The 72,089-nt window shown below is 42.3% G+C and overlaps 1 protein-coding gene across 1 annotated transcript; it reads right to left on the reverse strand.

Moving 5' to 3' along the window:
• Positions 1–6,572: 6,572 nt before the first annotated feature.
• LOC116819810 (ligand of Numb protein X 2-like) lies at positions 6,573–46,347 on the reverse strand. The gene is made up of 10 exons (XM_075068784.1): positions 46,256–46,347; positions 24,778–25,233; positions 21,808–22,037; positions 19,753–19,949; positions 17,705–18,073; positions 15,468–15,647; positions 12,978–13,152; positions 12,558–12,780; positions 8,542–8,700; positions 6,573–7,147 (listed from the first exon to the last, which is right to left on the reverse strand). Exons 2-10 carry the CDS (start codon positions 25,176–25,178, stop codon positions 7,012–7,014), a joined length of 2,070 nt encoding a protein of 689 aa, XP_074924885.1. The 5' UTR covers positions 25,179–25,233; positions 46,256–46,347; the 3' UTR covers positions 6,573–7,011.
• Positions 46,348–72,089: the final 25,742 nt, after the last annotated feature.

A 72,089-nucleotide genomic window follows, 5' to 3' on the forward strand; every position in this document is an offset into this window, starting at 1 on the left:
CTTCCATACTCCCTGGAAGGGGACGACTTATGGTGGCTTCTGGTACCTGGCATTCTGAATGGGCTGAGTGGGAGGCCCTGACAGAACCCCTTGGGCTTGGTGGTATACCCATGGTGTCCAAAAGGACCATCGTGCAGGATCCTGATTAAGGTCTTGGCCTTCATGCCATTGACCCACATTACCCTCGCCCTGGCCTGAAGCTGGGTAGGCTGAGCGCGAAGCACCGTCAAACTTCGATGGCCGTGAGGCGGAGCGCGAGGGCGGAGTGCATCTGCGTCGACTCTTCGGGGCGGACCAGTACCGGGTTGTTGGAAAGCGGTGCCAGCGAGGCGTCGGGGACTGGTACTGGGATCAAGAGACACTGATGACCGACCCAGTACTGGGATTCAGACCTTGATCGCGACGACGAATGTCTACAGGAGCAGTACCAGGACTGACTCTGGGAAGGCGATCGGTGCCGGGAGCGATGGCGGGAGTCTGAACAGCTGCAGTCATGCTGTGAGAGGGAATGGCGGTGCCGCGTCTCAATGCTAAGAGATGGTGGCTGTATTAGGGTAGGCTTGCCCCTAGACTATATAAACAGAAGCAGCCCTGCAGTCTGCGCTAGTGCCAGCTCTGTGAGGGCAATGACGTCTCTCACTGTTGTGAATGTCTCTGGTGTCGATGGAAGCGGGGGCTCAACCACAGTCCGGGTCAGGGAGCCAGTGTGCACCAGACTCAGTGGCTCCTCCCTCAGTGCCAGACTCAACAGTGCCGATACTGGCGCTTGTACCCTCGATCACTGCAGTGCCAGATGCGACTCCGAGGTTAGCAAAGGAGGTGCTAGAGTCTGTTGCTGCAAGACAGTCACCTCCAGCATGCGCAGTCTCTTCTGTCCTGGAGACAGGGAACAGCGCTGAGCCACTTACACTGGACGCAGTACTGGAGAGGTCTGGTGCTGCGGGCCTCTATCAGAGTCTGCCTGCGGTGCTGTACCTGAAGCCACTGCCAGGGGACTGCAGACTGACGTGCTCGGTGCTGGAACTTGGCGTGCTGATAGGGGATCTGGGCTAAGGTCTGCCTCCATAAGGAGCTGCTTGAGCCTAAAGTCCCGCTCTTTTTTGGTTTGAGGCATGAATGCCTTACAGATCTTAAACTCTTGGCCTGGTGAGACTGCCTGAGACACTTCAGACAAGAGTTGTGGGGGTCTCCCGTTGGCATAGGCTTTGAGCAGGTTGAACATGGCTTAAAACCCGGAGCCTTGGGCATGAGCCTGGGCAGCAGGCAGGGAGGAAGGGGTAGGACCCCTTCCACCCTGCTAAACTTAACTACAAGCCTAACTTTATAACACTATACTAACTAGAACAACTATCTAAAACCAGAAAGCAAAGGCTAGGGAGAGTGGAGGACAGCTATGCCACACTCCACAGTTCCAACGACCATCACGAGTGGTAAGAAGGAACTGAGGGGGGCGCTGGGTCAGCAGGGGTATATATCCACTGCCATTAAGACTCCACTCCAGGAGGCTCCACAGCCAACCCACGGGGTGTTGCTAGGGTAAAAATTATCCGATCACACACGCGGCACACATACACCTAATTGGAATCAATATGAGCAAGCACTTGAATATACACTTTGGTTTCAATTGCAACACAATACAAAATATAGAAAAACATTCAATTGGTATTCTATTGTTTAACAGTGCAATTAATTTGAGTTAATTGCGTGAGTTAACTGTGATTAATCGACAGCCCTAATAAAATGCACTGAGCAAGTCATTTGGTAGGACTTCAAGACTTTGGATTAGCAACCAGTCTTCACTTTGCCTGTATAATATTGCAACGGTAGTGGCGATCACCCTTAGATAGGGTGATCAGATGTCCTGATTTTATAGTGACAGTGCTGATATTTGGAGCTTTTTCTTATATAGGTTTTTATTACCCCCATCCTGATTTTTCCTCCCCACTTTTCAGCTAAAATGACAGGGAACAGCAAACCGATGGAAGTCATTCACCCTCACCCCCCCGCCAAATAAATGCTTTACAATTCTGAACGGGGTGGTAGAGGTACTATTATTGGCACCAACAATGGTGTAGCTCAACCATCACAGAAGGAAATATGCCAGTGCTAGTGTCTAGAGACTTAGGGTGTATGTCTACACTGCAGCTGTGAGTAAGCCTCCCCGTGTGCTAGCTCTGCTCAAGCTACTGCATAAAAGAGTAGCATGGATGTTGTGGCATAGGTTAGCCACCTGAGTCAAGTAGACTTTTAGCTGGGGGAATGAAAGGGGTTAGCCCAGCCACTGCCTGTGCCACAGTATCCACACTGCTAGTTCTAGTAAGTGCATCTGTTGAGCTGGGCTGGCTGCACTTCCACCTGCTGCATAGACATACCCATATGATTATTTTAACGTGGTATAGTGCCATTGACTTAATCCACAATTTTGCCCTGTGTCTCCTTCAAATTCCTCTCCCTCCTGACTGCATACAGGATGCTTAGAGACAGAGTGGGGGTATTAGAGCGATGGAAGTTAATACAGAGCATGTCCATACCTGGCTAGGATTTCTCCTCCATGCCTACTGCATTACTGTGCCCTGCACTCGTACTGATTGGCTTCAGGGGAAGAGGATGTGGAATCTCATGAACAACACTTACTGCCCTAAGTTCCACTCGCACCCTAGATCATTGCATGTTTTTGTAGAGGTGTGACCCAGTTAGTCACCTTACCATTAGATGGAGCTACTGAACCAGGGAGGCAGCTGACCTATGGCTTGAAGAGAGACATTCTTGGTCTTCTCTGCAATGATAACTTCGTGTCAGGAGAAAAAAATTCTTGTTAGCTGATGAGCATATATATATATATATATTTTTTAACAGGAGAGAGTGCAGAATCCCATCTTCTGGCCAAAGTAGTTTGTAACCATTTCACCTCGTGTATGCACCTTATTTGTTTGCCTGTTATACACAGTGGGTCTGTATCTGAAGGAGGTTGAAAAACATTTTGCATAAAAATTTTCATAACTCAAAATCTTGACCTTAGTCCAAAATAATTCCGGTGTGAAAATGGTGTAAAGTCAGAATCTGGCCTGGTGTATATACTAATGGATTTACAGGACTTGGTACTAAACACTAGGACGAGATGAGAGAGGATGAATTTAACAGTTGGAAACGGGCATTTTGCCAGAGCCCTCTTATCTGCTTACCAGAAGGAAATGTAAACTTGCCTCACTTGAAGAAAAGCTTGAGAGGTTAATGCAGGGAGCCAGGGATGATTTAGAAGGGCATAAAGTTCTGTTTCACAGCTGGTGGAACCTTTGGCAAGTCATTCCATACCTGTAAAATAGGGGTAGTAGTGAAGGTGTTGATAAATGTGGTAAGTACTTGGATAGCTGTAGTCAAGGACACCATTGGTTAAGATACTACACTCTTCATATTCAGGCCAGTGGAGATGCAGGCCTAGGTCGTCTTCCTGGGAGATGCAACATAAGTTTATATCCTTCCGCTGGCAGAGGCTAGGATGCTCCTTGTCTTGGTCTAGAACAGTAGGACTGTTGGAGAAATATCCAATATTGATCAGGCATCCCATTTTCAAACCCTCAGGTAAGAACACTCGCCATATATTCTAGTTTAGAATAACTTAAAGGCATCAAAGCAATTCAACATTTATTAAGATGATTCTACATGTTCTCATGTGCAATACAAACAATATGTACTAAGACTTCTTAGTGATGCTGAAGGCACCTAGAAATAAGACGAAATAATGGTAAAATCGCAATGCTGTTTGCAGCATCCCCTTCATTTAAAAACATATCCCACCACCACAACAGCATGGCTGTTAATAAGGGACAAATGTTACAATAGCAGCGCATGCTGCTCTAAGCTAATAGTAACTAGACTTTGAATGGTTAGATTTATCAGCTAGTATTGGTATACATCCATGTCACCATAACCACACAAACTCATGAACAAAATATTTCCATTGGTAATAAATTTACAGAGGCAAAGGAAGAAAAATGCTGCTTGATAAATCTGATGTAAGGACTTTGTATCTTCACACCTGATTGACAGTTTGTGTTGTAATGGTTACAAAGCTAACTTTTTGAAATCAGCATCTACTGTTTAATAATTCTGATCCCTTCATAATTTCCCACAACTGAAACTTTAAATAAAAAATTTAGACCCATAATTTTGCACAACTGATTTTAAAATTCATTAAAATTTTAAAACAGTTATCAATTACAAAAAAAACACCATGGAATTCTGCCAAGCCTAACAATCTCTCAGATCTAACCAGAGGTCAGAGCTTTGTCTGGCCCAAGGCTCTGCTTATGTATCTTGTTTTTTTTTCGTCTCTCTCTCTTCCATACAAACAACCCACTCCTGAAGTTCTACATTTCCTTCATTTCAGGTAGAAGCTGAGTTAATCATACTAGTTTTTTCACAAGCAGCTTGCTGACTTCTGAATTTTAACTCCTGCTGTTCAACATGTCAGGAGTAAGAGACCCAGAAGTCCCGCTGGCCTAGAAAAACTGCAGTCTAAATCCACAGTAATGTTTTATCAACTGAAGGAAGTGGATGCATAATGCACTACGAAAGCTTTCATAAGAATTAGATCCTGAACTATTTGCTCTTAATGAGCTTTGATAAGAGTCCTTACATATAACCTTTAGCTAAAAGCAAGTTAAGTCACTTGGGGTATGGCTACACTTGCAGCTGTACAGCGCTGGGAGTTACAGCTGTCTTCGTACAGATTTGTAGGGAAAGCACTGCAGTGTGGCCACACTGACAGCTACCAGTGCTGCAGTGTGGCCACATTTGCAGTGCTGTTGGGAGTAGCTGAACAGGCATTCTGGGATACCTCCAAATACCTCTGGAGGCTAATTACAGCGCTTTTGGTGGCCACACTGGCGGAGGAGCACTGCATCACCAGCACTAGAATCGTTATACCCCAGGCAGAGCACGAGTACAGCCAGTGCTGCAGCCAGGGAGATGCAGCGCTGTATGTGCCTGGCAAGTGTGGACGGTGAGTAAGTTGCAGCACTGTAAACCCACCACCAGCGCTGCAACTCTCCAGTGTAGCCAAGCCCTTAGAGTGTAAACTGTTAATCTAGCAAGGACAAGAACTCTGATCTGCCGTAATGGCTAATTTACAAGTAGTCAGCTCTGTCCTGCAAGGCTCTGCTTAAGAAGATGGGAGCTCCTACTCCATTATGTTTTTTTAAAAGAAATCACTCTAGCTAGTCTTTGTACAGGGGGAGATGTAAGAAATGAGTTTCCTTTAATTTCTATTATGGTCCACGCTGGTCAGAATGAAAGCTGTAGAGATAGCATATTTAAAATGGTTTTCTGTTTAACAATGAAAACTCTCAATCATTTCTACTAGGGATTAGAATTAAATGTAATATATAAAATGAAAATATTTGAGGACTAACTACTATATTCTGAATTTTCCAAAAAGCCCAGCTTATCAATGTCTAATAGCCAAAATAGCTTTATACCTCAGGCTTCAAAATTCTACTATATAGTTAGGCTTGGAAGAATCTGATCATCAGCAGCTATCTATTTCACCATATACAAACACAAACTGACAACATTTCCAGCAATAATTGTAATTTACAGATAAGCCAAGAAAGAAAAATGCTGCTTGAACTTTAGCGTACATCTATACAAAACAACAAACCATGACCGAGTTTCAGAGCCTGGGGCAGCTGACTTAGGCTCACAGAAGGCTAAAAATAACAGTATAGATGTAGCCTGGGATCTGGAACCCAGCAAGCTGAGAAGGATATTTTCTTTGTATATTTTGACATGTGCTGTTGACAACTGGTGTTTAAATGGTTTATAAAGCTTTCGTTTTTTAAATCTGTGTCTCATTAAATTATAAGCCTTTCCCCCAATGTCCTGCAACTGAAAACTGAAAGATTTTTTAAAAAGCTTAAACATCCTATCTGTTGAAATTATTAAAAAAAATAATGAAATTCAGCTAAGCCTAAATATACTGCACAAAGACCACAAACCAAAATGGATACTGTCCTTTTGGAGGTAGTTCATTTCACAGTGGCTGAAGTGTGGCTGGAGGTGGTGGTATGTAATTTGGTCATGTCATTCTATCCCATTCTTAGCTCTGCTGGGTGGGAGGGAAAAGTGGTGAACAGGAGAGGCAAAAATCATCACTTTCAGACTATCAAGAAGCTATGCATAAAAGCAATGGGGTTACTTCCTAGGGGCAGACTTTTCTGGAAATAAGTGAGCCCATTATGTTCAGACAGCCCATTTCTACATAATAAAAGATGGTTTTAGTAAAATCACAGGGCAAGGAGAGCAGAGCTGAGGAAGGGTTAGAAATCTAACAATTCACTTAACTAGCACCAGGAGTAAGGATTTCTGCACAACACAATACGTTAGCATTAACAGGAATTCTTAATCTACCTGATAACAAAAGGGTTGAAAAAATACTAGACTTCTATGGGCAAGAAATGTAAACACCATGCGTAATGAACCATTTTACTGGTCCACGTATTTCATTTTATTAGCGGCTTTTAAAAACAGATACAAAATGGCATGTCCAAGTACACCAACCAACCAGCGTGAAACACTGCTCTTATTTTAGGAGATTAAGTTTTAGTTACAATCAGTGGTTTGGCACAGCTAAAATAGGATTTGGAGGAAAAATGGAGACTGGCTCAAAATAGAGATGCACAATTCATATAGGACCACTGGAAAAATAACTGTCCCCACACTAATCCTGTACTGATTAGAACTCCATGATGAAGTTAGTGAAACTGCCACTCTAATCTGCTACAATGTTATATCTAAATTTTAGATCCATCAACAAGCTACGTTTGCCTTCATCAAGTTCTGGAAATGTTTTCTTCAAATAGGAAATGAAAGCCTACTGGATCGTACACATAAGACAAGAGTTCAGGGTTTCCTTGATATGCCTGCCACATGTTTTGCTATCCCATCAATCTAATGATCTTCTGGTCCTAAAGAGGCTCATAAATCAAGTGAACATAGATTTGGCTTTGATGTTTACACAAGACTTCCAGGCCAAGACACAACTGTAAGAGTGACTTTGTTCTTCTGTTCTTTCAGCATGGGAATTAGCTCAGAGTTGCTCATTCCTACAGCAGATACTCCATTTACTGCCACTATTTCATCTCCGCACCTAACAAGGCAAGAGGAAACTTCTGTCAGGACAAAACTCGAACCCATTATCTGTATTACAGTTTCACCTAGGGACCCTGACTGATCAAGGTCCCATTGTGCTAAGCACCATACAAACCCAATAAGAGACAGTCCTTTGCCAAAGAGTTTACATTCTAAAATCGACATCACTCGAGGGTGTGGGGACAGAATGGTCTGCAAAGCTCATGTTAGTGCCATTATTTGCTTTCTTTTTAATTGCTGGAGTTGGGAGGAGATTTGCCTCCCTATATCTGTGTTTGGCTAAGGAGACAAGTGAAAGGAGAAGAGGAGGAGGTATCTGAGAGAGGCTGAAATGAAATGACTGAGGGAAAGAAAAGAGCCAGTCAGAACAAGTGAAGACAATCCAGAGGGAAACTGTAAAAAGCAGATGGACGTGGATGATATAATCTGCGTCCTAAGGTCCCTGCTGCAGCTGCTTATTTAGTAATAGCTATGGGGAAGTGCTCACAGGCCTCATGGAAGATGCTGTCATGCTGGTAGTTCCTGAGTCTGCTTTACATGCTGGAATTGGACACACCCAAAGTACCTCGTAAAAAGGTCCTTGTTACAGTTTACAAAGTAGTCAGAGCCACAGACCCCAGCTAAAGCATCTTGGAAACAGACCAGGAAAATGAATGCTCTCCTAAGAGAGGGGATAGTATATCCAGGTAACAGCAGATCCTGTCATCAAGGCACTAATCTGATATCAGAACATAGTTGCTAAATAACTGAAAAGTCCTTAATTGGATTAATGCCTGCACCATTCACTGAAACTCAACCCCCTGGGAACAATGCCAGATTTCTGCTCTGACAATATCCCTGGCAGATGGGCTGAAAGGGTAACACTGACAGCTGCCCTGGAGGAGCCAGCTGTACATGTTCCTAGCTGGAGGGGAAGACAACCACAGAAGTTAAAGAGCCAGTGCATTTCCTAGTGTGTCAACCAGATCAATTTAACATCCCAAGCAACAGGATTTCTACCACACCCCTTGAGAGATTATTCACAATTTAATAAATTTCACTGTCAAGACGTTTCTCATGATATTCATCTTAAATATCCCCTTAATTTCATCCAGTTAATCCTAGTTATAGCATAATCACCACTTGTAGTATCCTAACTGATCCCTCTCCCACTTGATAATTACACTCAATCATTTCTAAGCCTGACTCTTCCATCATAATTGTAGAAATAAAGACAGCTGGTTTTGTGGTTCATGCTAAGAGCTAGGATGAAAAGGAACTTGGATAAATCATTAAATTTCAGCCAGGCTAATTGTTAAAAGAAGCACAATAGCTCAATAAAATTATACACACTGCATCTAAGCTCAGTACTTCTGGAATAGACACACATAATGGAAGAAACACCATACATACTTTAGTCTTCTATCATGGAAGGCAGGTGTTGCAGGCACTATGGTTTTAATGAAAAATGGTTGGTTTCCTTTGCCTTCTTCAAAGCCTCCAACAATGCTGAATCCCCAGCTTTCTGAGTTACTTTTACGAAGGACAATATCTTGACAGCAGTGAAGGTAGCTAGAAAGACAGGTACAGTCACAGAAGAGGCACACACAACTGGTTCTTAAGCACCTATTTTCCAGCTAGAATTGACTACGTGACTAAAAGTCTTCATTTTTCTTGGTGATGTGGGAACCCGCTGCAAAAACCCTTGTTAGACTACCTGCATCCATTGGGAGGACAAAGTCTTATCCCACCACAAGTATTGTGATGAGAGTAGGAAGCCAGGTACGGAAGATAACTCGTGAACAACACTGACTATCTTACAGCATCATTTTGTTAAAAAAAACAAACAATAATAATAATTAATTGAAAGCAGTACTTCTGCAGCCCTTATAATTAATCTGGAGTCAATTTTCTGGTTTCACGTGTATTATGGGAACTTGGTACAATGGCTGCAGTTAGCAGCCAGATATCACAGTTGGAAAGCAAACATTACGTCCTTAGGTAAGGCAATCTTTCTTCTACTAAATGATTCAAACAATCAAATCAGTCAAGGTTTGTTTGTGAAGGGTTTTTCATGCAGGACCTAGCATAAAAAGTACTGCACAATAAGATATTACAGTCCTGTGAGAGATTGTTCATAAAGAACATAATCCAAACTTTTTGAGATATACCTGCTTCTTGATTTCTAAAATGTCTGACGTATTATATCACAAGACCAAGCCTGCTCGACAGACTTCTTCAAAAGATGACAAATACTAACAGTATTTGCTCCTGGAATTCGCTGCTCAACAGAAAGGAAGAGCCTGGTAACCTATATTAGATATCCAAAAGGAGTGACTGAAGGGCACCAGAGCTGTGTGAGTAAACATAGCAGCCATAAATCGGCACTCAGCAATAATCAGAATGCATGTAATTAACTGTGGCACTCATTACCACAAGTTAACTGAGGCAAAGAATGAAGGATTAGACATTTATATGGACAATAAAATACCCCCAGTTATGTTAGAGGGGAAAACAATGAACATGGGATATCAAGCTGCCTGCTTCAGAACATAAGCCAGCCACTAACTGCCTGGTAGGTAAAACCAGTCCAATGTTACTATGTAGGTGTCTTACATCCCAATCTGCAGCATCTGGTACTGGCTACTGTCAGACATAAAATGCAAGACGACAGACCAGATGGTCATCCATCTGGTCATGTATGGTAATTCCTGTGTGTTTAATAGCTCATGCACAGCTTTGAACAACAGAAAGAATGTTACTGTGAGAAGACTGCCAGTACACCTGGGTTTTTTTCCTACTCTAACTTCCACTCAGGCAGCTCATCAGAGACAGGATGGAGCCTTCTCATGTGAAAGGCTGTCCTGGCAATGCAGTGCAGCAATGTCAGGACAGCGTGTAAACACAAAGGCAGCATACTACTAAATGAGCCAGGCTGACAAACTACATTCAACACAAACAAAAAGCCATAAGCGCAAGTGTAACAATAAAGAGTGGAACTTTTAAGCATTGTGGACAGAGGTGTTGAAAAGGATTGAATATACCAGTAAGGCTTTGAACATAACCTCTTCAGTCTCTGCTCTTCCAACACCAAACTGCTATTTCAGACTAACAACTAACATGTGGCTTTCCTCAACAAAACAGAATGCAAGAGAATAAGCACCACAGGAGCGATCTTCTGTATTAAGCATTTACCTGAAAAAATACTGAGCATGTGCTAGCAGTAAACTTCAGATTTTCATACTGGATTTCAAACACAGCTCTCGGAATGTTTCGAGAAAGCTATACTCAGTGGTGGCTCAAAAATTTCCCAGCAGAGGTTAAAAACAACCCCGCCCCCCACAATTGTGTAGTGCATAAAAGTCAGCATGCCAAAAAGTCTGAACACCTATGTTTAGCTGAAGAGGACAATGAGGAGCTCAGCACTGATCTGCAAGAGGTTTGTTTTTCCTCTGTGGTTTAGTGAAATTATAACATACAGAGCCAACTAGTCATTATTGGCCACCACTTTGGGCAACTGGAACAATTAGTGAGGAACTGCAAGGAAGGACTTATTACCATTTATATTGTTTGGAACAAATGATGTAAACATTGGCAGACCGCAAAATGAAATAGCTCTGCTCTGTGCCTCTCAGACCATATCCTAAAACCTCCCCACATGAAAGCGTGTCAGCAGCCTGTGGTGCTAATATTCTATAGTTGGGAGATTCCAGAATTCTGTTCAGAGCAATAGAAGGAGATTACGCTCCAGCCACTGCTTCAGTGCTCCGAGGGTGCTTCTGACATGACTGCTCTCCACCTCAGTGGGAAAAGCTGAAATTGCTGCATGGGGTCCCATGGGGGAGGTATACAGCCAACACTACTTTTTAAAATGAGAGCACGTTTATGATCTTAAAGTTGGCAAATTTAATTATGAATTCAGCTCAGGTCCTCAGCCAGTTACTGTGAGTTAGGGTAGGTGATACCAAACATTAAATATATTTGAGGCAAGGTACTTGGTGGATGCTAGCTCCGAGGCCTATACTTAAAACAAAAGCAGATGACTGGAGCGTTAAGAGGCTGACCTAATGGAAATGGAATTTTGGAAAGCATTAGAGTCTCTGGAGCTAGGAAATCTTTTGATAGAACACTCCTCACAAGTGATGAAATGTAAAAGGAGCTGTTGCCTTGCAGTCACAATACACCTGGCCCAAGAGTGACCCCTATGAGGAAACTCCATTGCACCAGATAATGGCATAGAGATTTGGGGGTTAAATCCCAGCTTCCTACAAAGAAGCTGAGTTAATCAGGTGCAGCTGAGATTAGTTAGTCTCAGAACTTTAAGAAAAAAAAAGCTGGGTTCCTTTCAAGAAAAAACAGGCCATGACTCTCTTGACAAGAAGCCCAGACATAATGCTCTGGAGGAATAAGATCTGCCCTCTGGTTTTTGTTCTGGGAGTTTACAAACTGATAAATTGCATGAAGGGAAGGTAGCCACAGGCTTTGTGTTCCTTTGGTTGCACCAGAAAACAAACCTGTAAATAAATCAGAACCCTTAGCAGAGAGCATTTTGTTTAACCTGAACCTCATGTAAACTCCCTGTCCACCCACAAACCTTAACTCTGACATAATCTGCACCTCCCTGTGTTGAACTCACTCCAAATTGACCTTTAGCAGACACCAGTAAAGAGGAACACCTGCTGCATCTCTCCAGAAATTAGTAGCTGAAAAGTTCAAACTTTAAAATGCTCACCACATGGAACCCAGCAGCACAGTGCCTACTACCTTTAGCACCAGAAACATGGTAAGCTGCCTTCTAATTCATTTTAGCAAGAAAATTCAGAATTTAACATTATTTTCCTAAGATTAAAAATTACACAGCTGAGATGAAGTTAAAAATTAAAAAAAAAAAAAAAAAAAAGACTGCTTGCCTTAAAAAAAACCCATTAGACTAGCTGCTAAAAGGCAGTAGCAGTGCCTGATCATTGACTTCTGTTAAGTAGAATAGCTAAAGTGGCTTGGGTTCATCACATTTTACTGAGGATCGTTTGCAGTGCGTGTGTCACAATTCAAACACAGGCTGTGTAACAAAACACCCTCTCTCGCTCCCCTACCCCTGCTCCCAAACAGACACTCTTGTTTTTGTTCTCAATTTCTGTGACCTATTCAGTTTGAGAAAATGTTCAGTGACCTTTGTCAGATACCTAGGGACCAACCATATTGCAAACAGGAGGGGCTCAGAAATACTGAAGTGCAGTGGGAGTTGCTTAATTTATTTGAACACAATAACAACTGATAGTCTCTTTTGCTTTTGTTTAAAGGGCTTGTTGCCAAGTTTGACTTTGTTCAGAGTAAGCCAGTGATTCACTTTACTTAAATGCTAGATGAGGTAAAATACCTGACTCACTGGTTAATACTGAGGAGAGAGAGAATTGACCAAACAAACTTACATAGGTAATCCGAGCCATGTGATCCAAAGGGGTGACCAACTGAATCCGTGTTCCCTGATATCAGAGGATGGGTCTGTGGGTTCTGGCACCCTCTCTGGTACAAGGATTTCCAGGGCTTTCAGCACTACAGTGTGGGAAGCTGCATTAGATTTCAGTGCAGAGACAGCTTCATAATAGTTTAGATGAGTCAAATCGATGCCATTTATATTCAAAAGCACATCTCCTGTGGATTAAATAAGTAGGATGATCATGGCCGCATGGACTTTTGCAATATAGACCACCGCTGCCTCATCCAGGTCTTAGTGCTTCAAACTTCACTGGTGTTTAATATCAACTTTTCCTTAAAAACACTAAAACCAATTCACTGAGTTAATTAGCCAAGTTATAAAAAGGGAAACTCGGTCTGGAAAGTCTCCTTACCTCTCTTGATCCTGCCATCCCTGAAGAGGCATCCAATGGGTTGCACGCTAGTTACATAAATAGGAAGTTTGTTTTTATTGTCCCTTCCACCTCCAATAGTTATTCCCAAAGATTCCTTTAACTCCTTTTTTATTGTGATGGTCTTTTCCTGGCTGAGGTATCCCTGAGGTAGATCCTACAAAGAGATAGCAATGATTACATGGGTTAATCAATGCAGCAGAATTTAGAAAGGTCCATAACTAGAGTAGGAGGCAGAGAACTCTAAAAATTCAGAGCTAGTGAAAGATGCCACATTAACAGCTCTGGAGTTCGCTTAGGCACAAATAGCAAAGGCAGCAGAAGCTATAGCACACTGTACTCACAAGGCAATTCAACCCTGACTCAGAAGGGTTGCTGCTAGGGACGTGAGGCTATATGCCTGTCTACGTGTCCATTCAATGCTTTGTCTACATAGAGGCTCTTTGTGATGAGAGTTTCCCCACCAGGAAGTGGAAGGAAACTACCAATTCGTTTCACACAGGTCATCAGACATATCAGGTATTGTCAACTTTTTATCTTTTTAACTTTGGTTAAATTGGGATGGGTTTGAACCAGTGACACAGAGTAAAGAAGCATTTCCAAATCTATCTACAAAGGCTGAGCTATCCAACCTCATGCATGTTTTAGAATAGAGCTTGTTATTAAAATATATAATGTTTCCATTGGAATGATCACAGTCCCCATTTGTTTCAACAAGCCCAGTATACAGCAGAACTGCAGAGTTACGAACTGACCGATCAACTACACACCTCATTTGGAACTGGAAGTACGCAATCAGGCAGCAGCAGAGAGAGACCAAAAAAAATAAAATAAAGGAAAAGCATAAAAAAGATTTGACAAGGTAAGGAAACTGTTTCTGTGCTTGTTTCATTTAAATTCAGATGGTTAAAAGCAGCATTTTTTTTCTGCATAGGAAAGTTTCAAAAGCTATATTAAGTCAATGTTCAGTTGTAAACTTTTGAAACCACCACCACAATGTTTGGTTCAGGGTTACGAACAAGCTCCATTCCCAAGGTGCTCATAAATCTGAGGTTCTACTGCACCATAAGGCCTAGAAAGAAAGAAGGCAACCAGCAGATATTTTTCCAAACACAAGATAGAGTATGAAGAGGAGGAGAAACTTATTTCTGAAGATGTCCAGCATCACTGCATGGCATTAAAGGACAGTTTATAGTGACTCAAATAGCTTATCTACTTTAAGTGAGAATCTTCTAAGGGTGAAATTTCTCAAAACAGATCAGCATTATCCTAGCTCTGCTCTCCTTGAAGTCAGCTGCAAAAAACTCTTACTGACTTTGATGGGAGCAGAATTTGGCTGATGTTGAGTGATTATGAAAATCCCACCCCTAAGCTTAGTGAAATATTAGCACATCTTGTCCTATAGATCTTAAGAGGAAGAAAGGGTTAGAGTCATAGAATAGAGTCACAGAATATAAGGGTTGGAAGGGACCTCAGGAGGTCATCTAGTCCAACCCCCTGCTCAAAGCAGGACAGATTTTTACCCCAGTTCCCTAAATGGCCCCATAAGGATTGGGCTCACAACCCTGGGTTTAGCAAGCCAATGCTCAAACCACTGAGCTATTCCTCCCCCCACTCTCTCTTAGAAAGAGTGTGTGCATGCACGTGTGTTGTGGAAACAGGAGACGGTGGACTGCAGTTTATAAAGGAAAGAACTAGGCTGAAACTGCATATGATAGCAACCAACTCAGATGCAGTAACCTGGAAAACTAAACAGAAGTCTAGGCAGTTCGTATTTCAGGCAGAATTTCTTCACACAAATTTTAGTTTAAACATGGAACAACCTGCCAGAGGCAGCAACATAAAAGCAAATCTGTTCAAGTTCACAGTTTTCTAGAAGACGGAACCAGTGTAAAACTAACTAGTTAAGTTGGAGAAGTTGCAAAAGCATCTTTCTTTAGCTTCATTAGCACAGCTCTCACCTTCAGGCCACACCTCCATACTGTGACATAGAGTCACAGGCAGTGTTAGCATTGCAATTTAATACAAGGGGAAAGCTGTGCTTGATGTGCTTGTTGTCATACAGATACGGAATTAAACCCAATGGTTGTTTTACTGGTTTCTGGTGGCTGTCAAATACCCAGTGACCCTTTCTAAAGGAGCAGAGATTAACTCTGCTGTTTTGGCCAGCATTCCTTCTCCCCTTAAGACAGGCTTTAACCTCAAAGGCTACACAAATGATGCTGCATTGCTCTGTAGATAACAGATGCTTGGTCTGACTGTACAGTTCACTGTTCTGCTAGCTCTCAACTCCTATTGCTTTGCAACATCTGGTAAAGAAAAGGTGCTATATGGGACCAAACCCTACTCTTTATAACCCTGCAGTATTCTTTGTTTATATTTTCATAGCATTCAGTGGTAAAGTAATAGATTTGAGAAACAATGAACAATTGGCCCAGCAGAAAATAGCACTGCTATTACTACAAGACTTACCTTTTGGTAGTTTGATTTTCGTCTGTAATGATTCTGGTCAGGTCTCCTCCGATGGTGCACTGGACTCCCTCCATTGCTGCTGCTGCTGCTACTGTTTAGTGTGCCACCATCTTCAACAGCATCTGGCAGCTGTACACCAGACTGCCTTAGGACCACAAAATTCACTCTTGCCTCACTGGTCTGCCAGAAAAAAACAAAAGGAGAAGCTTAATAATAATCCAGTAATTTAAATGAGTAAAGTTTCACCATGGCTTATGTAGAGACTTAACCTTGTGATTGCTGATGATATCTCTGAAAGTTATATGGCTCAGACTTTGTGTAGCATTCTGAAAAATGTCATAGGCATGCACACACCTCTAGAGACCAGACAAATCTATGAAAGGAGCTGATAAGGAGTGTCACATGTAAGATACAGGAGGTAATTTTTCTATTCTACTCAGTACTGGTGAGGCCTCAGCTGAAGTGCTATGTCCCGTTTTGGACACTACACTTGAAGAAAGAGGTGAAGAAATTGGAGAGAGTCCAGAGGAGAGCAACAAAGTGATAAGAGGTTTACAAAACATGATCTAGAGCAGTGGTTCTCAACCAGGGGTACGTGTAACCTGGGAATACTCAGATGTCTTCTAGGAAGTATATCAACTCATCTAGATATCTGCCCTGTTTTACAACAGGCTACATAAAAAGCACTAGCAAAGTCAATACAAACTAAAATTACATATACAGAGCAGTATAAACAAATCATTGTCTATACTGCTCTGTATACTATACACTGAAATGTAAGTACAATATTTATATTCCTATTGATTTGTTTTATAATATATGGTAAAAATGAGAAAATAAGCAATTTTTCAGTAGTGTGCTGTGACACTTATGTCGGATTTTGTAAGGTTTTAAGTGAGGTGAAACTTGCAGGTGCACAAGACAAATCAGATTCTTGAAAGGGGTACAGTAGTCTGGAAAGGTTGAGGGTCACTGGTCTAGAGAAGACTGGGCCGGGGGTGAGAGGGGAAGAGATATGTCTCCAAATGTGTAAAAGGTTGTTATAAAGAAGACTGTGATCAATTGTTCTCCATGTCTACCAAGAGTAGGACAAGAATTAATCATCTTAGTTTGCAGCAAGGGAGATCTAGGTTAGATATTATGGTTAGAAAGATAGTTAAGCTCTGGAACAGGTCACCTAGAGAGGTTGAGTTCCAAATATTAGATTCTATTCTATACATGCCATCCTCGTGATCCAGTGCTTAGACATTTACCAATTTGAACAGTATGTTTTTGGGCTTTGCAATCAGTCCTCAGTTCTAGAAAGTTGTTTATCGGGAACATTTGTTGACTTACTTCTAATATTAAACATCACTGCTTAGGTTCAAATATTTCTATGCAAGAACACAGGTTCTCCCATAATTATCAAAACTCTTCCCTTTTTCTCCCACCATCAACTCACTAAATTGCCAGGAAGAGAACAAATTCTCCCTTATCTTTGGATCTTTTCCAAGGTTTAAACTGTAAGTTCTGGTGAAATGCCCTTGTGTTTGTCATGATCTTTGGTCAAAAAAAGAAACCCAGTTACTAGAAGTGGCGGGCACTGCCCCATGAGACAGAGCATTTGAAACTGATCTAAACAAAGGCCACTGCAGTTTTAGTAATCTTTACACAAATACTTTACACCAAATGTTCAGCCCATTAAAATGAGACAGATTTCTATCATGATGAGAATGACCATCTCTCAGCAAGGGGCCTCAAACTGACTCATGGACCCCTCTTCCAAATGCAGTTTAACTGTGAATTTTGCCACTAGCATCCTCACCTAAATCAAAAATGCTTTGTTCTGTACTGCCAGGCCATTCAGACCTCCCTAGTTTAGCTCTCAGGAAGCCTCACATGCTTTGCTTCATATACTCTGTCCCGGTATCTGTCACAAATGTATGCCTTGTGTCTGGAGATTTCTCTTGTAAAAAGGCTACACCTAAACAAGATCAGTTTGCCTTTGCTGCACTAAACCACTGAAGACATCTGACTCACTGCGGTATTGTCAGCGATGATTCATGGCATATTCCCACCTGTGTATTCATGATTGCTAGGAAACAATAATCCCCACTTCTGTAACTTCTGTTACTTAAAGGTATCCAAATTGCTCAGGCATGTTTTGTTAGCCCTTGGGTCAGAAATGGAGCACTGTGCTAGTGGTGCAGACAGTCACAGAGTTATCAGACAGACAGCTGCTCCACTCAGTAAATTACCTGTATTATCTGTGCAGCAGTCTCAGGTGTTCCCTGCCTCAGGTCCTGGCCATTTATAGAGAGAACTTTGTCATTCCGACTCAGCTTTCCATTTTTGGCTGCCAAACCTCCATCAAGCAGGTCCAGAATAAAAATCCCTGCCTCGTCTGTCTTCCTAATCAGTTTGATTCCCAGTGGTTCAGATGGGTCTCTCTTCATCAGTGTAACGTGAATCACTTCCCGGTTAACAGCAGGGCTAGAATCCTGTTTGAGAGTCCTGTTGGAAAACCCTTTTTCCTGCAGGACCATAAGGTGAAGAACAGGACCTGGGTGGCGCAGCAAGGAGATAGCTTGGCAATGAGTCACGCTGCTGATGTTGATACCATTTACCTGGAAAGAGGAAGGAAAATGCACCATTTAGATCCTGGAGAGCCTATGGGTCTTCCACTGTACCTAATATCACAAGGTTAGCAAAAAACACATGTGGATCCTCCATGCATGAGGAGCCCTCCCTGAGACCATTCCACAGCTCTGAAGCCTTGAAACTCTCCCATATACTTAACATATGTTTCTCGTTCCAGTGGCGTACCGGAGTCGACAGAAGAGCGATCAGCGATAGATTTAGCAGGTCTTCACTAAGTGATAAGTGGAGACAAGCCCTAGGATCTTCACTCTAAATCTTTCTTTTTTCAAGGTAATTTTGGTAACTATTATTCCTCCCCCAGGCGGCAGTCATGTAGGATTCCATCCTGTCTCATTTTAGTGTGCACATAGGACTATTGGGAAGGTTAGCAAGGAGACATGGGCAACAGCATCTTCAGTATTCTCATGACACCCAGCCAGTGTTGCTGAATGTCTTACTTCTGGCTGAGACTGAGAGGTGGATGAGGCTCAATCAGGTAAGATGGATGTGATATTGATTGGCTTGGAGAAGCAACCTGAAGATATAACCAAGACTGTATCTGCCACTCTGAATGCATTGGTCTGCCAATCCTTATTAGAGTGTATTATCAAAGGAGATGGCTGGATTTCCAGTTGTTGGATTTGTCTGGCCAGGAGGATGTAATACAACAGTAGTGAGGTCCAGATCTTAAAGAAAATATGTGCCTTTGTCACCTCGAGATTAGACTACTAACAATGCACTCTCCGTGAAGCATTAATTCATTTTGGAAACTAAAGGTAGCAGTACAGAATGTGGCAGATCAGTTGCTTGGCAGGGTATATTGCTATGAGCATATGGCACTAGTGTTCTGTGCTCTGCATTAGCTGCCAGTTAGTTTTCAGGGTGAATTAAAATGCTGGTTTTGACATGGAAAGCTTTCAATGATTTAGGACCTGCCAGTCTGAAAAAGAGCCCCTCTCTGTGCAATAGTGCTGTTAGAGAGATTAAGTGAGGGTGAGGTAATATCTTTTATGGGACCATGGCTACAATTATACTCCATACAAATCTCATAAAAAGCTGTCAGATACATAAAGTAAATAAAATAGACTGAAAAGTTCAAAGAAAAAATTAATCTAAAGAAGATCTGTAACAACAGGTGATAAGAGTTTCACACAGAAGAGGTGTTTGTCAAATTGAGATTAAATTAAAAAAAAAATCCTCTTTATTACACCTGCTTCCACCACTCAAAACAATTCTATTTTCTCTCCTGCACTTGTACCCTTCAAGTGCTGGATCAGGTAAAAATAAGAACCAATCCAAACCTTCTGAGGTTTAAAAGTGTTCTGATTCCTTTTTAATATTTTATTTCTTATTTACTTCTTACCTCTCCCTAGCTGGGCTCAGAACTAACCAAACACTATAAAAGAGGCTGCTGTCAAGGCATTTCTGGCCTGATAAAGCAGGAAGGGTCAGAAATTACATGAGACAGCCTGTTCTTTTAAGGCTCACAGCCCAGTTTCACAGAACCAAGATATTTGGACAAGTGTCCAAAATTTGGAATACTTATCCAAATCTTTTCAAGTTTGCCCAGCATGACTTATACTTTTGCTATCCACTATCATAAAAAGCCTTCTCTTAGACAAAGAAGGGTGGTAACTTAACTTCATTACTAACAGAATAAACGAACCTCAAGGATATGGTCTCCAGGTGCTATTTTTCCATCTGCAGCAACAACAGAATCCCGAAGGACTTCCTGAACAACAATGTTCCCTAAAGGGGTGTCTTTGCCCCCAACTATCCGCATTCCTAGTTCTTCTTCTGGATCATCTCGATGAATTTCAATGGTACTTGTTTCAGCCACAAGACTAGCTTTCTGAGGCAGGTCTGATTGTGAGAATCAAAGAAGAGAAAGCAACACATGAATACAGATAATATCCCCTAGTCCTCTCTCGATTCTAGTTTCACACAGAGATCAAGTATATAGTACTGGTAGGGCTTGTATTGTTTGGCACTTATGTGCTCAAAAATGGTATTGTGGGTGGGGGGAGGGGTATGTAGGAGGGAAGAGAATAGATCACAAACTAGAAGAAGAAAAGTTAAATTTCCTAGACTTTCTCCCAATATGTTCCCAATGAGTGCTCACTCAGTGCAAAGCTGAGTGTCAGGTGGTGTAGCAAGAATGGAAACAAAACATTTTCGAGGTCTTTTGTAAATAGATGCTTAATTTGCCATTTCGAGATTTTTCTTCTTCTGTATCTACTGCCAGGTTATTTAAAGTCAAACTACTTAGAATTTGGGGCTTCTTAGTTTCCAGTCTGATGCTCAGGCCATTAGAGAAAGGGACTTAATTTAGAGCTCTGATCAAAGAACTGAAAGCCTAGAACTCTTGCGTTCTAATCACGGGTCTGACATTGCTTTGATGTATCATCTTGGGAAAGTCATTTAACCTCTCTCCTTCAATTTCCCTTCCCTTTTGTAAAAATGGGAGTAACATTTACCTACTTCAGAGGGCTGAGAAGAATTAATAAATACTTCCAAACCATTCTGAAGATGAAAATTGTTAGCGCTCCCTGCACTTTTGGCAAAGTATGTTAAATCTATCATCACTGCAGCATTTGTGCACGCCAGGCATGTTAGGTGTTGTAATGAAGGCAATCACAATGTCAGCCAAGTACAGCTGTAGTTCTCGATCACACAGTGGCTTTAACAGAGAGATTGACATATACTTGGGGAAACTCCAACACAGAACCAAGCTAATCTACACAGTAACTATTAGACAGGTTCATTAGCAGACAGACTTGTCTCCTCCAGCACCATCTAAGCACACACAGGAATTAAGAAAATCATTTTGAAACATGCTATCAAGAGTTTTATGCTACTTATTGTCATTCTAAAGATTAACGAAGTGGTGGTATATTTGAATGGAGATATAGCTATTTTCATTTGTAGTGTGATGGGATTTGTTTTCTTACTGATGATTAATTTCAAATCCAAGCACTAGCAAAGGCCATAATAATGCTTCTGTTTAGTATCAGTAGGGAGGAACTAAAATAAACAACCTGAACAAATAATTGCCTCAAAGGAGTAAATATAAAATAAAGAGAGAGACTGGCACAAATTCCTGGTACTGATTGTTTGGCATCTTCACAATATGTTTGGTGCCCTGTTCTCATGGGGCTGGTGCATGCACTTTGTTTCCACACAGCTGCAAAAGAACATTGTTACTGAAAAGCTTCTGATTTTTTTCTTAAATTGATGCTTGGTGTATTGCTCTTGTTAACCTAGGGTTTGTGAAAGAATCTTGCTGTACTCTGTGCACATGGCCATCCTGAGAGGGGATAAGGGAGCTGCTACTCTTAGTAGGATTGCCAATTTTGGTTGGATGTATTCCTGGAGGTTTCATCACGTGACATAATTCTGGAGACTCCAGGAAAATCCTGGAGGCTTAGCTCTTAGTTAAAGAACTTTTTGTGTGTCGGTGGCAGAGGTTTGTGTTTTTTGGAACTGTAAGGCCAAGAGTAAAAAGCAAAAGGAGAAGCTTGAAACTATTGAAGGTTTCCAAGTGTTTGTTCATACAGATATGAGCAGAATCTGTGACAAGCTCTTTTAAAGAGTATCCTTAACATTATTTAATTTTTTTTTTTTTTTTTTTTTTGGTAAAAGGAGATTTGAAACTTAATTGCATTTTGTGCTATTCAAAGTGGTGAGAGACACTGCTGATAACTGCAGAGAGACACATTACCGCCTTCTTCACTCTCCTCAAAAGCTGGATTAATGAGTCCAGGCTCCACAGTCCCCAGAGATACCACAGCTGCTATAGAGCTTTCTGCCACCAGCGATGATGCTCCGTCTGATAGCTCCGCCTCTCTGGCAGCATGCGTTTCCTCCCTGGTAATGGGATCTTCCTTGCCTCTGGAATGTGGATTTTTTCTCCTTTCTATATCGGATTTGTATTTCTTGAAGCCAGGACACCTAGAAAGGGTTTGGAAGTCAGTCATCCACACAAGTAACAACAATCTCATCTTACATAGTAAACTCAGCACATACAAGCGCGGGGTAACTAATGTGCTTCAGGAAGCATGATTAACTCGTGTCAGTCACACATTTTCTTTCCAGCAGCTGGTGCTAGCAGAGATTCATTCACATCTCAGCCTCAAAATGAGGCTGGAAGAAGGGAGAGAGAAACTCCTTTGTGAACCTTTTTGTTTTGTTTTGAGAGACTGATTAGTTTAATTAATCTGAGAAAGGGACAGTAGGAAGGGGTACTCCTTGTTATAATATTTACCATTCAAGCCCTGCTACTCACAATGAAGGTGAGAATACATTTTGTGAGGCGTGAGCAAATACTTATTCCCTCTGCTCTTTCAGAACCGAGGTAAGAGTGTGAGCCACACATTTGAATCACAGAAGTTTTATAGCCTTGAATATGCCATGTTTCTACCAAACCAGCAACATACAAGACTGAGTGGGGCAGCATGAGGAAGTTTGCACTGTTGCTGCTGTACCCATGTTATAATAAATAGAACTATTTTCTCACCAGGCCTATCCATCTAGTTCCTCTCATAAGAACCAAACTCAACATTTAAAAAAGGACCCCCAAATCCTGTACCCAGCAACACAACAATCAATGTTACAGAAGAAGCAGGGGAAGGAAAACAAACTCAGGCTACTACCACCTTTGATAAGAGGATGGATGGCAAGTTCGGTTGGTGATGCAGAAGTGGTATTGGAGGCTCAGTGGCAGATACTATTCCCTGAGTCAGTACTGAACCAGTGCTCCAGAACAATGATACAGGATACTAGGTGATGGGTGGTTACCACTGTGTCCAAATCAAATTCCATTTGGCATATTTACGTTCTGGCTATTAAAGTCTCTCTGCAATTTCACCTACTCTTATTTTTCCTGGTCACTCTACTCCCAAGCATAGGGTGGCCAAAGATACCTCTCAAAGGCACAGGGCAATCAAACCCAATGTCCAAAATACGTCTGCTTGTTGACAAACTGGAGGCCCAGGAATGGCCCTCAGAGCCATTTCAATTATTAATATTGGCATCTCCCTACTACATTCTTGAGATCTCTGTAAAATTAACACCTCTGAAGCCAGACTGCAAAGTGCAGGGAAAAATGCCACAAGACTAGTCTCTAAAATTTGCTGCTTTTTCTTTTTTCAATGCACAGATGTGACTTAGTCACTAAAAATCATCACAAATCCTGATGGAAAATACTTTCAGTGTGGTGGTTTTATGCCAGTTAGAATTTAGCTTGAATCACCTTTATGTTAATAGTCCGTATATTTAAAAAAAAAACATACTAGATTATTGGAACTTGATTTTGGTACTGATTAAGTCACAATGGACTAAACTGCAAGCCATCATATATGGTCTGAAAGGTTAACCTTCCCATATGTGACTGGATATCCACTGAAGCTGAATGATATTTCAGCCAGCAAAGATAAGATATAGGTGCTTTTAACTCACAGTTACAGGGATCTGGGAAGTGGGGGAAATAAATTATTCATTGCTGACTATGTGTGTAAGACTCAAGTAAAACAGTCCCAGCCCTTAAGAGCTTATAGTGTAAGAAGCAGAAACAGAAGATGGAATGCACTGGTAAAACTAGAGAATGGAATAGGTTTATTTTTTGAAGAGGAGCAATGTTTTTAAATAATTGTGAACTCTCAACTTGTATGTTGAAAGTATGGATAAAGATATTGAGAACACCTTAGCCTCTAGATACCACAGGAGCATGCAATAGAAACACAAATGCCTGGCTAAAATTGCAAAGATTTCCTTAGCTCAACCACCACCTGCACACTTGTTGACTTTGGTATTGCTATGGACAAGCATGATGTATTTGAACAGTATCAAATCTACTGTGTACTACCCAGTCCATACTAACAAAACATGCTGCCACTGAAACTTTGCCTTTATTTACAATATGGCTTGCTCCCAGCTCCATTCTGAGCAATGATTAACTAGGAACAAAGGTTTTTCAAACTCCATGGAAAGACTCCTTTGTTGTGTGAGCTTTTCTAAAACCACAGTTCTTTGTCTGTTCCAGCTCAGCTAGTCGGCAGTGGAAATGCCAAAAACATCTGTGCTGAGAAGTGCAATGAAAAGTCAGTCTCCCTTTCTCTGTAGAACCTAGTTTCAGTTGCATCTATGCTTGTGAAAGAATGAGGGCAGATAATGGCATTACAAATATGTGATTCAGCAAGTGCATAATGCACTGAGTGAAGTGACTTCCAGTATTTGGATCAAAGACTTGTGTGTTACACATCTTAACTGGACCAATTAAGCTGGCAGCATTGTATTGTACCCCTTGTCTCTCTTCTGTAAATACTCAGAAGACATGCGCTGTGTTTGAAGGTATGTATGTTTATAATTACTTCAAGGAAGCAGGTGCATAAGGACTATTCTGTGAAAATGAGCACTGTATTCAGAGGCTTGTTATATTCAGTTGGGCATTGCTTCTGCTTATCTGTCTAGGTAGACAAGTAGTTTAACCTGTATCCTCAACACAGATGTACTAACCACCCAAACACATAAGCATATTGTCTTCATCCTCTCACTTTACCGGCCCCTCCCTTTGTCATCTCTGCCTGATGTTCTAGTTTGTTCTAGGTAAGGAAACCATCCTTCTGTTTGCTAACGCACCACAGATAGTGCTAAGTTACTAACTAATAGTTATGTGATGTAAACATATATGCACCTGTTCTGTAAGTGGGCTTCTAGTTCACACCTCTGCATAGTCTGCTGACACTCTTTCTGGAAGGGACAGAGGATAGTCAACTTATCCAGCAGGTTTCTCACTAGAAGGCTAGACTTCCGGCAGTGTTGGAAACTCAGTTTTTTCCGATCCATGGGACAAAAGTTATACTCCTGCATGAAGTTCTCAAGGCACTTGAAACAGTATGTGTGTCCACAGGGTGTATCCATGGGCTGGAGCAAAGGCTGAAGGCAGATATGGCAAACCAGTTCATCATCCACTTCATCTTGGAAGTTATAAAGATGATTGTCCTGTAACAGGTGGCACTGGCCACATTTATAGCAAAGTTCACTGATTTTGGAGACCTGCTCTTCCACTGCAGGGTCAGCCATGATATCCAACATCAGAAGAAAGTTTGTCAGTTTGAAGGCCAGGAGTTAGTGGTCTGACAGGACTTCTCTAATTAAAAGGGGGGAGAGAGAGAATTAATCATTCAAAATTGTCTAAAATGCAAGTTAAGAGGCCACTGTCAACTTGAAACTAGATTTAACTTATTTTTAACTGACTAGATTTCAAGAAGCACACCTGTCCTAAGTCCTCCTGCCAATTTTTGTGATTTTGCATTTTTCTGTTCTACCCCCTCCCCACACCCCTTTAATTTTTCCTTTCCAATGTAACTATGAGAGAGACCCACCCAGGCAGCAGGGGAAAGTAAGGCCCTAATTCAACAAAGCATTTGTGCATCTGTTTAAGCATTTTGGTGATTTGGATCCCAAAAGATTATGCATGGGAAATAGTGACACTAACTAGACACAGTTCTGTCAAATACACAAAGTGAAATGAACTGAAATTCTTATTCTTTGTAATTACAATAATAAGTGCAAGAAAAGTGATTGACAGTTTCCTTGTCTGCCTTTCTGGTTGGTATTGAATGTATTTGTCTTAAAGAGATGGGGATTAGTGTTTTGGGTTTTTTTTCTGGGGGGTGGGGGGAGAAAAGAGAGGATGGAAAGAAAGAGAAGGTTGAAAGGAAATTTTAGATCTAGGAGGCATTTCCTTCCTCTCAGTCTTCTCCTTCCCAAAAATGAAACCCTGTTAGTTTTAACCATGAGTGTATGGTTCACTACTCACACAGGTACACATTCTGTGTGTGTGTTTGAACAAGTATTTTATGGAACTGAAAAAACCAACTGCTTTATAATGAAGGATAGAAATACCCATCCGGGCTACTACATAATTCACTATAGTGTACCCAAAATGATTGAACTTCATTGGCTTTGTAAATAAATCTCAAAGTTGTGGAGGATGAAGATAATGGGACACATTCAGCTCTCTGCAGCTGCAACTATATTGATGGAGTTACATTCTGAACATTGCCTTGTTTGGCAAGCAGAGACAAAATTGTCACATTGAGGATTGTTTTTTTAATCTTGCAGTTATAATATAGTGAGCCGTATGGTACCGCACCAGGCTGGAATTCTACATCCTGCACTTTTCTAAAACTTTCATAAAAATAATTAGGACTGAGGTATTTCTAGTGTCAAAGGTGCAAGAAGATAAACTTTGTACTTGGATGAAGTGTCTTGAAACAATTCCTTTACAGAATGTGGAAAAAAAAGTTTAAATCTTGGTGAAAACTGGTCTATACAAATGCCTGGAGGAGAATGTACAGAGGAACAGTAACTTATCAGGAACAGTAAGCAAAAGTCAGTCAGGAGTTTCTAACAACAAACAGACACCAACCATGCTACTTCAATTCCTGTCAAACACACAAAAGTCAGCTTTTTAATTAAAGGGCTCGAATCACAAATCAGACCATTTTGTTCTGCATATTGTTACTTTGTCATGGAAACTTAGGCACTTCAGAAGTCCAACAGGTGCCAGGGTACAGGGAGGACGGAGGGTAAAAAATAAAATAAATAAATCAGGCAGTAAGGTGTTTTTCCCCCATTCAGTCGCTCTGCCTGAGAGCCAGTGTCACACCATGAGTAGGAGCTTACATAGGATATCTAGTTCAAGTGCTTTGCTTATGTCTAGTCTTTACTGTGAGTGGGAAGTGATACGAGTCACTTTAGACAAAATAGGAGGCATATTTCAGATAAAGGGAGAATGTTAACAATACACAAGCCTATGTAGTCAGATGAAGGATGTTGTATCCCACGCTCCAGTAAAAGCCCCGTGTTGTGCCAGCTGCAGCAGGCGGGTACATACAGTACATCTAAAGCACACAAGCACAGCTTCTCTTGCCATATATTTCATACAAAAGGACACATTTTGATTCTCACTTATCTTGAAAGCTAAGAGGTAATGTTACAACTTCAGACAAGCCCCGACACCACCTAATACTTGCAATCAGTCAGCCCAATACCATCAACTTAACACCCCCACCTGTCCACCCCATGCTTTCCAAAACCCAATAACTATCAGTAAGACACAGAAGCACAGATGTGCTTTTGGGTTTATACTACATTTTAATAGTTGCACAAAACATTTTGGCAGGTGATTAAACAATACATAGTTTCTCAGTGAAAACCAAGATTTCACTCCTACTTTTGCTGATAAACCAATGTAGGCCTTTTCAAATGTATCCTACAGGGTTCTTTCTCTGCTCTTTGTGCTACAACATGAGAAGATAAATCCCATGTGTCATTTCTAGACTAATGGGAAACAGACTTCTGAATCTGAATCCTGTAAATATATTTCTTATAAATTCTATTTCCCTATAATCCCACTTAACTCCAAATCTAATTTTTGAAGGTTCCATATTTAAAAACAGGAAACTGGACACCCAATTTGTCTAACAACTCCAAGTGCTCAGATAGGATTTACCTTATATCACTGTCCTTTCACACAGAGGAAGTTGCTTCAGACGTTTGGGAACCTAAACCTGTCACATCAGTGATGAAACCCAGCCGACACCCATCGGCAAGGTAGTAGTTTGTGAACAGCACTAGTGAGGTGGCAAGCCTCCACATGCCAACTGGCTGTTCAGTGATTTCAAACAAAAAGCAAATGTTCTGTGTAAGCAAAATTAGTAAGAAGTTACTCAGCAAAGACAACTGCTTAAGAATCAGTTATGTTACACTAAATGTTTGGAGGATGCAGTTCCAGCACTGAGGGTTTGGTTCTACTCTCACACTGGTCTGAGTGCATTAGCTTTTACAGAGTCACTCTAGTCTAGTCACTCTTATATCAAAAGTGAGAGCACAACCAGGCCCTGTAAACTCAGATTCAAGTTCTAAAGATGCAATTTAAAATACGCCTGGAATCGTCATGGGAAGCTTCTTTCAAGTTTAAACTTCTCATCTTCAGGGGCCAAAAATCAACTCTGCCTCCACTCCAACTCACAATACACTCGTTTCTTCTCTCCTGTTTCACTGCAATTATGCCACTCTCAATGCCACTTAGCTTCCTTCCCATGCTTCCACTTTTTTGATTTCTTCTGGGCTGTGGCTTAAGAAATGTGCCAAGCCCCTATGTTATTCAAATCTGGCCCTAAGACTCATTCTTCACACAAACACCAACTACATCAGTCAAATGCCTTGTTCACTCTAACACTAAGAAAAAAATGTTGTCTTTTACTCTTTGCACCACACAAACACACAATATGAAGAAGCCACAGAGCAAAGTTAGGTCCTAAATAATTGTGTTTACTAAATATACACAACTCTGTAAGGCCTAGCTCAGTGGTCTCCAATGCGGCACGGGCACCATGGCGCCCACCAGGGCATCCATGTGCGCTCCGTACTGGCCGGCGGACAAGCATCTGTCGAAATGGTGCCGAGAAGTGACATAACCAAGAGGAGTCGCCGCCAAAATGCCACAGAAAAGCGGCGTCACCAAGAGGCGTTGCCGCCAATTTTCGGTGGCATTTCAGCGGCGACGCCTCTTGATGTTGCCGCTTCTCGGCAGCATTTTGGCGGATGCTTGTCCACCGGCCACAGTCCTCGGAGGCTCATCGTCAGGAGCCCGCCACCTGGAAAAGGTTGGGGACCACTGGCCTAGCTGCATGCTATTATTGCTCTTGTCTGTTTTCTGGGTGCTTCTAAAACACAGAATATAGTGAATGTTCAGACTATTTAAAGAGATAGTACCCTATTCACTACACAAAAGGAAGCAGGTGGAATAAATCCTACAAAGCAAAAACTTTCCTCTAGATTTCTCAGTATTTCATGTCCTCCATGTGCTAGAGTGCAAATTCCTTAGCAAGGAACTGTCGTGTTTTGGCTTTACCACACCAAATACATTATGGGTTCTTACACACATAAAAGTACAGTGGAACCTCAGAGTTACGAACACCCTGGGAATGGAGGTTGTTCATAACTCTGAAATGTTTGTAACTCTGAACAAAACATTGTGGTGGTTCTTTCAAAAGTTTACAACTGAACATTGACTTAAACAGCTTTAAAACTTTACTGTGCAGAAGAAAAATGCTGCTTTCCCTTTTTTTAAAAGCAGTTTACATTTAACACAATACTGTACTGTATTTATGTGGGATTTTTTTTTATTGCTGTTGCTATCTGATTGTGTACTTCCAGTTTGAAATGAGGCGTATGGTTGACTGGTCAGTTCGTAACTCTGGAGCACATAACTGAGGTTCTACTCTATATCCTATTTTCTTGTACCATAACACTGCATCACAGAATAATAGAAATTAGGTCTCTTTGTTTCTCGATTAGGTTGTTTAGTCTGCCAATGCAAAACTATTCCCTGCAATATGTTAGTGGATTGAATATTCTTGTTTTAATTGTGTCAAGTGATGGCGCTTCCAACCCCCTCTATATGCTCAGCTGCAGCATTAGTAATAGCACTAATAAATTATGTAGCGTGTCAAGAAACACACAAACACTGAATCTTTCAGTACCATTTCAGGCTATGGAATTCCAATTAAAATTAAATTCAGATAATACAAACTTGCAAATACTGATTCAGTACTCTCATAACTGGGATATTTTAACAAGGAATGCTAGTCTAAAAAACAAACACACACACACACACACACACCTTCCCAAGGTTATACTTCTGACTGTACTAAGCTTCTCCATATTACTGTAGTACTTCTTTTAGAGAAAAATAATTGTGGTTGTTCTTGAAGTACCCAGATTAAAGCATCACTGTTTGCAGTGCTATCATTTGAAATTCTGTCATTTCCATTTCCTGTTTTCAGCACTTAGCTCAATCATAAAAAACAAAACAGTTCAGAGCACAGATGCGCAAAATCCAATCCAGGTCTATCTAAGGTTTTTACATGTGCTCCCTTCCCTGCAATTCTCACATCTAAACACCTGACAATCTTTCATGTATTTATCCTCACAACACTGCAATGAGGTAGAGAAATAGTATTACCACCACTTTACAGATGGGGAACTGAACCACAAGTGACTTGCCTAATGTCATACAGGAAGTCTGTGGCAGAGCACAGAATTGAACCCAGGTCTCTCAAGACCTAGGTCCAAGACTATGCAAAAAACAATTATGTATTGGTGGGAAGGTGGGGAACTGAGGTGTTGAGATAAGCCATTTTGGTTTTGGTTCATCCGTAATTCTGAACTAAAAGCTGACATAGTTATGTAGAAAAACTTCTTTCTACCTTCGTGAGCAAAACGGTCAGTGAGACCCAGACAACTTTACATATTACAAAATAAGGAAATATACTGTTACTACTTATACTGTAGAAAATATTTTGGTAGTTTAAAAGTTTTATATTGTGCAATTAGAGGAAAGCGTTTATGTAACACCAACAAATGCTGGTTGTCAAGATCGAACTTGACGCCTCTGGAGCTTAGTGCATGAGCCTCTACCATAGGAGCTAAAAGCCAGCTGGCTGTTAGCTAAAGTTGTAGAGCAGACTCATTTTCTCTCTCTCTCTAAAGGCTTGTCTATATTACCCATTGGATTGACAGGCAGAGACCACCGAGCACTCTCCTGTTGACTCCAGTAGTCGACGGGAGAGCGTCAGCCATCGACTTACAGCAGTGAAGACATCGCGATAAGTAGATCTAAGTACGTCGACTTCAGCTACGTTATTCACGTAGCTGAAGTTGCGTAATTTAGATCAATTCCCTCACCCCTCCCACCCCCCAGTCTAGACCAGGCCTAAGTGGTCTCAGTGCCACTAGATGGGAGAGAACAGCACACCCAGAAGGTGTGTGTGTTACACTTACATGCTACATTGATCTCATGAAAAGCCCCAAGATAAAAATCTCAAAATGAATTTTTAACTAAATACATACAGTGCATGCCTAGATTAGGTAAACTATGCAATAGTTCATTGCATTAATATTATTTTACTTATTAAGTTTATGAACACTCTTCCCTGGGAGACTGGAAATGAAACATTCCAATTACTGGATTAAAAACAAATAAGAGCGGCGACAATTTATATAAATTCCTTGGATGGCCAAAACACCAGTCCAGAGCATGCTCGGTTGGTTGAGATCATGGATACAAATATAAAGTTCTTGTAAGCAACAGCACCCTCCTGACTGCTCAGAGCAAAAACGACAAAGAACAGCCAGTGCAACATACATCCAAATATATCTAGGACAGTATGAAAGAATAGGAAAATAACTGTGAAACTTTCTGCAACTTTGTATGACCAGTTTTCACACAGTTGCAGAATTTTGCATCTTCATAAAACGGTGAATTAGATGGAAAAAACATGCAGAATTTTGCTAATTTTCACAATGAAGAGCTTTGGTTTTTTAAGCTAAAATTTGGGCTCCATCTTGAGTGAAAGTTTGGCATCCAGAAAAGGGACCAAGTTCATGTGAAATACAGTAATGCTCATATTTTAAGCATTAAAATGTTGCTAATATGTTTCACAACCCTAGTTCAGTTGCTGTCCAGCCACGGTGCAGAGATAGTTATTGCTGTTATTGCTAAGCACAGACTACTTTAAAAAAAAATGTTGGGTTTAAAAACAAAACGACACACCACACTTAAGGTAGGCCAACTTTAAATACACAGGATCAACTCCAGGAATAGTTTTCAAAGAGGACACCATTCTTTCTGGGGTGTTCTATTGCTGTTCCTTACTGTTCTTTGCTTACTGACATTGCCAAAGATTAAACTACCAGAGGTAAAAGCACCAAAGAAAAGCAGCTACAATCAGCATGACTTTGTACAGCTAAAGAAAAGGTGATCTTTTTAATGATTAACTTTAGGAGTTATAATAATAAGCCATCTCTGAGAGCATTTTTAATTCAGTCTCTAGTTATTGTGAAGCTCTGTCTAGTTCTGGGTGTACTGACCAGGGAAAGCCAAGTTAGCACTCCTTTAGCACACTAAGCTTAAAGAGATACCACCAATTTAAAAATCTTTCTTCTATCCCAACCATTTTGACCCACTATTTAACCAGTAAGATTACAATACATGAAAGGGGATTTGGGGAAAAATTATTTTCTCTTTTAAGTTAGTTCATTTCATAGAATTGTGTGTGGATATTTCTTACAACAACAAAGAGAAAAACTAGTTACCAGAATAATAAGAAAACGATTGTAAAACCATAAAAAAGGTAGGGGACATCAGGGGCAGGTGTAATATCAGAAATGGTTTAAAAAATGAGAAAATAGTAAACTTCAAATGAGTGTCTATTAAACATTATTCTTATTGGAGATGTTCTAGCATGGTTTGACTGGCCAATGTAGACAGAAAAAAAGTTTCTGGAACAAGGCTTAACGAAGCAGGAAGCTGGAAGCATGACAGCCTTAGGGCCTGTCTACATGGGCAATTTACAGCGCTGAAACTTGCTGCACTAAGGGATGGGGTGTTTTTTCACCCCCCGAGCAAGGAAGTTTCAGTGCAACCACACAAGCCACGTTAAAGTACTGCCGCGACAGCGCTTTAGCATTGCCAGTGTAGACTAGCCCTTAGTCTAAACAAGGGCCTCAATTTAGCAAAGCACCTAAGCATGTGTTTAAATCCATCCCTATTCAGTAAAGCACTTAAGTATGTGCTTAAAGTAGGGGACTAAGTTTCTTTCCTGCTTTTATTTATATGAATTTTGCAAGCTGGTGTGAAATGTTATACTAATGAAATCAACCACAGCAGTAGGCCCCATTCCCCACTCCCCTTTCACTGGTTTTACACCATGTGGCTAACTTCAACTAAAGGACTCCTGATTTACAGTGAACATGAGGAAAGAATCAGAACACTTCAGTATTGAGAAAATGCTGACTTACCTATTTATCTACAAGTGCCTTACAAGCCAGAATTATATGAATGCCACAAATTTCAGTGTAGAGTACTTAAGGCAGGGATCGGCAACCTTTCAGAGGCGGTGCCCCGAGTCTTCATTTATTCACTCTAATTTAAGATTTCGCGCGCCAGTAACACATTTTAATGTTTTTAGAAGGTCTCTTTCTCTGAGTCTATAATATATAACTAAACTATTGTTGTATGTAAAGTAAATAAGGTTTTTAAAAAATGTTTAAGAAGCTTCATTTAAAATTAAATTAAAATGCAGAGCCCCTCCGGACCGGGGCCAGGACCTCGGCAGTGTGAGTGTCACTGAAAATCAGCTCACGTGCTGCCTTCGGCACGCGTGCCATAGGTTGCCTACCCCTGACTTAAGGTATTCCCAGAGAACAAGAGCAGAGGACTAGACCTAGCTGTTTTACTGCAAAAAAAGTAATTCCATTGACTTCAGTTGTGTTACTTCCAATTTACATCCGTGTAAGAGATCAGAATCCAGCTCAGACACTTTCAAATATCTAGACAGTACAGTATTGTTCATACTGAGGATGTGTCAGCATTTCTGTTATGCACCATCTCCTCTTCTCATTTTAGAGCTATCCCATGGAAATTCTCTCCAGAATGAGCTGTACTACATCAGGTCCCCAATATGATGCAAGTTTTTTAATATTACAGCATATCAGTTGCATTTGTTACAAGACCATAAATTTTTTTTAAAGCTAGTGCCTGTGAAATGACACCTTTACAAAGGAGGATGTAGCTGACTTGTTGAATGGCACTCTACTGGGAAACAATCAGTACCTGAGGCTTCCTGGGGAAGTAAAACAAACCAGACAAGGCAGGCAAATAAAGTATCCACTTCCTGGACCAGTTAATGATACAGCTACATCATTGATCTAACAATTCTAACATTCTAAAGCAACGCGACTCTATGCTTGAATCTCTTCTTACTTACAAGAGTGTAATCTGATTTGATTTTTCAATATTATTCCTACTTCACATCCATGTAACACAAAGAGAATCTAGCCCTGTCATTAAATGAACATTGTCTGGGTAATAATTCCAAATGGGTTCCCCTCCCACCACCTTGTTTATTAAAAAGGTACAATACATATTTACGGAAGTGTCTAAATATAATTATCTCAAAGACCTAAACAATGGGTTTCTTGAGGGCCAAATTTAACAGAGATTCAATGGTATGTAAATTGTTCAGACGACAAGTTTAGGTGGTTAGGTAGTTTTAATTTGTGATTATTTTAATTCAAAGTGTGTAAAATGAATGTCAGGAAAGCAGAAGTAGTGTTCAGTATAGCAGGAAAAGCAGCTAGCAAGTTGCTTTCTCATTTTCCCTCCAGATTGCCACGCACCTTATCTATTATATGTTTTTTCTGCTACACCCATCTCCCCTCACTTCTCTCTTTGATACACACTTTGAACTTGGAAGCCATGTTTGTCCAAAAAAATAAGTTTATAAGGTTGTTACTCCATCCTTAAATTGATGTTTGTGTAAGCAAGTAGTTTTGTGGAGAGGAAGCGAACAGGCATCCAGTGGTGCAATTTAAGGATCAAGCATCTAAACTTTAATTCATAATCTGAACTTCTCCTGAAATTAAAACGTGAAGTCCAAACCAAAACAAAAAGACTAGGAGACCTGAAGTTAAGACTCAGGCTTCATCCAAGTAGCTAGTAAAGAGCTTCTTTCCAAGGTTCTCTTATGCTTTTGAGAAGAAGAGATGAACACCACGTGTCTATCGACTACATGAACAATAGGCATTCCTAATACACATCCTCCTGTGTCTCTGTAAATTCCATTTATTTTAAAGAAAGGAAGATAATACTAAGTCAGCATTATGGTTTACAGGATCTTAAATGTGTAATGTGCATAGGCACGTCTTTGGCATATGCCTTTGTTCCAGTAAAACCCTGCCAGCTACTGCAGTAGCTTGAATAAGCACATGTCAATGCTCATATCATATCTGGATGTTGTCCATACAATACACGTAAGAAGAAAGCAGCACTACTTTCCACCCATCACAATAATCCCTGAAGATTTCATGGTGAGCAGCATTCCTCACATTATATAACTGTATTGAAACTGGGAAACTTTTATAAAATTCAGCATTAAAGACGTCTACCCATTTTCATATAACAGTGAAAGTATTATCGAGTGGGGGATAGTTTCAGGTTGCAGTTCTCATCCTAGTTTTAAAGGGAACTGATTCTGGAGAGAATGTTTATTTTAAAATTAACCCATCTAAACATCAATCCATTTATGGATACCCCATTATTTGCAATTGCTGCTTTTGCAGATTATATGGCAGTTCTATATTGACCCCTCATTTCTTATGGGAAAGTCCTCTAGACTTTAATGTGATTAAACTAATATCTTAATATAAGTTAATCTAAAAAGCTTAATTTCTATAGATTTTTACAGTCCTACTTCAGAATTATATCCCTGTGCTAGAATTTCTGTTTTCTGTAGGATAGCTGAAAAACCCATAGGAAGATTATTCTATATATGACAGTTGCATAAGGGATTAATTTTTTTTCCCCACCACAAGTGATCTGGCGATACAGTAGCAAGGATAGATTCTGCCCTCTCTTATATCAGATACACATGAAAGCAGAATTTTAGCCAGTGTGGTGGAATGTGTTTCATCCCAGTCAATTTCATAGCCACAGAGGGAGATGTCAGATGCTGGATTTTGACTTTTTTGCTGCAGGATGAAGCAGTGAGGGAAGCTGAACTGTGAATGAAAGTTCCTCAATACGACAAATTTTGCTCTGTTATACTGGTGTAAGTCTTGACTTATACCAGAGTGCCCGAGCAGAGTTTGGCCCAACGAACATTCAATACCTTCTTGATACATTAGGGACTCAGTCTGGCTCAGTGTGCTGTTAGATTTATCAGAGGCAACCCAAGCGCATATCTGGAGGAGACAAGTTTCAAACTGCCCTTCTGAGATTCCCCAATTCTGGGCCCTCACTACACTGGACTGATCCTCCAGGCTTCTCTAAGCTGTGCCAGGTGACAACAGCAGTTGTTGGCTTTGTACTATGGCAGATGTATGCCACCCATGGACACCAACAACCGACAGTCGGTTGTTCTGCCCAGGTTAGAATTTCTGGAGGTAGAGGTCAATGCTGGAACAAAGTTTGAGCCTATCTTTTTTCCATACGTAAACTACAAACGGTCTAATTAAATCTTTCCCCAATATTTTAATTGAATGTGGGGGAGAAAAGTGAAAAGCAACTCATCATTATGTAAAACTTCAAAATTCTAGACGGTAGAAGCAGAAAAGACCATTGAATTATCCAATCTGCTACCATATGCCTGTTTACAGGCAGAAATGCATTCTGACTTTTAAAAATAAATATTTAGGATTGTATTCTGTTCTGTTACACCTATGCAATTTCACCAGCTTTAATATGGTTATGTGGATGTAATTTAGGGCAGGATTTTATCCTTTCATGTAAGAATTTTCTTGGCTGTTTCTTACTGAATTTAGAGACGAGCAAAAACAAAACTTGTTTCCTTTTCCTCTGTTTTCTTCCAGCTGTGCATTTTCTTAAATTTGCTAAGATAAGGTCAGTCTGAGCAAATATCAGAAATATCAATAGCTTCTGTAGAATCATTGTTACCCTATGCTGTGTGCGTGCATGTACATATTTACACTGTGTGTACGCAGATATTTATCTTTAGTTTCTTCTCCTTTCTGGTTAAAGTTGCTGGAGTGACAACACAGGAGACAGAAGTCCTCTTTTTATCCACAAAAACAAGGCAGCAACAGCACACACTTCCCCGGACTGTCAACTGCCAATACTCCTCAAGTTTGCTTTGACAGAATACACAAGAGAGGGAGGATGTTTTCTCTAGAACTATTAATTTCTTGCCCTTTCTCCAAGGCTGCCAACGAAGTGGCCAGCTGGCAACCACTGTGCAGTTTTTAGTCACAAAAACGCTCGTATATTGCTTTTATTTCATATAGGCTACAGAACACCCCTCTAGATGGTAAGAACTTTTGGTTGCTATCAACTGAGCTGCTGGATTCAAACAGGATACTTCTTCACACTAAGGCTTGCAGGTCAGGGACTGTCCCTGTCTATTCTTTACAGACAACAATGTCAGCACATAACAAATCCCTAAATTCTCCCTTCATCTATTATGTAGGGGTTTGGAGCCCATTGCAATCTGAGTTGATATAATTCCTGGTAATGATTCACTGACGTTCTAATAGATGCAGAATTAAGGCCTAGCATATGAAATCTAGCTGCAAAAATGCAAAGAATCTGGTCAAGTTTTTTCTAAAAAAACAAAACACAATAGTCCATAGAAAGGATTAACTGCCACTGAAAGATATTTTAAAGAATAAGCCTGATCGAGTTGTCAGAAAAAAATAAATCTTTATAATTAGACATGCAGTATTTTATTCATAACTTAAAAAACTAGAAGGGACTTCCTGGATCATCTAGCCTAGCACTTCCTCTTCCCAAATAGTTTCTTGCATGGGTCCTGATACTGCAACTTTCTCCACATGAGCAGTCCCTCAAATTCATATGGAGACCCTTTGAACTCAGGGGGATTCTGTGCAGGTGCAGAGATCCACCCAGACAAAGCAAGTTGCAAAATCAGGGACATAGAATTGAAGTCTTGATTTATCTCTGGATTTTTGTTTTTTAAACTCAGTACTAGTTTCCCCCCTTAGTTCCTAAATGTTACCTCCAGATCCTTCCCTGACCACCTTAGTAATCCTTACTATTCAGGAGTTGATGATCACTTACATCCCCTCTATCACTTCTTCTAAACTCTACACATCCAGTTATCTCGTGCCTTTTAATACTCTGGTCACTGTTGTAGCCTTCTTTTGGACTATTTGAATGTTTACAATCTGGGATGGGGGAGCTTGCCAGGTGTTTCCATATTTTGTGAACCCACTCACTCCTGTGATGAGACCTCATGTGTCAAGTTTCAGTCCAGAACAAAAATGTTTTGTCTGAATTACAAACCCTATAAAATAAGGTGATAAGGGACTGACAAGTGTTATGCTTAACTATTACAGGAGTGGCAACACTATAATAATCTAACCAAGAACAGGCAAACAAGAGGGGGAGGGGGTTGTAATAATCAGACAAAATGCACTGACACCTATGAGTAAGACAACAGCTGTAACCAGCGGCGGCTCCAGGCACCAGCGCTCCAAGCGCATGCTTGGAGCAGCAAGCTTCGGGGGGCGCCCTGCCAGTCCCTGTGAGGGCAACAGTCAGGCAGCCTTCGGCAGCTTCCCTCTGGGAGGTCCACCGGTCCTGCGGATTTGGCAGAAATTCGACAGCAGGTACGCCGAAGCTGCGGGACTGGCGGACCTCTGGCACACAAACCGCCAAAGGCTCCCTGACTGCCGTGCTTGGGACAGCAAAAAAGCTAGAGCCACCCGTAGCTTCAACCACTTTGGAAAGACATATAAACCAGGATAAAATGATGTGGTTTAATTTTCTACAGCTTTAAGTAAAATTGGTGGAGCAATTTAGACAATGATTTCTTATTGAAACAAAAATCTTGTGTATGAGAATGTTGCATGAAAATCTGATGAAGATAGCATGGAGCACACAATGAGTAACAGAAATGTCAAATGGTTTTTGTCCCCTTCTATCAGAATAATTAACTGAGGACTCTACCATCTACAATTTGTAAACTTGCCCCATTAATTATTTTCAGCAAGCTTACAGAACTATACATCATCTGCAGCATAACTTCCAGTGCCCCAAAACCAACAGCTGCTCCAGTAAGTGGGGAAGGAACTTTACTTTAAATATTTCCAAAATGATTACACACTGGTCAACATTTTTCATTTTAAAAAGTTATTGGCTTCCCATTTTAAATGTAATATCACACAGAAGGTTTAATCAGCTATGCTTGTAGCACACACTTTAGAAATCTGAAGACAGAGAGGCCTGTTCGGTTAACAGATTCATTCATGGCATTGCTAGAGACATCCAGCTGTTTCTTCCTCCCTTACCATACCTATTTCCCAGGCTTTAAAACATCCCCTCCACACACACCAATCTCTCCCAATAACCTCTCTGCATGGCTTAATGGAAACAAAAATCCACTTTCCTTACTGATTCCCTCCCCCCCATCCGCCCAGGGCTGCGTAAATTGCACTTGATTCTCCATTCCATTACACAGTTTCATGCCATAGTAACTCCATGATTTTCAGTCATTAAGGATGAGGTTCTATGCAGCAGTGTAGTCAAAGGTAAAACATGGCTGAACTGAGTTTACCCTCTTCTCATTTGGGGAATGTGGAATTTACAGTAGTTTACCCACTTCTTTTTATACCACTATGTTACTGGTGCTGCGTCTTAAGGGTATGTCTACACTTGAGGTGGAGGTATCATTTCCAACTCAAGGAGACATTCCTGTACTATTCTGATGAACCTCATATGCTAAAAATAGTGTGTAGCCATGGATGTGTGGATGGCAGGAGGGGTTAGCTGCCCCCGGGACATACCTAGCTCTTGGATGGGATTGTGTTCATGGTGGCTAGCTGCTCACACTGCCACAACTACATGATATTTTTAATGCACTAGCTCAATTGGAGCTAGCAGAAGAATGTCTACTCAAGCTGGAATCACACCTCCAGCTCAAAGAGCACATGTACCCTTAAAGGTACACATAATTGGGAACCCAAAGGGCAGAGGGTGTCTATGACAGATTTAAGCTACATTGTGCCCTTCCAACTATGGGCTTCTCTGGGGACAGCCGCTGCCACCAGCGTAACTTAGACAAATCTGGGGTGTTGTCAAACTTATGCCAGCCTCCCTAGGCCATCCAGAATCTCCACAGCCCCCAGGACACCACCTACGCTAGTGCTATCAAGGGAATCCTCAGGTAGGATTATTTCAGCTAAACGGCAGCCCTCAAATGTTCCTTTTAGACATCTTATGCTAACTTTTCCAGAAAGACACACTTGATATTAGTAAGTGAAAAAAGTCTTAACTCTGACATCTCTCAATTTGCCACATAATCATGTTGTCCTCTCCCTTGTCCTTTCCTTTTCTGCCCATGATGTTGTCATCTTCTGTTTTATTTATAGACTCTTCTATTGCACTTATAACCATAGCATCAATATACGTCCTATATAAATGAATTTAACTTCCCTTTGAGATAAAGGAGCATTTCTCTATGAATTATATTGAGTTCAATTGGCTCTGCACAGGCCCACGCAGTTTTCTTTGTAGAAATGGGGCTCTGGATGATTTAGCTCTCAAGCAGGGACTCCATCTTCACTTGTATTGCAAAGAACGATTCACGTTTATAGTGCTATATAAGAAGAATTTTACTTTATCTCCTTTTCCTCTCAATCATAACTGAAAACTAGAAAAAAGTCCAGCTAGAATAGACGTGTCCTGATTCTATGCCTCATCTTTGGAAGCTGTGGTCCATATGCAACGCTCAATAAAAACAAACTTTGGGCCCTCAGATAGCTACTATGCCATCCCTACTTTCAGCAGCTCACAAAATGAGCAAGACTGACTGACTATTTCAGACTACAAGGTGTGAAGCAAAACTGAAACAGTATCTAGAGCAATAAGTGTCTTTTCTCATCAGCTCCATTTTTTTTCAAATATTATCTGAAACCTTTTATTCTTCCTTGTTTGTCAATAGATCACATTTCTCTGTTCCCTCTATTATTCACCTATCACTGTCTTATTGTATAACAACTCAAGTGTTCTGCGTAAAGAACACTATTCCAGCTAAATTGCTCTTTGAGATCACTGTCAAGTTAAAACTCAATTCATTAAAATAAAAAAAAAAAGTATAATTCTGAAATTCCTAGTGCTTTATGTCCATAGATCTCAAAGCACTTTAAAAAGGTGGGTGAGCACATTACTCCTGTTTTATAGAGGGGGGAACTAAGGTACAGAAAGGATGAGTAGCTTGCCCAAAGTCACATAATGAGAAAGTAACAGTCAAAAAATATAACCTAGGTATCCTGACACCTATGAACCACAATGTATTATTTTTGTTAATAAGAACATCTAATGAAAAGGAAGACTTACTTTTTGCATTTCACCTAGGTTGGACTGTTCAGTAGACTGATCAGTTTCCTTTTTGTTTACAGTCCATTTCTATAGGCTCTCTTATTCTCTCTCACAACTAACACCCACCCAACTCTGCAATGTTCTCTGGGACCATACAGCCACAAATAACCCCAAAACTTCTAATTGACGTTTAAATGTCACTTACACACCTCTGGCAAGATTAGCTGTATTGTAGGGTTCATAACACCTACATTTTTGGGCTAATCTACCTGTATGTGCCCAGAGGATGCCCTTTCAATTCGTATTTAAGGGCACTCTTTTTTCATTGTAGCTTTCGAAAGTCAGACAAGTTCTAACACTAAAATTAACAAATCCTAGTCACCTGCAGAAGCCTTGGTGTCACTAACCAGACTGAGCAAAGTTGTCCGCATGGGAGAAGCCTAACCCCCTGTGTGAAGTGCCCCAGCATTGCTGCCTAAACATTCCTCCCACCTGAGTCCTAAGGATCACACTTGCTGACTGGTCGCTGTCTCCCCTGCAGGTCCCAAATGCAGGTGTGATGCTCCTGGTATAATTTGCAGCTGGTAGTAGTTACTGACACCTAGGTATTCTGTTTTGCTGCCCTGTTAAAATTTGCTGGTTTGCCTTTCTCCAGCCTCTGGTCCAGGGGTAGCAAATTTGACAGATGGGGGCACTCTCATCACATTTTGTTATCACTGTGAAATCTCTATTTTAAACTTGGGGACACGAAGATATTTTTGTGATTTAGAAAAGCATTCTACAGAGTTAAACTTCAGTGCTATTGTAGGTAAAACTCTGAATGAAGGTGTTATTTCTTTACTAGTCTCTTTCCATTGCAGTTTATGTCTGCATACAAAACACTGAAAATATCAGACAGCATTGTAAACAGTTTTGAATACGTATGAATACCTTTTATATACCAGCTATTAAGCAGAAAATCCACCTTGTTCTGTATTAATCTCTCCACCCCATTGTCACCATGACACATATTGAAAAACAAGTTTTCAAAGCAAAATATGAACTTCTGTACTTTGCCAAGTATATGCATTGCCCTGTGATCTTATTTCAGAGATATTTTCTCAGGCCTTTTTATCAGTGAGGGAACTGAAGTGCCTTGTCTTTCTTTCCTTGTTTTTCTTTTAAACCTCAGGACAGTTCATATACCTTATCTACTCAGATTTAAAAAAAACACAACAAAAAACACCTTTGTAAGCAGTGAGGAAAAGGCCTAAAGGTTGGATTCAGAAAGGAACTAGGCATTGTGATGCTGAATGTTGCAATGCCCAACTTTTAAGTGCCTAGGGAAAAAAAAAATAAAGTCGTCACAGGAACAACAGTATGCTCCATAAAGCCTCAGTTAAATTCCTAGGCTCCCTATATAACAAAAGGGGAGATAAGTGCCTTAGACTGTAAGCCACAAAGCCAGCACATTAAGCAGGGAAATACCAAACCTAACCAATGTGAGATGCCCATGAGGGATGTGTCCTAACCTCACCGTGCTCTGAGTTCAGAGCCTAAATGGAGGCTGCAAGGAGGCACTTATCTTTCAGCTAGCAATTCACAACCAGCAATCCTTCTCACGGAGTCAGGCTGTTTAGGCACCTAAACTAAACTGTTTCTTTGAGAAAGAACTAGACAGGCACACAAAACAGCAGTAGGAGGTGGCGGTGATGTCACTGCCTTCCTTATAACTTTTAGCTCAGTGTTTAGGACACTCACCTGAGATGTAGGAGTTCCCCTGTTCCAATCCTTTCTCCCTCTCTGCCTGAGGGGGGAACTGAACCCCCATCTCTGACATCCCAAGACAGTGCTCTAACCACTCCACTAAAAGTTATGTGGTGGGTGAGAATAGCGCACCCATCTCCTCTTCCAGCCAGATTTTGAATGGGATCTGATCCAGTAAGCAGGCTTTGAGCCTGCCTACTAGATCAGGCACTATACATAGGCATTTACCCACCTGTCTTATCCCTGCTGGTTCGTGAATCGGCCTGAAGCACATGCCAGAGAGAAGCCTAGAGTAAGGCAGCAATGCACATGCTCAGAAAGGCAGAAACTAAGGCAGCATGGGCACTTCAACTCAGAAAATGTAGGTGCCATGTGAATTTAGGCACTTACAGAGTTCATCAGAAGTTCTGTGAATCACAGTGGAACCTAAAACTGAGGAACTTAAGTCTGAAGTTTAGGTGCTTAAGTATCTTTGTGAATCTGCCCTAAGTCTCTATAATGTGGCCATTATATGGAGTGTACATGCCTGACTAGTTCAGATCTTGCTAAGAATGTCAGCCTCCTTCTTTCCAAAACATTTCTCCATATTGTCAGCAAACCTATCCCTTACAGCAGACACATGCATGCTCTTGCATTGATCAGCCACTGATGTGAGGTGGCTGTTTTAAGCAGATATAACATTTCCCCCCTTGAGCGCTGACTGGCTCAGCTATCAGATGAGTAAATAGGGAATGACCTGCCAGGTGTGTTGCCTACAATGAAAATATCCTATACAGCTGCAGAAACAAATGCAGAACATGTCTAGTAACTGCCACACCCTGTTTCTGGGCCAGGTGATCAGCACAGCACTCTGCACCTGTGCTGAGAGACAACATCATAATGTTTTAAGTGAGCTGAAAATATTTTTCTTGTAGCCTAGCAGACTGTTTCCTTACTCCTTTGTGGACATGATAGTCATGGGCTCATTAATATTACCATGATAATGTAAGAAAGGCGTAAGAGAGAATGCTAGGTTTTTAAGTTAAATTTTCCTGAGAGCACACAGTAAGGGATAAGGTTTACATCATGTTTGGTTAGCGAGTTGGCAGATGAGATCAAAAAGGAATCTTTACAGTTTAAAGCATGAAAAATGTGGGTCAACTGGTTAACTCTAACGGGAGAGGAGTGCCACCATTTCACATTCATTGCTTACAGAGGGGGCCTAACTGTACAGTGATCAACACCCTTTGTGTGCACTACAGGATCTATCCACTGTCAAGCCTTCAATCTCCTCATCACAAAAGATGTCCTGACCAGCACAGGGCAGGGCAGAAGTGAGATCACTTTAAATCTGAATCTTAAACCACGTATAAATTTTGGTCTTATAAAATTTAAATCTCTGTGAAACATTATAAAGGCTTTTCTACATAGGGGAACCCTCAAGAAAGTTAAGATGAGAAGAAGGCAAACAGTGGAGCACTTTGGACTTAAAAAATGAAATGTGAGTTGCACCTGAAGTATACAAAACTTTTCAAATGTTCAAGCCAGGTCAAAGACCTGATGCTTAATAATATTTTGGGGAAGGACTCCTACAATCTTCCATGATTGCTCTGACTGCCATTGTCAAAACTAAGGACACTTGTCTGGAAGTAAAGAGAGTCTCCACAGAGGTTTAATGTGCTAAAATTTATGTGCATTAAATCCACACCTTTAGTTTGTCCATGTAGTTGATTCCTTAGTAAGTAAAAAGAAGGGAATAAGGGAAATTTGGGGGAGGGGGCTCTTAATTTTTTTCCTGCTTAAAATGTTTTAACTAGACACCAACAGAAATTGCAGATATTCAGGTGCAATTACCTCTAATGGCAAAGGAGCAGTGTTACTCCCATAATCGGTATCAGAGTCAAGCTATGAACAATATCTGCTTTTAACATCTGAGTCAGTATTATAGTCTGTCTCCTGAATGCTAAGAAAGTGTTTTTACCGCAGAATAATTAACAGGCATTAGCTATCCCACTGTAAGAACATAGGAGACATGGCACTGTACTTTCACCAAAAGGCAAAATAGGTGAGGTACGTGCTGTGCTTCCCTCCCAAATAATGCAAAGGAGTGACAGAATAATTCATTTTAAAAAAACCTCTTTGATTTTGGCAGCACAAAACAGTAAATTCGTCAGAATGAAGATCATCACTGAAATGACTCAGAACAATGTCGCATATAAGAGGACATAAAATTAAAATGCAATTAGAAATATAAACAATTCAGTAGAAAAAAAGATGTATGCAACAAGTGAACTAATAGAAGAGTAAGTATGTGTTTCAGTGTTTGCAGGATGAAGGACTACTTACACAAATATGGATCTGTAATAAATTTTCAATTAAAGTGTGTGTGTGGGGAGGGGGAAAAACCATGTCCAAATGGTACTGAATATTATAAGACTGTACTAGGTAGAGAGATTCTTTGGGAGAGGTAATAGTACATGCATGTAGCTAGTGCACCCTAAAGGCTCCAAAAACAAAAAGGCAACAAGAATCTAACATTTATTTATTTAAATTTCATAACTTTAGAGTGCATAACACATTTTTTTAATTCTTGCGGTTGTCAATCTTGGTTGTGTATCTATGTTTAGTAAAAATTATAGTAGAAATTTGCCTTTGCAAAGGATGTCATAGAAGACAGCATAGTATCCTTAGGCCAGATTTTTAAAGGTATTTAGGTGACTAGTGGGATTTTCAAAAGCATCTAGGTGCTTTCAACCTGGCCTTTAGTGAATACTTGGGAACAAAGTTATACACACAAGTAATGACATGTGAAAAAGCACGAGAATGCTGCCCAGAGAAGCAAAATAAATTGACAAAGACAATCCCACTGGCAGATCAAAGGAAACTGAAGGAAAATTTGACACTAACCCAGAAACTCAGCCAGCCTTTAAGTCATATAATCCTAAAGAATAAACTTTCATTATAGAAGAACAAAAATGTAGAATTAAAAGTTGTAATTACAAAATCCCAATAAAAACATGAACGGTTTATATTAGAAACAATGTGATGGTATTATTTACTATTAAAATATAAATTAAATAGCACACAGCCATTCCTCTGCTCCATGTTTACAAAGGAACACGATGAAGAGTAATAAAAACAACTATTTAAAAAGTAAATAAAGGAGACTCTACAGTTGCAGGGGACTGCCTGAGTGTGACTTTCCTTGTCATCAGACCAGTGAGCCAAGCCAAGTCTGTTAATTGGGATGAGACTTTAGTTATGCAGCCCTGTACACTAACTGAGAAGGGATTATTTTAAAAACCCTACAACGATATATGTCAATTACTGGGGGTAGGGGCGGCGATCTGTAAAATATTTTACCCAAGCCAGTTCCCTTTAGCAGCTCGGTACAGAATTGCCCTGTGCCTCTCCTCCCCCACCCCGGCAACTAGCTCCCCCATATGTGCCACCTCCCTGCCCCGGGCCGGGCACCACAGGGGGGACCCTGCCTCCAACAAGACCCCCTAGCTGGGACTCACCTGGTGGCGCAGGCGCCCAGTTCCGGCCCGGCCTGTGGCGGAGCCAGCGGGGCGGCGGCGAGCGCGGCTCGGCCGGCGAGTTTCCGGGCGGGGTAGAAAGTCGAAACCCGCGTGAGGGGAGGAGGCAGCGCAGCCGCTCAGGTGTCTTCGCCCGGCCCCTGCTCCCGCCCAGGAACGGCTCACGACCGCTCCCCGCCCGGCAGGGGGCACCTGGCTGCCGCCGCCGCCCTCTCCCCAGCGCCACCCTTCGCTTCCCCGCTCCCCTCTGCCCAGCCCGGGCACGCGGCACTCTGAGCTCCCCAGCACGCGCCCTGCCCAGGTACCGGGGGCGGGGGGGGTGGTGAGTGACAGGCACCGGCTCCTGCCCGGCGCCCCGCTTCCATGCCGCGCGCACCAGCCCGCCTGGCACTGCGCGCTCAAACTTGCGCACGGTGCCCTTCCCCCTCCGACGGCTGGTGTCACTTTCCGAGGCGCGCAGCGCTCGCCCGGACACACCCGGAGCACCTGGGGCGGGCCCCAGGCGCGGAACTAGCAGCGCCAACCAGGCTTCCCCACAGCTCAGCGACGAGGGGGGCTCGGCAGCTCGGGTTTTCCTCTCAGCCCCCGTCTAAGACTAGGAGGAGAGGAGGCTCAGTCACCACTCAACCTAGTGCCTCTCCCTCGGGGGGATTCCTCTACCACTTCCTGTCTTTCCTCTCTCCTGGCAATTGGTAGCCAGGGGGGAGAGGGAGATACGCCCTGCAATGATAGCCAGGTGGTTTGCTGCCCTGTGTCTATGCAAATACCTCTCCGTCCAGTCTCCCCTCCTCAGGGAAGGAATAGACTGTCATTACGCTGCTGCCACTCCCAAAAACGTGCCCTTTTATTATAATGAATGGAAGAAAGAAGATTGGTCTGAGACCATAGAAAGCCGCTGCACACATAAAACAGGGGCCATATAATCTGCATAACAGTCTGAAATCTCTCCCCACTTTAAATCCTACTTCCATTGTGGGAAGTCAGTAATTGGCCAATTAATGCACAGACTGAGAAGCAGTTGGACGTCACTGTTCAGTTTGTATGAGTGCAGCCAAATGTAAATAAAAATTATACATATTTGGGCTGTATCCTTCTCCTTCCTTCATATGTTGCTTGTCGTCTTAATCCCCAGTCCATTCAATGAGACTGTTTGTAGAACATAAAGTTAAATTCATGCCAACTAAACACTCACCATTTTTGCAGGTTGGAGCCTTAAAGTTAAGCTGTTTGGTAGAGGAACTGCGTCTTCATATCTGTTTGTGTGGACAGCGTTCTTGGGCAGTGGTTCTCAGTGGGTCCGCAGCCCCTTCGGGGGCCAAGAGCAGGTTTCAGGGGATCTGCCAAGCGAGGCCAGCGTTAGATTTGCTGACACCTAGGGCAGAAAGCCCAAGCCTGAGCTCTGCCACGCAGGGCTGAAGGAGCTGAAGCCAAGCCCTACTGCATGGGTGGAGGGGCTGTGTTGCTGTACAGGTCACTTGGGTGGCAGGCTAGCTGGTGGAGGGGTTGGGGCTGTGCAGGTCAGCCATGACATGAATGAAAACAAAGTGACCATGACATATGCACATGGTTGTGGAAGATACCTCTCACCTCCTGACAACTATTGATCAGCACCAGCAACAAGATTCAGACTGAGTAAGTAAACCAAAAATTATATTCACTTTTTTATTTTTCTACCTATATTATCCTTTTCATTTTTATATTCTGTATGTATGTGTTTATCTGTATGACTATCAATTTAATACAGTTTTTAATCTACTGGGTATGCATAAAAACAGTTTGGCACAGGTGGGCCATGGAGTTTTTATAGCATGTTGGGGGAGGGGGGGTTCAGAAAGAAAAAGGTTAGGACTGCTGTTCTAGGGTATTCTGCAGGTGTCTAGTACTGGCTTAACTTAACTTTTAAGGTTGTCTCTAATCCTGCCTCCTTGATTCTTAGACAATCATCTGATATATTTAAACTATCTATGTAAAAATTCCACCAAATACTGTGAAAATGTATGAATCCTTTAGCTTTTTAAGACTGTTGACACCTTTCAGCCATACTAAAAGTTGGTCATAAACAACAGCATTTAAAAAAAATGTTCATGGAAGTTTCTGAAAATTCAGTAATTTTCAAATGGCTCTTGTTCTTAATTTGGTGACAGAGCAAATCCTAAAAGTCTGTGTCTATACTAGCCAATTTTGTGCTCATTTGCCAGCTCCAGGGCAGCTGTATCATTGTTAGTAATAATACAAACTCTAGTGTAGACAGGGTTCTGGGGGTTGCAATGTTGTGCCCTGGAAAATCAGACCAGGGCTTCAGGAGGCAATGGTGGAAATGCCTGAATCCTGCCTGCACTAGCACTGAGAAACTGGCACTAAATTTGCTAATGTAAACCCTGTCAAAGAAACTAATGCTTTAACTACCACCAGTATTACCACTGTGCTACAGTGGGTTTAGATGAGATTTAGGAAAAAAGACAAGATCTAGGAAAAAATCTTGCTACAGAGAAGAAGGATAGCCTTTTAGTTAAGGCGCCGGCACCCAGGTGATGTAGGTTCAGTTCCCAGCTCTGTCACAAACTTCTGGTGTGACTTTCAACCGTTCACTTAATCTCTCTGTGCCTTGGTTCCCCATCTGTTAAAATGGGGATAATACCGGTTACCTCCTTGTCAGGACAGGGTTACGAATGGAGGTTGTTGGGAATATTCCAACAAAATGTTTTTTTATCTGACTATGCCAATTGATTGAAACAAAAATGTCTCACAGAAATATATTGGTTTCAGAGTGGTAACTTTTGTCAAGCCGCAGACTGGTGTCAAAGTTAGAATCAGGACTCACAATTTGTCAGACCACTCTGTTTATTAGCGCAGCGCTCCGCCAATAACATTCAGAATATGTGAGTGGCCATGCAAGGCCCAAACAGTCTTATTTATACAGATAAAAGAGCGGGAATTAGACAAAGGGACAAAGAAAGCAAAAACAGTAAAAATTACCTCAGGCACAGCATGCATATCCTACTTCCTTACTAACTATTATCGATCTAAGGCTAATACTTCACCAATTGCCCTTAAATGGTGCAATTGTTCTATGTTAATATCTGTATTCCTGACACCTGGATTGCAACAGTCCAACAATTTTGCTTAAAGGTACAGACAACATTTCTTTAATCCTTTCTATTCTAACAATATAATTCATTCTACTTTCACACTGGATTTTGACAGAACTCCTCCTGGTTTTCTGCCAGCTCACCTGGCAGGCTTCTCGGGAACTCAGACTTTCAGGGTTCACAGCTTCTGCGTAGCCCTAACAAGTGAGCTGCTCTGGTGCCAGGGATCCCAGAGCTTCCAGGGTCCCTGGCTCCATGATAGCCCGGTTGTGCAGCCTGCTCTCCCTGCCACAGAGTTGGGATCCTGGAAGTCTGAGTGTCCCAGTTCGAGATGCAGCTCTCAGGATGGAGATGGAGCTCTGTGTTCCCTGCTTTGTGGTGGGAGATTCCCCTCACTCAAGGGCAGCTGAAAATCAAAAACTTCTTCAAAGTGTCAGAATTTCCATGGAATGGAAATCCTGAGTTTTGAGCAGCTCTAGTCATGTGGTTACATTCAAGGATTTATCAGAGATTCTCACATAACACAGAGATGGATCCATAGTACAACATATAATGAATGTGCACTAAAACCCTTCCCTCTTTATCTTCAGAACATTTCTGCAAATCCACCTGTTCCACAAGGTATGCCAGCAACAATCTTTCGTTCACCAAACTGTACTCAAACTTGTTTTTTTTTAGACTGTAAGCTCTTGGGGGTACTTTTTGTAGGGGTCAAATGAGAGAGCTGGTTTTGCAAAACCACTTCTGTACCATTTCAGCTCTACAAAATCAGTACCTGGGGAAGATCTGGGTTTAATTTTATCTGAAATACCAACGTTCAAAGGGATAGAGAAGGACAGTTCACATATAAAGCTCTGGTTTTGGTGTATTTCTGTTTTATTGTTCAGCAGACTTACCAGTTGCAAGGCACATGTTTAGATATCTCACTATATACATAAATGAGTTGATTTAAGGCTGGAGCTTGCCCCTATTACCTGAGGGGGGGTTCCAAAGAGGATGGAGCTAGGCTGTTCTCAGTGGTGGCAGATGAATGTTTGTAATAATCCTTCACATGGATACAGTATTTCACAAGGAGATTTAAAAAACAATTTAGTGAAATTCAAAACAGAAGAATAAAATAGATAAAATATGTTGGGAGAAGTGGGGAAAATAGCCAAATTGAAGGGAGAAACAAAGTCAGATCACCCAAAGATTTAATGATTAGTTTAATTAACCTCGAGTTTTCCTATGATCATCTTGTGGGAATGTACAACAAGGCAATCGTTTGGGTCCCAACTTTGATATTTCATCACAAGGAAACCCAAACTTCCATCCAATCCCACACTGCAAGAATGAAAACAAGCTTCAAATAAAAATGATTCTCACAAGTGAGGAGTGGGGGTTGTCCCAGGAAATTACAAGTAGGTGGCTTGGGAATCTCCCTTTACTAGAAAGTGAAAAAAAAAATTACTGATAAGAGCCCGTGTGAATGCAGACACTACTGATTTGATTAATCAAGAATCACGCATATGTTGGTCAGATTTATTCTTTCAGCTAGTGCTGCAGCCTTGTTCATTTTGCACTGTTTTATTACAGATTTGCTACAAATTAGCTCTATGTACAATACATACAGCTTCTATGAAATGCAGTCACTTCTGGGGAAGGGAAGTAGTGGAAGTCCTATTGCTTGAGACACTAAAAAGTAGAGTGGACAAAACAATAAAAAGGTTAACATAGAAAATCATCTGGCGTTGGCCAGAGATGACTACAATACCTTTTCCATCTCCAACTTCTATTATGCTTTTTATTGTTAATATTATATTACATTAGTTATTAGTGCTGGAGTATTTGGGCTGATAGGTCTTTAAAGTGTTTTCATTAGAAGTAAACAGACTGATCCTCTGTTTATAGAAAAGTATGTGTTGGTAGATAAAGGACATCTGGCTTCTCTCAGCAGGAATCCATCTGGCTTTTCTCAGTGGAGGAGGAAACTATAATATTTGCTGTAAGCACTCATACACTTAATTATAAAAACTGAGGCGCATAAAATGAATAGTTTGCACTAGATCCTTCCTTAGCTTACTCCAGTGAATAATTCTGATGGCTCTTTTGTAATTTTTAAGTGATGCTTACTCTTCAAATGTAGCAACCGCTTTTTAATGAATATTGATGAAGTATATGAGAGTTTGGACAGTGATTTCAATGGCCCCTGTATTTGGCCTATAATGCTGGTATTTTTACATATTTAGGACTTCATCCTGTGCAGGGCTGAGCACCCATAACTTTCCTTAAAGTAAAGAGATATTTAGCACATTGTCACCTAAAGCATTCAGAAAATAGCGTCATTGCCTTTCTCTCATTTCCATATATATTAGCTGGCATTAACTATATTTGAATCAAATTCAGGATGTAATCTGTGTAATAGTGCCCCAGTGAAGTGCTACTGTTATATCAAATATTGATTATTATTAATTAATTATGCGTGTCTGGGTTGTGTGTCTGGGTTATGGAAGTGATCATATTATGGTGTGAGTGGGTCAATGGCTAAGGGCCTGCTTCTGTCATTAGGTGATTTCCTGCTACTCTCCCTAACAAGAGGCTTTTCCTCAACTTGAGTCCCTAAAAATCATAAGTGTCCTCTGTCCAGTTTGAGACTGTACTAGCTGGCTTCATTTTCTCTTGTGGAGTCGGAGTTGCAGGCACCACTATATCCAATTTGCACCGCTATTTCCCCCACTGCAGGCAAACTTATCGCCACTGATGTTTGGCACCCAGGGCAATGAGTATATCAAGGCCTTGGAGTCTAGAGCATGGAGTGATATTTCTGGATTTGTGTTCAAGTTTTGCACATGATTTCAGGGTAGTAATGGGCCAAATTCTACTTTTAGCTACATCAGTGTAAATGTAGCATATCCCCTTGACTTCAGTTTGTGGATTTGCAGCTGCCATTCACTTTGACCTCTCTGAATGTTAGTGGATGCTCTCTGTGTGACCATAAACACCAGCTCCTTTCCAGTGCCACAGGATGTACTGTTTGGGTAATTTGAATTTCAGACAGATTATTGACAGAACAAAGGGTGTCTGTTTTCTGCTTGGCCACACACAATAGCACTTTTTGTTTGCGAAAAAGACATTTGCAATCAGGAAACTAAATCAGAGACTTGGTGAATACCACCTTAGAACAGCGTCTTTCAAAATAGCAGTTCTTTCTGACTAGTCCTCCATCTATACAGATGTGGCATTCTCCTATCATAAATCACATTGTGCAAAGATTAATCCAAGAAATTACTGTGTCAAATATTATGAAGAAAAGTTAGCTATCATCAAGGAATGATTGTATTTTGATAGCTATGTAAGAAATAATTAAGGTACAAAAATGAAAATCCTAGAAACCACAAAAGGGCTTATATGTCTTCTTGAATGGGTAGGTTATACCCACCAATTCCTCATCAATTGATTTGTGGAGGAGATAATGGGCCTTTCATCCCAACAGATCCCAAAGCAGGGTGCAACCACCATTTTCCTAAGGAGGAGGCCCAGAGAGAGGACTCCTCCCCAGAAGGGCACCTGTCCCAGGATGGAGAAGATAGTAGAGCACAGGGTGCCACATGGGCATGGATTAGCTTGGCATACAGCTTGCAGAGGGCAGATCCAGCTGCAGACAAGTTTGCGGGGTTGCAGCCAGAAAGGAAGCTCTGAGATGTGCCAAGCCCAGGCCTCTGGTACCATGGCAATGCATGGAAAGTGCAGGCAGGGCCGGTGCAAGGATGTTTTGCGCCCTAGGCGAAACTTCCACCTTGTGCCCCCCGGCCCTGAGGCACCCCCCATCCATGGCAGCTCCCCACCCTCTGCCCTGATGCACCCCCCTGCCCGAGCTGACCCCTGCTCTGCGCACAAGCACCCTGAGCACGCCGTGGCTGCTTCACTTCTCCCTCCTCCCAGGCTTGTAGCGCCAATCAGCTTAGGTGCTGAAAGCCTGGGAGATGAGAGAAGTGAAGCAGCTACAGTGTGTTCGGGGAGGAGGCGGGGTAGGGATGAGCTGGGGTTGAGAGTTCCCCTGCGTCCCGCCCCTCCCTTACTTTCTGCAGGCAGGCCTCCCCATGCTCCCCTGCCCCAGGTCCCTCTGCCTAAATGCCGGCGGCAACCAGGACGGACGAAGATCCGGCCACCGCGGTCGCTGCTGAAGAAAATAGCGCCCCCCAAATCCCAGCGCCTCGCCTAAATGGTTGCACTGGCCCTGCCTGCACTGCCCTCAGGCCCAGCTCAGTCCCTCTGCCAAAGAGCAGCACATGTGACACAAGCAGAGGCGTTCCCATAGGAGGCATCACCACAGAGCTGTGGGCTCATCTGCAAAAAGAGAGAGATGTGTGTGTTCCAGTTTTGGATTGTTGTCCCTTAGCAACTTTTTCTCCTGATGTTACCTTAACATAAAAGAGAGAGATGTGTGTGTTCCAGTTTTGGATTGTTGTCCCTTAGCAACTTTTTCTCCTGATGTTACCTTAACATGCAGGGACTGAGAGGGGAGCTTTGCGCCTCCCTGATGTGATGCTGGGGCAGGCAGGGACAGAGAGGCCACAGTATCAGGTCAGAGCAGCCTGTGGACAGCCCTAGCTTGCCATCCCTACTCCACTGCCATAGTCCCCATAGGCATCACTGTACCAGGGGATCCCTATGGTGCAGGCCTGTATCTTCCTGCCCTTGATCTGCCCTGAAACATCCCATTTCAGAAGAATCTATGGGTTTGGCACTGAGCCCCTGGTGCAATTCACCCAGGGGAGCCATGCAGCCCGTTTGGTGCCAGCCCAGCTTCACCCTACTCTGGATACATAGCAGGTGCAAAGCGACTGCACAGGGGAGGAGAAGGAGCCTCCTTGGTTGAGTTCTCTTGAGCCTACCTCTCTCTATTTTCAAGAAAACCAGGAAATTCAAACACAAGACCCTTTGTAAAAACAGTTCAGGTGGCTGAGAGACAGCGACACAAAAACCCAAAATGCACAATGCTAGGAAACACAGCACAAAACCATTCACCTACATCCCTCCTCTTTCTCTCTCTCACTCACACACTGCTCATTCCCCCAGCCAACCAGTCCTACTCGGCTATTGTCACCACAGTCAGACCCTTAACTCTACCTCCCATGGAATGCCATGAAACAATGCTTACAGCCCTGAACAAAAAGCTACATAAAGAAATATGCATAGCAGAGATCAGCACATGCACCCTGCTCAGGACACATGACCAAAGGAGCCCCAGTGACATCAATCTAAAACTATTCATTACACCCCAAAAATTCTATATAACAGCTGGAGCTTACAAGTCCTCTCATATGCTACCTGTCACCATTTACAAACAAAGTCACAGCACATAAACACTGCAATCTGTGCAATATGACTTACCAAATTTCAGAACCCATCAAAAAGATTGAGATGTAATATTGCTTCACACAAAACAAATATGTTACCCACAAAATCAAAATAACTTGGTTGGTGGCCTACAACTGTGAGATGAAGGTTCAATGTCTTGATATAACAATGCCAACTCCAAATACTGCCACATTTCACCTACTTCCACATATACTCTTATCATTGTGCAGATTTCCCATCTTAAATTCATACTGAACACATTCAAAATAAATGTTTATTTAAAAAAATTCTTTAGGTGACACCTCTATTGGGAAAAATACTGGTAACATATTCTAGTTCACAATATTAAGATTACAAACAAAAAGGACATGTAGTTGTGATTCTTGACACGTCCTAAACAGAAATGAAATGAAATATCCTATCTCCTAGAACTGGAAGGGACCTTGAAAGGTCATTGGGTCCAGCCCCCTGCCTTCACTAGCAGGCCCAAGTACTGATTTTGCCCCAGATCCTTACGTGGCCTCTCTCAAGAATTGAACTCTTCAAACCCTGGGTTTAGGAAGCCAATGCTCAAACCACTGAGCTATCCCACTCCCACTCAAAAATACATCTGATGATCCAGATTCAAGCTAACCATGAGAAACACAGATTAATCCCATAGGAAACACTGGCATTAAACAGGCCCTGTCTACAGGTGTGTTTTGATTTTGTAAACACTTCTCTGCTGGCTAGTCTGGGGCTTACAGATGGCAGAGTTAAGGGTATCTGGGTGGCCTGTGAGTGTGGATAAGTAGAGCAGCTTTTCTCTGGGAATGGATGATATCTGGGAACAGGGATGTGTGGGACTGATGTACCGAGATACATGGTGTTACACTGTGTTGTGTGTGTTCCAGTTTTGGATTGTTGTCCCTTAGCAACTTGTTCTCCTTGATGTTACCTTAACATTGCACACAACCCCTTAGCAACTTGTTTTTTACCACTGTAACCTGTGTCCCTGGGGACACCCCTGGGTGAGTCACTGCAGCAGGGACTGACCCTGAAATCTCTGCTTCCCCATGCATGAGCTGCTGCTCCCTGAGCTAAAAAACCCCACTGCTTGGCCATGCTACAGCTCCTCAGCCTCCACCTCTGGCTCAGCCAGGCTGAGGGGAAAAAGCCTCGAGGGTGGGGATGGGTCACAGATCTCTGAACTAAGGTGGGAACCAGAGAAGTTCCCTACTGGTGCCAGGCCTGACCTGGGGCACTAGCACGGCCAGGCTGGGAACCTCGCTGGCTCCCTGGGCTGCTAGAGACTGGGAGCCAGGCCAGAAGGGGGGCAGCCGCAGGGGTAGGTCCCTGCCAGCCGCCTGGACCCAGAACCGCGGAGGGGAAGGGGCTGCTCCTGGGCTCCCATCCAGCTGCCCCCGCGCTGGGGCTCCCCGCACATGGCCCCCTTATCTCCTCCACCAGGGCGGCGAAGTGCTCCAGGGAGGAGGCGGGCAGGTCCCCATAGAGCAGCTCCCCAGGGCCGGGCGGGGCCAACAGCGGCCCGGGCCCCCTGCGCAGGAAGAACAGCACCTTGCTGCGGCCAGGGCTGGCAGGGAGCTTGGTGCTGCGCGCCAGCTGCCCCGCCAGGCTCAGTGTCACCAGCAGCAGCGGCGGCTGCCCCGCGGCGCCCTCCAGGAAGCCCTGCAGCAGGGGCTGTGCCTTGGGGCTGCCCACACAGCGCTCCCAGCGCTCCGGCTTCAGCTGCCGGCTCAGCAACACGCGCTCCCCGAGCAGCCGGACGTGGGGATCCGAGGTGGGGGCGTCCCAGGAGCGGCGCCAGGGTTTTTGGCGCCCTGGGGGTGGATCCTTCCACACTCCTGGTCTTCAGAGCACTTCGGCGGCAGGTCCCTGAGTGAGTGAAGGACCTCCCGCAGAATTGCTGCCGAATACCCGGAGCGCGGAAGGACCCCCCACCGCCGAATTGCCGCCTCCCAAATCCTGGCACCCTAGGCGACTGCCTAGGTCGCCTAAATGGAAGCGCCGGCCCTGAGTGCAGGGGGAGGTACCATGCAGCCCTGCAGGCCCCAAGCGCTCCCACTCCCTGTAGCAAGCAGGGCCAGCTTTAGGAAGTGCAGTGCCCAATTCAAACAGTTTCAATGGGGCCCCGGCAGGGATGACTAAAAAACAAACAAACCACACATGTAAAAAAACACGTGGGGCTTGTACTCACCGGGCAGTGGTCCGAGTCTTCGGTGGCATTTTGGCAGTGGGTCCTTCACTCGCTTCAGGTCTTCGGCGGCACTGAAGAACCCACTGCCAAAGACCCAGAGCAAGCGAAAGACCTGCCGCCAAGTGCTGCCGAAAACCTGAAGCACTGCCAGGTGAGTAAAAATTAAAAAGGCGCCTCTAGCCAGGGAAGGGATTCTCACTCGGTGCGGGGCCCTCTTAGGCATGGAGCCCGATTCGGGGGAATTGGTGGAATAGGCCTAAAGCTGGCCCTGGTAGCAAGTCTCAGAATCCAGCGTGCAGCCCCTTTCCACTGCTGTCCTGCCAGGACAACAAGCTCAGGGAAGTGCCAGACCTCCCTTCCTTGACTGCAGCACTGGGTCTCTGGCAGAGGCTTCCCCACTGGGCAACCCAACCCATTATCTCCTGTGTGGGTGGTGTGTCCCCAGACAAGGGGCCACTACTGTCTTAGGCATGGCTGGGAAGCGGTGGCATCTACTGGGCCTCTGCTCAGAGCTGGGCAAAGGTGGGGAGGGAGTGTATGGCCTCTCCCCCTCATTGCACCCCTGTCCCAAAGCACTTTAAAAACATAGAAAATGTATTCATAGGAATTTCTCCAGTGTCAAGTGAAATACAGCCATCTCTAGGTGGGAGATGCTAACATACAGCAACATTCCACAACACATTAGGACAGCAAGTGAAGAAGCATCCTACTGTCTGGGGACATAGATAGAATGGAAGTACCCGCTTTGGATTTTGGCCATTTCTTCTGTGGTTTGTAACTACTAAAAGTGGTTAGCACACTTGTGGCAGGGTCATAAATAATAATTTTGGAAGATTTGAAAAGATGCATGAGAGCTGGCTGCAAGGCTCATCTGGGAAAAATTTACCATGGAGCCAATCCCACACTAGGTTGGTAACACCCAGCCAATTATTCTTCAAAACATTATGTAGGTGAAGTGACACATTTCTGATAAAAAGGAAAAATCATGAAGAAAACTGAGATCCAGCTGGTAATTAATATCTGCTGCAGCTGGATATCCAGTAAATAGGATTATATATCAACAAGATAATCTAATAAAAGTTCATTCTGTAACATCTCTTGTGAGACAGCAAAGGAATAAGGGGTGTAGCCATTGAAAGTCCACTTGTACCCTGACAAGTGATGCTCTGAAAGTGCCATTGTGTAGTTCAGTGTTACTTGCCTCTCATTGACTCCAAGTCAAATTTGTTCCATTTCCAAGTCAAAAGTTTAATTTTGCTAACTTCCAGGAGAGATAGAACCTGTCTTTATGCCTCTTACAATTTCTCTAGTGATACAGAGAAAGAATAGCGTTGTGGCTAACACACAGGAGTGACAGAAAATTAGGGTTCCATTCCCTGCTCTGACACAGATGTGTTGCATGATCTTGGGCAAAATTATTTGTGTCTCAGATTCTGTAAAATGGGGATGATGATACTCCCCTACTTGCATGGACCACTATGATGTTAGTATTTGCAAAGCACTTGGAGATTCTTGGATGGGGTACATTATAGAAGTGTAAAGCCTCATTATTATCATTTATTAGAGCTAGAAAAATAATGCAAAGCAATTTATATGACTATTTACTCAAGTTTTTAAATGAATTCTGTCATAACTTGGTCCAGTTTCTCTTTAGACCATTACCAGTCTGTTGTCAGTGGACTCACCACTGAATTCCATGTGCTTCTAAGCCAACGGGGTCTAGGAAGAGACAGGTCACTGTTCCAAGCTCTGGTTCTGCAAGGCACACTCCCAGGCTCAGACTCCTTCCACAGTCCTGCTGCTCCCAGACTCCTGAACTTGTGCCTCAGACCTCCCCAACCCACTCTAGTTGCTTTCATATGCTCCCTCAAATTTCTGCTTTGGCTGTGATCAGCTTGAGTTTCGTAGTTTAACCCTTGAAGGAATCCAGTGGAAGGATGGCAAGGAATACAGGCTTAACAAATTAATTTCTTCACCACAAGAAACTTTACTCTTAAAAATCATTAGAGAGTTATAGATCTTTGTAAAATAGCAAACACCCCTACACCGTACCTCTCCTATGAATCCGAGGTCTTGTCAGGGTTTCAGGCTAGGCAGAGTCCCTCCTATCTTTTGTCTCTCTCCAGACAGTTCTTCCATGTGGTAGTGGAGGTCCCCCCATCAGAGGGAAGCACCAGATCTTTCGTTAAATAGTCTCTTTCACTTTTTTTGTCATGAGCCCAGGCTGACAAATTCCAGGCCCTTCCCCGGTCAGGTTTCTGTGTAGCAAGTCGATTGCTCCATGGGATTGGGCCAGCTGTTGAGACAAAGTTGATGTCCTCATTGCTCTGTGACGGCTTTTCAGTCATAATAATTCAGCTAGGTGTCAAGCACCTTTCTTCGGCCAAGCACCTGTCTGGAATGTATTACAGCAAACTGCCTTGGAGGCATTTGTTCAACACCAACACAAAAAGGATTTCCAAACCCAAAATTGAGGTTACAGTACAAAATGGAGTTCACAGTTTGACCTGGTCAGATTCCACTCCATCACAATTTCTTTAGCATTTTTTGTGTTCACTTTTCATGAACATTCAAGTCACCAAGTTTTACTGACACAAATATTGCAGAAGCCAAACTTTATATTTCTACTTACTAGTTTTCAAAACAAGTGATTGGATGAATATTCATCCAACCACAGAGCAGAGGCAATGCTGTGTGACTTATTTGACCCCTCATAAAGAAGCAACAGTGCTTAAATTTCATATATTTATGAAATACGAAGAAATTTTGTTAAATAAGTTCGAACAGTGAGTTATGGATATTCTGCAAGCAGAAAAAAGAAGCTGTATTTTCCATCTTACTAATTGTGAATATTTTTTTCTGCTCTAATTATTAAGATTTTGCAGCTGGAACTTAGCAGACAATTTTGGCAATCATACATGAACCAGAGGTAGTGAGCACCTACCATTCCCATTGACAGTGTCCCCCTCTCTCAAATTAGATGCACTAGTGCATACAATGGGACAAATCTCTAAGTCTGTACTCAGCAAAATTCCTGTTGATTTTGCACTAATATGATTATTAAGACAGTGGGTGCAAGCAGACAGACACATAACGGGGCATTAATTAATTAAAAAAAAACAGATAACCTGTTGCCCCTGAAAATTAAAACCACTCCCTGGGTCATAGCATATACTCACCCACACTAGTAGATAAAAGATGGAACCTTCATCTCCATTCATAAGAATTATGATATTCATAATGTTGATACTCCTTGGAGGAGATTTGATTAACAGCCCCATGTTCTGGAGATGCTGTCCATTGGTCATTTAGGGTCAAATTCTGATCTCTAACTGATATACTCCTGTTAGTCTGTTGTTACTGAGACCAGATTTTTGCCCTTATTTCCAGTGCTGTTGTCCTCCTTACCTAACTGCTAAACGCTTCTTAGATCTGCAGCTTTCAACTTAATGATTCTTTTAAAAAAGCTACAGTCAGCTCTGTTTGTCCATCTGTCAGGGACATCAAAACTGGGGAGTTTGTTACATGGGATTTACTTGATATTATTACACTGATATATATTAATTTAAAAATTATAAGAAGAGTCTCTCAAAAAGGCCATAACTCCCTTCTAGGTACAGCTTTATGGATGTATGCACTCTCTTGTCACTCTCTTACAGGCATGTGCATGCAGAGATACACACAACACATACTCTTCTCAAGTGGTCGAAGACGCTTTCCTTTTAGACTCAGCCCACAGGACACATTCTGATATCTGGTCTAACGACGTTCCGCATTATGCAGGAAAGTTGCACACAGCTTATGAGCACATTCAGGGCCGACCCACAACATTTTGGAACCTGAGGCGGGGAGCTCAAATGACGGCCCCATGCCCCCTCGCTTGGGCCAAAACTTTGAAAGGTCTCAATTCTGCCTTCTTCCTGTTCTACTGCTTTCATGGTACTGCTCTGCTATCTACCCCAATAAAGGAGAACTAACAACTTAAAATGCCTTGTTCAAAAATTTTAAGTAACACTTAACTTTCAAATGCTTGAACAGCAAATGTCACTTTTCTTGTCTGAATAGTAAACACTGGCATTTTTATCTGTTTGAATAATCAAAGTGGTGCTTTCCATACCTTCTTGGTTGCAAAGATTTGAACCGCTTGCTGAAGGTCCACACTCTGGGCCACCTCATGCTCTATTGAGATGGTTGCAAGGCCGACCAGCTTCTCCTGTGTCATTGTGGAGTATAGATGTTTTTTTATTAACTTCAGCTTGGAGAAGCTGTGTTCTCCATTGGCAACTGTTACAGGAAGTGTTAGAGGTATGCACAGAGCAACAAAAGCATTTGGAAAGAGGGTGGTCATCTTATTTGTGCACATATATTCCAGAACAGCCTTTGGAGTTGATCCTGCTGAAATGTATCTTGAAAGTGCTTTCAGTTCATCACCTGAATCACTCACATCAATATTGCGTATGTCATCATATGTCAACGCTGTCTCTAGTCCCCTGCAGTGCTGGTGTAGGTCTTCTTCAGGTATAGTGAGGAGTTTTGGAATATCATACAACAACCCAAATATACTGTTGTGTTCCTCGAGCTGCATGAAACATTCATCAACAGACAGTATTGCACAATCTTGCACCTGGTTAAATAATTCAACTTTGAATTGTTGTTTGGGGTCTCTTATGGAATTATCTCATGCCTCATCATCAAAATGTCTTCTTCGGTGACTCTTGTATTCTTGAATAGGTGGGAAAATAGCTTCAGTGTGAAGTTTCTATGCCAACTTCTGTGCGCTCTTCAGAACGTTTTGAAATCCCTCATCTGACTGGTAAGACTTTGCTTTGTCCAGTTGTTCTATTGCTCCAGATATATCAAGGTCAACACCTTGGAGTCTCTTGTTTACAACATTTATTTTAAACAGTATGTCATGCCCCAACACTATGCCACACAGAAATTTGAAGTTATGTATGTTTCTGGTGATTCCATTTTCCTCTGCCACTGTTCTCCCATGAACAGTTCTTGTCATAGCATTATCCTCCATAATGGCAACTATGGCCTCATCTTTCTTCCCAATTTGGTGTTTGATAGGCTTTCTTGTCTCCACTTGATTTTCCCATCGTGTGGCACTCAGTGGTTTCAATGTCAGAGAGGATGTTCCCAGTTGTTGCTTCAAAATTTGCCATCAATGAGTTGATGCAGAGAAAAATACATAGATGCTTTGAATTACATTAAAAAATTCAGCAGCCTCACTGGAAGCTAATGCTGCATCACTGACCACCAAGTTCAATGAATGAGAACTGCATGGAACGAAAAAGTTTGAGGGTTTAACTCTTGGATCTGTGTCTGGACTCCTCTGTTCTTTCCTCTCATATTGGCACCATTATCATAGCCCTGACCTCTCATGTCAGCTATCAGAATTCCCGTATCTTCCAGCTTTTTAAGAAGCACATTTGTCAGACCAGCTCCTGTAGTATCATCAATATCAATACATTCTAGAAAATGCTCTCTGACAGTCACCATTGCAGGGACATTTTCACTAGATTCTGTTATTGGTACAAATCGCACCATTAAAGTCATTTGTTCCGTATGGCTGGTGTCAGGTGTGCAGTCCAGAATAATAGAGTAATATCTTGCTGACTTCAGATCTGCCACAATCTTCTGTTTGACTTTTGTTGCCAGTAACTGTATGGTCTCATTTTGAATTGTTTTTAGGTAGTGGTGTGTGTACATTTCTTGGGTGGTGACTTTTCTTAGATGCTCTTGGAGTACAGCATCAAACTCAGCCATTCAGCTCCACAATTTTAAGGAAGTTTCCATTGTTTGGCACGTACAGCTGATCTGAAGTGCCATGCAGTGCTAAAGTTTGGGTAGCAAGCATTCTCACAATGGCAATGAGCCTTTTTCAGAACATTTTGCCAGTAAAGAGACTCTGATGCAATCTTCTCTTGATGCTGATCATCTATGGTGGCCTTTAACTTTAGTCTCATCTCAAGCTCTTTCCACCTATGGAATGTACTCTCTGGTGATTTGCTGTCCTTCTCATGGCATGCCAGATTTTTCCAGTCCTTTGTTCCTTGTAGAACCCAGTGTGGCTGGAACATTAGACTGGAAGAGTTTGCAACAAAAACAGTATGCAGCATTCTGGGTTTTGAGTACATAAACCATGGGAGTCTCCTCTTTGTCACCATTGGGGGGATTTCACTCCAGTATAATGTGTTGGATGGAAACTTCTATTTTCATTGTCTTTGGGAACATGAAGTTTTTCACTCGCTGTGGCCCATGCAGTACAAAGAAGTCCCTGGGCTACTGCTCAAAGTGGGTCCACAGTCCTGGATCATCTAGACTTAAGGAACTAAACTCATCAGCAGCTGTTTCTTGCACCTCCACCACACTCTTCTCTGATCTATACTTTTCTTCAGAAATGTGCATGGTTACATCCATTTGAGACGGAGATATGGATGCTGCAGTAGCTGCCAGGTCACCTGAACTCTTACTAACTGGAAGATCAGGCATCTTTGCACCATTCATGTCCTCGCTGGGGTCGGAAGGCTCACTGTGAACATTTGTGTCTATGTATCTCAGGAGAGCTCCTTCCTGCTTAGACAGAAAAACTTGCTTTGCTTTCTTTCTTTTTCTGAATGCTGCCCCAGAGGGGCATTTTCTTCTTTTACTCATGACTGCTGTTCTGTGTCAGCTATAGTGGCTCTCAACACTCAGTTGAAGGGGATAAATAAGCAGGCTGGTAGCAGGGCCTGAGTGAGGAAAGATATCAGCGTCTTAAGGGCCTAACTGGCTCCTGCTACTTCAGTTGACTGCCTGTTCTTCTCATGTGGATTCAGGGAAGCAGCAGGAAACAGGAAGCTCCCTGAGAAGCTGGTGTTAATCAGTCCAGGGTCCTGGGGGTGCTAGAGAGGTACGTAAGAGGCTCCTCCTCCTCCTCTCTCTCCCTGCAGCTCCTGCTGCTTTCTGTTATTCTCTCTCACCTTTTCTCCTGCCTGACTGTCAGGGCCGGCTTTAGGGCAATTCAGCCGATTCCCTGGAATCGGGCCCCGCGCCCCTAAGAGGGCCCACCAACATCCTGAAGGAGCTGCCGCCAAAGTCCCACCACTGTCTTCAGCAGCAGTTCAATCGCTGCTGCAGAGGAAGGTTCCTCCGCTCGAAATGCCGCCGAAGTCCCGGCACTGTCGTCGTCGTCAGCTCAATCATTGCTGCGTTCTTCGATGGCATTTCATCGGGGAGACCTTCCTCCGCGGCAGCTTTTGAGCTGCCACTGAAGACAACAGACTTCGGCGGCAGCTCCTTCGGATCGGGCCCCGTGGTGCCTAAAGCCAGCCCTGCTGCCTGTTATGTCTCTTGTGCCCTCTTTCCTCCGGCACAGCACTCCACCATCTTTGTGCAACTAGAACAGAGAGTACATATGCACCAGCAGCAGACACAATTTTCTATATTCTGGGTTCTAGTGGCGCCCACCCCACCATTTAGCACCTGAGGCGGCCGCCTCAGTTGGCCTCATGGTAAGGCCAGCCCTGAGCACATTACTAAGTTTCCCTCCCTAATCTATAACAACACATTGCCCTTCTCCAGCCCCTTTCATCTGAGCACCTGAAAGTACTTTGCAAACATCCGTGAAGCCTCACAGCACTCCCCTATTTATGATTTTCATTTTACAGATTGTGAAACTGAAGCACATAGAGGTCACAAATGATTTTTGCAGCACAGCATTGAAAGTCTGATAGATCCAGGAATGGAACATGAAAGGGCTGATTCTGCTCTCATTTACATGGCTGAGTGTTTGCAGATTCTTTTGGTACATGTATGAGGGAGAGGAGGATTGACTTGATTCAGCAATCTTCTCGCCTTCTTCAGGGAAGAAGGCTTTTGGAAGCATCTCATTTCTGCTTGGGAAAAGGCTGCTTATCTGAGGAACATTTTTAAGGGTTTGCAATGTAATGCTCTGGCCTAGGCCAATTGGGATTAAATTTACCAGTGATGTGACTCTAATGACGTCGTTGAAGTTACACCAGGAATAAATTTTGCATCTAGGCTGAAAAACAAGGCACAGGTATGTAAGAGTCATAATAGTATTTATCTGGCTCAGGATTGTGAAACATATATTGTGAAATTCCCTCTTCCTATAGAGCTAATTAGTGGGACTATGAGAGGGACCAGATTTCTTGTTGGATTCATGACTAGATAATGTTGCACCTTTGGGTGAAGGTGCATTGATCCCAACACGTTTGCCCCATCCATAGGAAAAACAATTTAAAAGTTTGTGGCAAGGAAGATGATGGTGTGGGAAAAAGAGGTCAGCTTTCTATAATAAGGGACATCCAGCTATTCCCAGAGGGATTTGGAGATATATCCTTGCTCTCCTTTCCAACTACTACATGATGTAATAGAATCATAGACTTTAAGGTCAGAAGGGACCGTTATGATAATCTAATCTGACCTCCTGCACAACACAGGCCACAGAATTTCACCCACCCACTCCTGTATCAAACCCCTAACCTATGTCTGAGCTATTGAAGTCCTCAAATCATGGTTTAAAGACTTCAAGGTGCAGAGAACCTTCCAGCAAGTGATCCTTGCCCCACACTGCAGAGGAAGGTGAAAAAACTCCCAAGGCCTCTGCCAGTCTGCCCTGGAGGAAAATTCCTTCCTGATCCCAAATATGGTGATCAGCTAAACCCTGAGCATGTGGGCAAGACTCACCAGCCAGACACGCAGGAAAGAATTATCTGTAGTAACTCAGATCCCATCCCATCACAGGCCATTGGGCATATTTACTACTAATAGTCAAAGGTCAATTAATTGCCAAAATTAGGCTATCTAATCACACCATCCCCTCCATAAATTTATCAAGCTCAGTCTTGAAGCCAGATATGTCTTTTGCCCCCACTGCTCCCCTTGGAAGGCTGTTCCAGAACTTCACTCCTCTAATGGTTAGAAACCTTCATCTAATTTCAAGTCTAAACTTCCTGATGGCCAGTTTATATCCATTTGTTCTTGCATCCACATTGGTACTGAGCTTTAATAATTCCTCTATCTCCCTGGTATAACTATATGAACAAAACCACATTTTCTTTTAAGCTGCCATAAGGAAGAGGATAAACACAGCTAAAATTTAACCCTGCAGCTGATCTAAGTGTTCTGGTGGACCAGTTCTCTAACAGCAGGATTATGTGCATCACTTTGATTTTTAAAGATTCCAGGGAAAATTTACATTTTACGCTAACTTTGTTGTAACCCATCATCAGTTGCACAGCAAAACTGTGTTAATATCAGCTTAAATCATGGGAGACAGTCAGGGAAAACCAAGAAGTTGTGCAATTATAAAGGAAAATTCAGAACTGCGTAGTACATGGAAGCTGTCTTGATACATTTTGCTGCTTTCAGCTAAGGATTTGCTTTGAAGTTGCTTCCGAACAGCATTGAACAGCATCCTTAACAAAGCACCTCAGAACCCAGTTCTGCATCTGCAAGGTGTGCACGTTCTCTGTGTGACTGACAGTATCAAAATTATGCCAGAGCACAGCAGTGCCTCAAGCAGGCCCAGGAGAAGGCCAGGCACCTGTCTTATTATGAGTCAAATGGAGTAAAAGAGGGGCTCCCCTATAATGTTCATGCTGGATAGTCAGATTACACTACATGAAGCTGAGGTCCCTCTGCTTCCTGCACCTAAACTCCAGCATGGTGGAGATACAGAATATAACTAAAATGTCAGCTTCCCTCACGGTTCTCTTCTATCACAGTTTTCAGGAGTTTAGGAGTTTTCACCTCCGACACCAGCACTCTCCAAGCCCCTGGAGACTAAGCCCTGGTCTAAACACAGTTTTTGTACCAGTATAAATATCTTGGGGAGGGGTCATTTTTTTCGTTAACCAATATATTTACGCTGATACAACCTCTAGTGAAGATGTAGTGATACCAGTATAAATGTGCTTGTACACATATACTTATTCCCCTTCTCATATGGGATTTAGCTGTGTTAGTATAAGCACATTTATACTGGTATAAATGCATCCACAGTTGGGTGTTTAATTATACCAATTTAATTAAACCAGTACCCCTTCTATTTGTAAGATAAGATAGTTTAGTCTATCCAGCTGCTTTCACTATGTATGGCCTAGGGCACTGAAAATCAGGGAATAAGAGTCAAAGACCAATTCTCTGGAGACAGCCTACACAGCCCCTGCCTTCAAAAACCATTTGCCAACATTTACAGTTTGTTTTTTTGTTTTCTTTTCCTTCTTACACTTACCCACAGCTATGTAATAATGAACCACTTCAGGGACAGCAAAGTCATAAGCAGCTGTGGATTCTTTTAACCAATTTTCTGATCTCTAAAAGTCCCTCTATTCTTCTCTAGCTAACTATGAGATGGGAAAAGCAGAAGTTAGTTCTCTTATCCTCCTGAGCCACATCAACTCAGCAGAAGTTCAAAGTAATGGCGGCCTCTGCTGGAATTCTTAAGAACTAAACACTATTGATTATAAGATTCACGTTCCAGTAGTACATGTCTGAGTCTTCCTTATGCCCAAATATTTACCTTGGAAATTCATTCCATCAGTAACATTTTTGTATTTCTTTTTAATTTTTAAGGCATTCACTATGGTAAACTGTTTCCCTTTTCAGCAAGAGATCTGATGACAATTTATCTCTTCATTATAATCTACAAATTAAAATGTTGCAAAATACCAGTTCACAGGGGTCTAGTGAACTGACTTGCATATTTCAGTATGAAAGATACCGTTCATAATGAAAGTGTTGTTAATGTTAGGGGCTGCGAGTGATGTTAGAGCTAGCGCTCAGGATTTTCACTCTAGTAGATCTTGATCCAAATCCTGGCATAGGTTATAAAAAAATCAGTTTCATAGCATCGTAGAAATTACAGCTAGAAACAACCTATTTTGTTATACTTTGCGCGCACATTATTTCCTCCAGAAAGTTCAGGATGGTTTCTTGCAGTTGCTGTACTGTAGGGCTTCCTGAACTGGAAGAGTAGGGTCAAGAATTTAGATCAGGAAGGAGGTACACTGGCAGAGCTATGTAGAGACCCAACCTAAGACTGGGATTGGGGTGGATACGCTGGGATCCTGGCTCTGCTGGCAGAAGGGTTTTGGGTACAGTAGTGAATCAGAGGTTGTGCTGTAGTCCATAGCTGAAGGGTGCCAGCTGCCTGCTAGGGTAGTCTGGGTTATTTTACCTTGCAGGACAATCAAGGACGTAGAGGTGGGAGTGATCAAGAGACCATTTATTGGATGCTGTGAGGAAGAATGTGGCCTGGGGCAGTGTAAAAAAAAAAAAAGTTTTTGCAGTCTATTTGGGCTTGAGGTGGCTAGACAGAGAAGAGGAATTTATCTTAAGAAGGAAGGCTGAGAGGACGAGTCCAAGGCGAGAGGGGGTTTAAGGCTGGGGGATCCAGGCCCTGTTTAGTTTTAATCTACTCCTGACTGAAAGAGTTGGGTGAAAAGAGAGGCTGCAGGCCAAGACTGGGGTTCATTGGCAGAGCTAACGGAGTGGGGCTGGAAATGATCCTGGCATCCACTTGCACTGTGTCTGGCTCTAACCATTCACTTTCAAGAACACCATACCACACATTTTTAAAGAAAGAACATTTCAGTTCCTTTGGACAGCTAATTGTACTGTTGTCTATCACTTGCCTGCTGTCTGTGTGTCTGCAGCACATAGAAACCAGCTGCCTATGTTGGGTCCTGGCACACACATTTAGTGAGCTGCTCTATAGCTGGGCAGCTGTTGGAACCCATAAAATTCCACATAAAACTATGATGGCTCTTTTAAAGCTGGTTTAGCAATGATCTTCTGGAGCAAAATCTGGCTGCCTCTGGTGTCCATAAAACATCAGGCCCTTTCAGACTATTAAAGCCATTGTTCAGCTGGCATCACAGAAAACAGACCCCAAAATATCACTTTGGTTTGATACAGAGAGTAGGAGGGGAGTAAATTAATTCATCTAGTTTGTCTGTTGTCCTCCTCACACATTCCTTTGGAGGCCTGAAACACAAGCAAGGCAGCACTCATGCTTTTGGAGACCCTTCAGTAGTCTCAGCAGCTTACCCAGGAATTGAGTAGCTGTAGAACTGGACAGAAAGCAACACAGCTTGATTTGCTTTTCTGTCCTTGGTAGCTTGGAGCTCTGTTAATCATTAGCTTGACCCTGCCTGGAGGTGTCCTGGGCTATGCATGTCATAAGGAAAATATTATATGTGTGCTCTGCACAGGGAATGAATACAGTGCCCTTCTGTGGGCCAAAATAATAGAGTTACATTGGAGATGAATTTGCCCAGTGGGTCTGTTCCTATTGGTCAAGATTGGCTGTGAATGCTCAATCACAATATATTTTTGCAACTAATGTTCTAACCTGCACGTGTCATACGCCCTATACTGCTAACGGCTAAAAAAGCTCTTCCTTTAGCTCATGTCAGAGTGGGGGTCTGTGCTTTTGTACACGTAAGAGTTCAGCTCTTTCCCTGGTATCATTGTGAAATTCTGAGATGCCATGGTGTTCAGCACATGGGTGAAGCACTAAGTGGGCACAGATTTTCTACAATGTTGAATCGGTTTTTATATCAGCTATATAAGTACTGCAGTCAAAGAGGTTTATTACACCAACAGGTGGCTTACATTTTCCCAGATCAGTCTTGAAGGCAAACAGGTTTGCTTTGGTTTACATGGCTTTATTAGCTTTGCTGTACTGATCCATATACATAGCTACTCAGTCTAATCTTCCTTAGCCCCGGTCCCCTTTCACCAAATGCGTGCTTGTGTAAAAACAGGATCTTAGGGGAAAATTGGCTTCTGAAGGAGGGATCAATCCACAGAACAAGGCTTGTTTTTTCCAGGGTGATGGGTGTTCTAATCTGATTAATTTGATTTGTTTTCTAAATTCTAAGGCTTTATCTGCCTTTAATTGTACTTCGTAAACCCAGTGGTCAATTCCAGTAGAGATCAAAAGAATCCCATCAGATTAAGGGGGCTTCATGATAAACACCCATTCTGGGACCTCTTTCAGGAGTCAGAGACACAGACTGTCTCCATGATTTCTCCACCCCAACCTTCTAACCACTGCTTTCGTTACACTTACATGCAGATATCCACACAGGCCTTCTATGCCATTATGATGCTAATATATGCTCTCAGCATCCTGGGGTCACTAAAGCTGCATAGCTACAGAAGAACTTTGTAAAGTTTGTTCCTTGGAGTTACAGAAATTAGACCTGGAAAAGACCTATTAGGTTAACCAGCCAGTGCAGGGCTATTCCTTATAGCACATTTTATAGTGGTTTTTAGGCATTTTTTATTAGCTCTAGCTATCGTTTTTCATAGGACATTTCTTCCTTCCCTCCAATTTCCTGTGAAAATTGTTTAATTTTTCAACCGAAATCTCCAGAATTTTAGTTTTTTTTAAATTGTTCTTGTTTAAAAAATGAGTTGTTGATTAAAATGTTGCTTTTGGCAAACCACAATACAAATAGATAATAATATTAATAATTTAAATAGAGCACAAGTTTTTCCCCTTTAAAAAAATCTTTGCAAGAGGAAAAAGGCCACAGGATTAAACTTGGCTTATACTCTTCTGTTGCTGTCCACCACCATAAGATGAACAGTCAGGGCCATATTTTGATACTCTTCTCAGTTACAATATATTTAATATTTGTCTTAAAGGTCTCTGCACTTCAGTTTTCCCACTTGTAAAATGAGGATAAAAATGCTCACCTGCCTTTTTAACATGCCTTGAAATTGTTGGAGGGGGGATTTCCCTACACCTGCCCCCGAATTCCCCCATTTTCCCTTCCCCCTGTTCCCTGTCGTCGTCAACTCGGTGTCGCCAATTTAATCATTTTCTAATCCTGCCTCTGTATATTTGAACACCCTCTCTAATTTTAATTCTTGGGGAGAACACAGTGGAGGCTATATGGGGACTAAGTGTTAAATCACTATTTTATGTTAAACTTTTGACAAATTTTAGGCATACATGACTGTACCATATATCGCCTAGGAGCTCTGAAAAAATAGCCCTAAATCCCATACAATGAATAAGTCTAATTCAGGTTCCCCTCTTGAGATAGAAAAGTGGGAGGAGGGGAAAGGTGAGGGGAGGGAATATACATGTAACTGCAAAAATTCATGTTGTTAGTTACAACTACATTAACCTCATGTCAGGAGTCATGACCTTGTGCTGACCCTGGCTGGGAAGCAACAGCTCTCTGCAGTACAAAACATGAAAGTGTGGGAGGTATAAGTACAGTAGAGGAGAAAGGAGTGGCTTTTCATGGAGGAGGCTTGCAAACCTATTCAGACAAGGTGCCTAACAATAGCTGTAGAAGGGCAATGCAGAGGCCATCTCCACCCAGCCACTCACTTAACACTGGAACATTTCCACGCTGTGCTGGAAAAGCCTTTCATACCCAGCTGCAGACTGACCTGACCTTTCAACGGCATGATTCCTTTTAAAATAAAGTGCTGTGATAAAGCAAAGAGAAGAGGTTTGAGCTCATACAGGCAGCAAGTCTTTAGCTCTCTCATTTCTATGCATCTTCCTCCCACTGCATAAAGCCTTGTCTGCACAAGTTGCTGTGGTTAACACAACTAGAGATAGGTCTGGAAACTCCTCTCTAACCCCACCTGCATTTCAGAAGGGGGAGGCAGGGTAGTAAGAAAAGTATTTCACAATTTCAAATCTTCAGAGTCAAATGCACTCTATATAGTTTATTTTGCCAGAAAGGGCCAATCCAAGATGGTAGAAATCTCTGCAAAGCAAGAGATCTAGCTTTACTTCCATCATTTTGGGTTGCGTTCTCATGAGAGCAGCTTGCAGGATTTCCCAGACATCTAATCTGAACCCTAGGTTTGGTTCAGCCTTCATAAGAACCTGAATTTGATTCTAAAACTAAGCCAGTTCTGAATTTGAACATTGCCTCCTCAGTTGATCTCTACTGACAACTAGTATCATCCAGCTATAATCTTGACAATGCTAATGTAACGCCATTGCATCATGCAAAGAGCCAATCTGGATGCGCTGAGCAGCAGCTTTGGGTTGGGGACTAGATAGAACATGACTAATGGAAAATGTCCATCTTCGTAGCACAACTCCTATTGCTTTTTGCAGGTTTAGGATTCTTTAAGCAAATGTACGTCAAGCATCAATATAGCTACAAAAATAAAAAGGCCCATGTTTTT

Source organism: Chelonoidis abingdonii, chromosome 8 (assembly GCF_003597395.2).
Source record: "Chelonoidis abingdonii isolate Lonesome George chromosome 8, CheloAbing_2.0, whole genome shotgun sequence".
Lineage (NCBI taxonomy): Eukaryota > Metazoa > Chordata > Testudines > Testudinidae > Chelonoidis > Chelonoidis abingdonii.

Coding starts and splice junctions, on each gene's coding strand:
- LOC116819810 (XM_075068784.1), bottom strand. CDS start 25,178: ATGTTGGATATCATGGCTGACCCTGCAGTGGAAGAGCAGGTCTCCAAA. Junction 19,950..21,807: donor TGAGGAGAGTGAAGAAGGCG/GTAATGTGTCTC, acceptor TCTCACAATCAG/ACCTGCCTCAGAAAGCTAGT. Junction 12,781..12,977: donor GGATGGCAGGATCAAGAGAG/GTAAGGAGACTT, acceptor TTTAATCCACAG/GAGATGTGCTTTTGAATATA.